The following is a 72,089-nucleotide window of genomic DNA, read 5'->3' on the forward strand; positions in this document are numbered from 1 at the left end:
TGCTTTTTCTGCATCAATTGACATGTGTTTTTTTCTTCCTTCATTCCATTAATGGGTATATTATATTGATACTTCTCCAAAGAAGACATGTAGATGGCCAAAAGGCACATGAAAAGATGTTCAACATCACTAATTATTAGAGAAATATCAATCAAAACTACAATGAGGTAATATCTTACAGTGGTCAGAATGCCCATCATCAAAATCTATAACAGGGAATTCCCCAGTGGTCCAGTAGTTAGAACTCAGTGAGTTCACTGCTGGGTACCTGAGTTTGATTCTTAGTCAGAGAACTAAGACCCTGCAAGGCCAGCAGCCCAGTGGGAAAAAAAAGTCTACAAATAATAAATTCTGGAGATAGTGTGGAGAAAAGGGAACACTTTTATATTGTTGGTGGAAATATAAACTGGTACAACCACCATGGAGAACAATATGCAGGTTGCTTAGAAAACTAAAAACAGAGTTGGCATATGGTTCAGCAATCTTATTCCTGGGCATATACCCAGAAAAGACAAAAACTAGCTGGAAAAAATATATACACCTCAATGTTCATAGTAGCACTATTTACAATAGCCAAGATGTGAAAGCAATCCAAATGTCCAACAACAGATGAATGGATAAAGAAAATGTGGTGTGTCTGCATTAGAATACATACCAATTTTATTACTCAGCAATAAAAAATAATGAAATAATGCCATTTACAGCAACATAGATGAATCTAGAGATTATCATACTAAATGAAATATATCACATAAAAGCAAATATCATTCATGTGGAATCTAAAAAAAAATGACACAAATGAACTTATTTACAAAACAGAAATAGAATCACAGAAGTAGAAAACAAATTTAAGGTTACCAAAGAGGAAGAGGGAGGAGGAATAAACTGAGAATTTTGGATTAATGAGTACAACTACTATATACAAAACAGATAAAGACACACTGTATAGCAAAAGGAATATTTTATATCTTGTAATAATGTATAATGGAAAATAATCTGAAAAAGTATACCTATGTATGTGTGTATGTATATGTATACCTGGGCTTCCCCATGGCTCAGTGGTAAAAGAATCCACCTGCCAAGCAGGAGACATGGCTTCAATCCCTGGGTCAGGAAAATTCCCTGGAGAAGGAAATGGCAACCCACTCCAGTATTCTTGCCTGGGAAATCCCATGGACAGAGGAGCCTGGTGGGCTATAGTCCCTGGGGTCACAAAAGAGTTGGACATGGTTGGACATGACTTAGCAACTAAACAACAACAACAAATATGTATATCTATAACTGAACCACTTTGCTATATACCTGAAATATTATACATCAACTATACTTAAAAAAAAAAACTAGGATCTTCTGCAAAACAACTGACTAGACTCTTCAAAAAACACTGTAAATGGGAATTTCCTGGCAATACAGTGGTTGGGACCCCACACTTTTACTGCTCAGGGCGCACAGTTCAATCCCTGGTAGGGGAACAAAGATTCTGCAAGTCACATGCTGCTGCTGCTGCTAAGTCGCTTCAGTCGTGTCCGACTTTGTGCAACCCCATAGACGACAGCCCACCAGGCTTCCCCATCCCTGGGATTCTCCAGGCACGAATACTGGAGTGGGTTGCCATTTCCTTCTCCAATGCATGAAAGTGAAAAGTGAAAGTGAAGTCGCTCAGTCATGTCCGACTCTCAGCGACCCCATGGACTGCAGCCTACCAGGCTCCTCCGTCCATGGGATTTTCCAGGCAAGAATACTGGAGTGGGGTGCCATTGCAAGTCACATAGTGAGGGCCAAAAAAAAAAAAAAAGAATATAATGAAAATAATAAGGAAATTGATTCTGAAAAAGATTTAATAACAATATAATACGTAAACATTGACTGGATTTTGCTTAGATACATTTTGAACAAATATGGAAATGAAATACTCTGGATACTAGATATTATGGATGTGTATTATTTTCACCAAGATGATAATGGTATTATGCTCATGTAACGATTATCTTTTTCTTAAGAATTACATGCAGACTTTTTTGGTAAAATATCATGCTATCTACAAATTTTAAATAATTTAGTAAAAATTTGTATATGCTAAAATAATACATACCAAATATAGACAAATATTAACACATTAAATTTAGGCAGAGGGAATATAGGTATTCACCATATTGTTTTTGCAATTCTATGTATTTTAGTGTTTTCATAATGAAGTGAAGTGAAATTCGCTCAGCTGTGCCCAACTCTTTGTGACCCCATGGACTATACAGTCCATGGAATTCTCCAGGCCAGAATACTGGAGTGGGTAGCCTTTCCCTTCTCCAGGGGATCTTCTGAACCCAGGGATTGAACCCAGGTTCCCTGCATTGCAGGAGGATTCATTACCAGCTGAGCCACAAGGGAAGCCCAAGGATACTGGAGTGGGTTAGCCTAAATCCCTTCTCCAGCGGATCTTCCCAGCCCAGGAATCAAACCGGGGTCTCCTGCCTTGCAGGCAGATTCTTTACCAACTAAGCTATCAGGGATGGAAAGGGAAATAATTAGGAATATACTGTTCACTGTTTCATATACAGTTTCATAATGAATGTCTGGAGAAGAAAGGGGAAGTCTATGACTTCTCTCCCTTTAATGTATCACAGCCTTGTCCTGGCAAAGGGGCTTGTCCCCTAAATGACTACTGGAAAAACAAAAGCAAAGACATCATTTTGCGGACAAAGGCCTGTATAGACAAAGCTGTGGTTTTTCCGGTAGTTATGAATGGATGTGAGAGTTGGTCCATAAAGGAGGTTGGGTTGAGCGCATAATTGATGCTTTCAACTTGTGGTGCTGGAAAAAAACTCTTGGGAGTCCCTTGGACTGCAAAGAGATCAAACCAGTCAATCCTAAAGGAAACCAACTCTGACTATTCATTGGAAGAACTGATGCAGAAGCTGACGCCTGGATACTTTCTTTGGCCACCTGATTTGAAGAGCCAACTCACTGGAAAAAACCCTGATGCTGGGAAAGGTTGAAGGCATAAGAAGAGGACAGCAGAGGATGAGATGTCACGGACTCATCACTGACATGATTTGAGCAAATTCCTGGACATAGTGAAGGGCAGGGAAGCCTGGAAGGCTTCAGTCCATGGGGTCACAAAAAGTGGGACACGACTTACCAACTGGACAACAACAGGACTTCTCTTCAGGAAATATGCAAGTAAGAAAAAGAGTGAAGTGATATTTAAAGTACCCCAAGGGTGGCGGGGGGTGGGGGAGGAATAGAATTTTGTGTTTGGGAAAATTATCCTTCAAAAGTGAAGGAGAAATACTTTCTCAGACAAAAACAGGGACTTGGTCACCAGTAGATCAGTCTCCAAAGAATAGTTAGAAAATTTTCAGAGGAGGATGCGGAAAGAGTGGAAAGGCTGAAAAAAGTTTTCCGAAGGGTGGTGGCAAGAGGCTGCCACTACTGGACCTTACCAGTTTCTGATGTCGGTGTTTCCGCGTCGCGAAGTCCACAAGATGCCGCACAACCCGAGTACCTGGGCAGCCCAGTCTGCGTGTGCCGCTGGGTTAATTCCGACAGGAGCCGCAATGGGAGATGCGCAGGTTCCGGAAAGGTGGCTCACGCCTTTGGAGGAAAGAAGAGAGCGGACGCCGGCCCCCTCTCTCCTGGGGCCCCGCCCACTGATAAATTTCAGGAGCAAATCCCGCCCTGCCAGGGATCTTTTGAAGGTGCTGAAGGAGCAATGTCTCACAGAAACGGAACTCTGAGGGGGTGCTTGGAGCTTGGGAGAGACTCTATAAAGGTCCCTAATCCAATTGGGGTTTCAGGGAGGATCGGAAGCTGACTACTGAAAGAGTTATCTAGGCAAAGAGGAATGGGAAGAGCCTTCTGGGCAGAAATTGATGGCGAAAGGTCTTGAGGTAGAAAAAAAGCGGGGCTAGACTTGTAGGCAGAGGCGGATTTGTAGTGAAGCTAATGAAGCTGAAGTTTCAGAACCTGTCATTTGCATTACTTTCAAGTCTCGGTACCTAAGTTTTGCATGATTTTTCTCGAAGAGGGACTCTCGAATTGTGTAAGGTTTAGACCTCACAAAACGACTCCGCATAGGGAACCAATGTAGAAGAGGAACATGATCAGATAATTGTTTATAAGAATGATCATCTGATAGGCGATAATTGGAGTAGGTAGGAGTAAAGTGGGGAGGTCAGATGAGAATCAAGACAGTGGTCTGGATTACTGAGGTTGCAGGGAAGATGGAGAGAAGAAGATGGATTTCACATGCAGTTAAGTGCAGGACTTGCTCACTTACTGACCCTATCTATAAATAAAACAGTACCTACTATGCCACCAGGCTTCCCTTGTGGCTCAGCTGGTAAAGAATCTGCCCGCAATGCAGGAGACCTGGGTTCGATCCCTGGGTTGGGAAGATACCCTAGAGAAGGGAAAGGCTATCCACTCCAGTATTCTGGCCTGGAGAATTCCATGGACTATACAGTCCACAGGATCACAAAGAGTCAGAGACAACTGATTGACTTTCGCTTTCACTATGCCACCAGTTAAGAGCTGTGATCTTACCCTTCTTCTTATAGTTTAAGTAATAGTAATTTTCAAAAGGTTGAAAACAAATGTCTCAAAAAAGTATAAAATGAACACATGACAAAGATTTTACTCATCATAATAAACTATTCATCCATTATTATCTTAGATAATGAGGGAACCAGTAATATGGTAGGTAAGACTTGTTCAAATGAGAATTTGTATCAGAATTTAGATTATCAGCCAAAGGGAAGCTGATATAAATTTGCTAATAGTTGCAAAAACACTAATATCCTATTAAGCAATAAACTGTAATGTCAGGAGCTATTTCTACTACCAGATGGAAATAACTCCATCTCTACTAACAAAATCCATTTGTATTACTAGGGATAGGAATTATTTATGTTGCTCTCAGACAAGAATCGGAGAAGGCAGTGGCACCCCACTCCAGTGTTCTTGCCTGGAGAATCCCAGGGATGGGGAAGCCTAGTGGGCTGCCGTCTATGGGGTCGCACAGAGCCGGACATGACTGAAGCGACTTAGCTTAGCAGCAGACAAGAATTATTTGCATTTCTATCAGTTTTCTGCCAAGTTGGCCTCTACTCTTACAAAGTTTTAAGACAGCTTATTCAACATAAGGTCAAAGATATACCCCAGGTGAAGAAGAAAATGGCAAACCACTAGAATATTCTTGCCTGGAAAATCCCACGGACAGAGGAGCCTGGCATGCTACAATCCATGGGGTCACAAAGAGTAGGACATGACTGAGCTTGCACACATGCATACCCAGCACTGAAATGAAAGACACTGAGCAATCCTTTTCTGCCCATTTATAAGTTCTGGGCAATATTTTCTGGACACCTATATAATCACTACACTGTAAGATTTAAAAGAGCAAGGATTTTGTTTAACTCATTGCTGAGTCATCAGCATCTAGAACTATATACAGTATGTAGTTGGCTTGCAATAAATACATATTGAATGAGTGAGTGGAAGATGAGAAAGTAAGAATGTGAGTGTGAACAATGTCTGGTACAAGGACCTAGTAGTTGTAATGTGGAGGAAGGTACATGTGGACGGAGGGACAGGCTTTTTTTTTTTTTTTAAGTCATAGGTGTTTAAAGCCAGATAAGGATCCAATGAAGAGAGACACTGAATACACTGGTGAGGAGGTGTTCCAGATACAACTGTTTTCAAAGGTTTACACCTAATAAGGATGTGAGGACCAGAGCCACAATCTCCCTAGGCCTCTTCTCACTCCAAGCCTCTAAAAATTGAGGGAACAAGAGAGAAAGGGTTGGACTAGCTCAATGATTCTCACCAATTTGGTCTTGTAGCTACTTTGCACTCTTAAAAATTGAGAATTGTTGAGATTTTGCTGTCTATCAATAGTTGCCAGATGAGACATTAAAACAGAAATTTTCCTAAAATATTTGTTCATTAAAAGTAACAATAAACCTATTACTTAAATATCTTTATGAAACATAATATATTTCTCTAAAAGAAAGGCAATGCCAAAGAATGCTCTAACTACGGCACAATTGCACTCATCTCACACGCTAGTAGAGTAATGCTCAAAATTCTCCAAGCTAGGCTTCAGCAATATGTGAACCGTGAACTTCCAGATGTTCAAGCTGGTTGTAGAAAAGGCAGAAGAACCAGAGATCAAATTGCCAACATCCACTGGATCATGGAAAAAGCAAGAGAGTTCCAGAAAAACATCTATTTCTGCTTTATTGACTATGCCAAAGCCTTTGACTTATGTGGATCACAATAAACTGTGGAAAATTCTGAAAGAGATGGGAATATCAGACCACATGACCTGCCTCTTGAGAAATCTGTATGCAGGTCAGGAAGCAACAGTTAGAACTGGACATGGAACAACAGACTGGTTCCAAATAGGAGAAGGAGTACGTCAAGGCTGTATATTGTCACCCTGCTTATTTAACTTCTATGCAGAGTACATCATGAGAAATGCAGGGCTGGAAGAAGCACAAGCTGGAATCAAGATTGCCGGGAGAAATATCAATAATTTCAGATATGCAGATGACACCATCCTTATGGAAGAAAGTGAAAAGGAACTAAAAAGCCTGTTGATGAAAGTGAAAGAGGAGCGTGAAAAAGTTAAAAAGCTCAACATTCAGAAAACTAAGATCATGGCATCTGGTCCCATCACTTCATGGGAAATAGTTGGGGAAACAGTGGAAACAGTGTCAGACTTTATTCTGGAAGGCTCCAAAAATCACTGCAGATGATGATTGCAGCCATGAAATTAAAAGACACTTACTCCTTGGAAAGAAAGTTATGACCAACCTAGACAGCATATTCAAAAGCAGAGACATTACTTTGCCAACAAAGATCCATCTAGTCAAGGCTATGATTTTTCCAGTGGTCATGTATGCATGTGAGAATTGGACTGTGAAGAAAGCTGAGCGCCGATGAATTGATGCTTTTGAACTGTGGTGTTGGAGAAGACTCTTGAGAGACCTTTGGACTGCAAGGAGGTCCAACCAGTCCGTCCTAAAGGAGATCAGTCCTAGATGTTCATTGGCAGGACTGATGCTAAAGCTGAAACTCCAATACTTTGGCCACCTCCAATGAATTGACTCATTGGAAAAGACTCTGATGCTGGGAAGGACTGGGGGCAGGAGGAGAAGGGGATAACAGAGGATGAGATGGCTGGATGGCATCACCGACTTGATGGAGAAGAGTTTGGGTGAACTCCAGGAGTTGGTGATGGACAGGGAGGCCTGGCGTGCTGCAATTCATAGGGTCTCAAAGAGTAGGACACAACTGAGCCACTGAACTGAACTGAACTGAACTGAAAAGAAATTTAGACAGAAGTGTTACATTGTTTTACAAACCTCTTGCAAATTCATGTCTGGCTTAATAGAGCTGGGTTCTTTTTTAAAAAAAGCTTTAGAAAAAATGTAATATAGGTCAGAAACTCAGCTCCAAAGAAAGGAAGATTTCTAGAGAATAAATAAAATAACCTAAAAATCTTTTTTCTTATTCTTAATTGATCTAACAAATTACATGAAAAGATGTTCTAATCATATATCACTAGGGAATTGCAAATTAAAATTGTACTACTGCACACCTTTAAGAATGGCCAAGATCCAAAGCACTAACAAACAACCCCAAACGCTAGTGAGGATGTGGAGCAGAAAGAAGTCTCATTCATTGCTGGTGGGAATACAAAACAGGAGAGCCACTTCGGAAGACAGTTTGGCAGTTTCTTACAAAACTAACCAGACATTTATAAGATTCAGAAATGACGCTCCTTGATATTTACCCAAGAGTTGAAAACTGTGTGTTCACACAAAAACCTGCACACAAATGTTTATAGCAGCTTTATTCATAATTGCTCAAACTTGGAAGCAACCAAGGTGGCCTTCAAGACATGAATGGATATATTATGGTACATCCAGACAATGGAGTATTCAGCATTAAGTCAAAAACTGCTAAAAAAAAAAAAACCAAAAACATATTAACTTAAACAAAACCAAATTACATTCTATCAATGCATAGCTAGTAACAGTCACTTTCAGGTAAACCTTAAGTACAGAATACAGACATTCCTATCTGTACTTAAGGCATCAGGCCACACTGAGGATGGTGAGAACAGAGTATAGCAGTCGCTGGGATGTGAATCACTTTAACTGTGGGCTCTCCACCATTTATCCTTTTTCCCCTGATTACTAGTAAAGAGATTGAATCAGTAATCAAAAACTTCTCATCAAGCAAATGTCCAAGACCAGATGACTTCAGTGGTGAAGTCTAACTTTTTAAAAATTGAGGTAAAATCATATAAAACATTACGTTACAGATGTACAGGGCTTCCCAGATGGCACAGTGGTAAAGAATCCTCCTGCCAATGCAGGAGATGCAGGTTTGATCCCTGGGTCAGGAAGTTTCCCCCGGAGAAGGAAATGGCAAGTCCTCCACCAATATTTTTGCCTGGAAAATTCCATGGATAGCAAAGCCTGGCAGACTGAAGTCCATGAGTTCCCAAAGAATCGAGCACAACTGAACGACTGAGCAATTGAGCAGACACGTGCACACATCCTCTACAGACAGACAACACAGTAATTCAATATTTGATACTACAAAAATCTAGTTACCATGATTACCATAAAATTACCCCCTTCACCCATTTCCCGACCTCCCATTCCTTCCCTTCTGGTAATCACTTAGTCTGTTTTAAGACGTGGCCCATTTGAAAGCAATGATGTTGATGTAGCCAAACCAAGTTTCTTCCTCCTCCCCATTGTGATTAATCTTTTCATAATCTTCTTATTCCTATAAAGCAAACAGAACAGAATTTTGAAAAATGTTTAGAATAAGATAGATTATTCCATACCAAATCCTTGAAAATGATCAATAAAATAAGGACTATACTTCTGGAGTCTGAGTACCACCTAAAGGATTTTAAAATTAAAAAGATTTTATGTGGTAAACAAAAGAAAGACTGTCCACTTAATATCAGGGCTCCTATTCTGTATACCACAATTGGTTCAGCCACCTTTATCTTTATACCTTCCCTTTCCTCCTCACAGCTTCTCTCCAAATGCCCTCTCTGTTCACAAAGCTCTTGGTATTCCCTGTAAAAACAAAACAGGAAAAGGAAGGGAAGAAGGAGAGAAAGACACAAACAAGCTCCCTTGATATTACTGCCTCAGCTGCTATCTCCTCTTGCTCAGTTCAAGTAGCAGAGATCAATAGGACCTGTTCCCAGTTCTTCACATGCTCTACTTCAACTATCACCTGACCCTCTCAGCCGACTCTCAAAAAGACCACCAGTAGTGTCCCAAATTGACATTCGCAACAGCGCTGCATTAATCATCATCTTAAATGGCTGTCTTACTGCCATCCATTTCCTTCTGAAACTCTACCCTTGGCTTTCTCACTTCTCTCCCAACCTCTAGCTGCACTTTTCCAGTCTTCATTGCTCACTTGCCATCAACAAGCTGATTCTCTTTAAGATTCTTCTGCAGTCCTTTCTAATTCCCAAAGATGTTTCTCTCTAACCCATCCTTTCTGAGCACTGGACACATGTCAGTCATGTATCACATATAATTTTTGGCCATCGAACTGAATTTCTATTAATACCTATCCTCTAATAAGATGGCATCCTGTTCTCTACACTCCTGCAACTCTTACATTTCTCTTTAAGTTCTTTGTAAAGTTCATAAATTACATATTTCCAGAATTACAATTATCTCTTACTTTCCAATCTAGTCTCTGTAGCAAGATTTCAGTCTACCATCCAAAAAAAAAAAAAATACTATAATTTCCCATCACACCAATCTTGCATCACCTCCAGCCAATTCTATTACCATAACCTGGATTTTGTATTCATGGATGACCATTGGGAATTATGTGTCTACATAAAACCTAAAGCACTGCTTGTGTGTATTCCTAATGTGTATTTTCTTGGATAGAGGATATGTCATTATTATTATTTTCTCAAAGAAGTCTTATGTCCCAGAAGTGACTGAGAGACTATGACCTGCAGGATAATATGAGACCTTTAATATAGATATGAAACCAGTAGTCTGCTCCTCCCCTTTACAGACTTACTCATCAATCAGCTTCAATTTATTGGCTTTCAATTTATTTGCAGTCTGTAAGTAGGTCATATTCTTCCACTTTCAGGTATTGATATGGGCTGTTTTCACTACCAAAATGCCCAAATTGTTAATTTCTAACTGGTGAGCTCTTCCTCAGTACATGTAATCCCTTCTAAAATTTCCCTAAGTCACTCCAATATAAGTACTACCCATATATTTTCATAGCATCTCTTAGTCATTTTCATCCTGGCATGCTAAATGGGTTTTATCTTATTAATTTTTGTATCCCCAGCTAAGTATCTGACATATGGTAAGAACTCTGATTTTTTTCTTTCTTAAAATAGATCTCTCGGACTTCCCTTGTGGTAGAGTGGATAAGAATTCAACTGCCAATGCAGGGGACGAGGTTTCAATCCCTGGTCTGAGAAGATTCCGCATATTGAGAAGCAGCTAAGCCCATGCACCACAACTACAGAAGCCTGTGCCTACAGCCTATGTCCCACAACAAGAGAAGCCACCACAACAAGAAGCCCATGCACTGCAACAAAGGGTAGCCCCTGCTCGATGCAACTAGAGAAAGCCCACATGCAGCAAAGATCCAGCACAAACAAAAAGCAACAACAAAAAGAAGAGATCTCTCTAAAATTGAGACAGTTAAGGTCCAACTTGTCAGATACTTTGTTAAGGTTGCTAAGAAGAAGCCATATTTATCTGAGTTCTAATCTACCACTAAATTATGTTTGCTTCCTAGTTCCCTGAAAGTGAAAGGCGCTCAGTCATGTACAACTCTTTGTGACCCCATGGACTATACAGTCCATGGAATTCTCCAGGCCAGAATACTGGAGTGGGTAGCCTTTCCCTTTTCCAGGGGATCTTCTAAACCCAGGGATCAAACCCAGGTCTCCCATATTGCAGGTGGATTCTTTACCAGCTGAGCCACAAGGGAAGCCCAAGAATACTGGAGTGGGTAGCCTATCCCTCCTCTAGCGGATCTTCCCAACCCAGGAATCAAACCAGGGTCTCCTGGATTGCAGGTGATTTCTATATGGCTTTCTGGATATACAGCATATAGATTCTTATCTATATGGCAAATTAATGAAACAGCATACTTCCCCTCTGCCTTCTCCCACCAAATTATTCAGAAACCCATCTAGCCATCTGTGTGCCGTACTTAAAAATATACTTAAGGGGTACCTCTTAGCACATTCAGGGCATAACAGGTTATCTTCCATGTCTGGGGGTGCAAAAGTGCAGGCAGGTAACATGAAGAGGGAGGTCATCCTCCTGGGGGTGTCAGGCACCCAGGTCTGACCTGCTTGGAACTGCAGGCGAACCCAACCTTCTGTGTTTGCCAAGAGCGGTCTACCATGGACCACACACCACCGGACACCTAGACGGGGAAGAAGAAGCACATATAAACTGCTAAGATCAGATAACAGCGCCCCAATTCAACCCCTCAGTGAGTCCCTCTTCATTTCACTCTTATATTCTGTTGATGAATCAACTGAATAAGAAGCATAAAAAATGTAGACCAAAAGACACCATAATCTGATTCACAAACTACATAGCACAAGGGACACTAACATTCAACTTTTGGGAAACCTTGCTTTGTGTCTAGGATTTTGCTAAGTGATTTATATGTATTAATATATTTATTCTTAACAACTTTATTAGTATTTGATTTAATTTACAGGTGAGGTAAATCAAGTTTACAGTGTTAAAAGAAAATAATTTTCCCAGAACCAAAACAAGGATATGTATATTCTAGACTCATGGTCCATTTGCCTAACCACTACACTGTACTACAATCATGGAAAACAGGCAGAAAGATCTTTGTTTAAAAGTCTAAGAAACAATCTAACTGGGGAGATGGGATATTTGAGAGACAACAGAGGAAGTCCTATCTACTGAGAGTAGGTATCTAGTGTCTGAAATTTAGACAAAGGATCAATCAATGTAGGCTTAAGTAGCTATAAAATCTCCCCACAGTCTAAAACAAGAGTAGAGATTACCATGCTCCTGGATAGTAGAACTAATATTGTTTAAATGGATATACCACCCAAAGCAATCTACAGACTTAATGTGATTCCTATCAAATCACCATGAGATTTTTCACAAAACTAGAATAAGTAATCCTAAAATTGATATGGCACCATAAGAGCCTGAATTACCAAACAACCCTGAGGAAAAAGAGCAAAGTAGGAGCATAACCCTCTCAGACTTCAGATAATACTACAAAATACATTAATGAAAACAGCATGGTAAAACAGACATTTGGGCCAATGGAACGAAAAAGAGAGCCCAGAAATGAACCCACACACTTGGCTCAACTAATCTTTGACAAAGGAAGCAAGAGTGTACAATGGAGAAAAGACAGTCTCTTCAGCAAATGGTGTTGGGAAAGTTACAACTGCATGTAAATCAATTAAGTTAGAATACATCCTTATGCCGCATACAAAAACTAACTCAAAATGGCTTAAAGATTTAAATATAAGACATGACACCATAAAAGTAGAAATTTCCATATAATCCAGCCATCCATCTACTGGGCATATATTCAGACAAAACTATAATTCAAAAACATACATGCACCCCAGTGTTCATAGCAGCACTATTTACAACAGCCAAAACATGGGAAAAAAATCTAAATGTCCATCAACAAATGGATAAAGAAGATGCAATGGAATGAAATAGAATATTGTGCTCACTCACTCAGTCATGTCCAACTCTTTGCAACCCCATGGACTGTAGCCCACCGGGCAAGAATTTCCCAGGCAAGAATATTGGAACAGCTTGCCCTTTCCTTCAGGGGATCTTCCCAACCCAGGGATCAAGCCCAAATCTCCTGTACTGGCAGGTGGATTCTTTACCACTGCGCCATCTGGGAAGCCTCAGTGGAATATTCAGTTCAGTTCAGTCACTCAGTCGTGTCCAACTCTTTGCGACCCCATGAACTGCAGCCCGCCAGGCCTCCCTGTCCATCACCAACTCCAACTCCCGGAGTTCACTCAAACTCATGTCCATCAAGTCGGTGATGCCGTCCAGCCATCTCATCCTCTGTCGTCCCCTTTTCCTCCTGCCCCCAATCCCTCCCACCATCAGAGTCTTTTCCAGTGAGTCAACTCTTTGCATGAGGTGGCCAGGGTATTGGAGTTTCAGCTTTAGCATCAGTCCTTCCAAAGAACACCCAGGACTGATCTCCTTTAGGATGGACTGGTTGGATCTCCTTGCAGTCCAAGGGACTCTCAAGAGTCTTCTCCAACACCATAGTTCAAAAGCATCAATTCTTCAGTGCTCAGCTTTCTTCACAGTCCAACTCTCACATCCATACCTGACTACTGGAAAAACTATAGCCTTGACTAGATGGACCTTTGTTGGCAAAGTAATGTCTCTGCTTTTGAATATGCTATCTAGGTTGGTCAAAACTTTTCTTCCAAGGAGTAAGTGTCTTTTAATTTCATGGCCGCAGTCACCATCTGCAGTGATTTTAGAGCCCCGCAAAATAAAGTCTGACACTGTTTCCACTGTTTCCCCATCTATTTCCCATGAAGTGTTGGGACCAGGTGCCATGATCTTCGTTTTCTGAATGTTGAGCTTTAAGCCAACTTTTTCACTCTCCTCTTTCACTTTCATCCAGAGGCTTTTTAGTTCCTCTTCACTTTCTGCCATAAGGGTGGTGTCATCTGCATATCTGAGGTTATTGATATTTCTCCCAGCAATCTTGATTCCAGCTTGTGCTTCTTCCAGCTCAGCGTTTCTCATGATGTATATAAGTCAAATAAGCAGGGTGACAATATACAGCCTTGACGTACTCCTTTTCCCATCTGGAACCAGTGTGTTGTTCCATGTCCAGTTCTAACTGTTGCTTCCTGACCTGCATACAGGTTTCTCAAGAGGCAGGTCAGGGGGTCTGGTATTCCCATTACTCAGCCATAAAAAAAGAATGAAAGAATGTCGTTTGCAGCAGCAACATGGATGGACCTGGAGATTATCATACTAAGTAAAGTAAGTCAGAAAGAGAAAGACTAATACCATACGATATCACGTACATGTGGCATCTAAAATATGGACACAAATGAACTTATCTACAAAGTGGAAACAGATTCAGACACAGAGGATGAAGACTTGTGGATGCCAAGAGGGAAGGGTGTGGGAAGGATGGATAGTAAGTTTGAGATTAACAGATGCAAGCTATTATATATAGAATGGACACAAGGATCTATATTCAGTATCCTGTGATGTCATAATGGAAAAGAATATGAAAAAGAATGTGTGTGTATATATAACTGAGTCACTTTGCTATACAATATGAATTAATACAATTTTGTAAATCAACTGTGACTTCAATATAATACATTTTAAAGAAATAAATTTAGAAAGAGTAAAGATACTACGGCACAATATACATGGTGGCTAGGCACGCTCCTTTATCCCAGTAGGTGCTTGATAACTGCTGGGTGAAGAGGAGCTAAAAGGGTAAGTAAGTCTGGGGTGCCATTCGCTCATATGGCACATTAATGTAAATTAGAAAGAAGTGTCATCATTGGGGAAGCAGGTGTCCGAGACAGTTTTGTGGCTGGATACTGCTTTTGAAAATTAGTAAAAGGTGCTCATTTCTCCTCACAGAAGGAAGTACAGCCGGGGTGGGGGGGGGGGGGGGCGCTGGGGGTAGTCAGCAGGCCAATTTTAGCTCCCAGTCTTTTCTTTTTTTTTGTCTGGGTTCTTTGTGTGGTGAACAATGCGCATCACCACACAAGTCAGTCCTGAATAACAGGATTCAGAACACCTCTGGAAATGGGGTAGAGGGAGGAAAAGAATTCAAGCCACAGAAGACAGTGACTTTGTACTGACCAGAGGTAGGTTGTTCTGGAACTGAAAACAGAAATACCAAATAGAGAAGCAGAAACTGAAGAAAGATGAAGCTAAGTTATGCTCACTCAAGATTTCTCAAGAAAAAATTCAATTATTTATCGCCTACTTTTAATATGCCAAGTTGTATCTCATAAGCCTCACAGTCATTCTATGAAGTCGAAGAGTTGAAATCGTCAATTTTATAAATCAGGATACTAGGGTTTACACTGGGAAACTTGGGTTTCTCCAAGAGAAAGGGAAAGATCTCCGGCCGCGGCTGGCCTCATTATCAGATTATGCTTTCTTTCCACCTTCTGCTTGGTGATGAGAAAGTGTCCCCAACTCAATCACCTGACTCAGAGCCATTCAGGCAAAACTTGACTATCAATCAAAAGATAAGCCTTCTGTGAAGCTAACATTGCATCTGCAGCTAGTTTAACCCTCACTGTATCTATCATTAGTATCTTCTGGGACTTCCCTGGAGGTCCAGTGGTTAAGACTTCACACTTTCAATGCAGGGGGCAAAGGTTCAATCCCTGGGTGGGGATCTAAGATCCCACATGCCATGTAGTGAAACCAAAAAGTAAAGCAATTTTTAAAAAAAAGAGTGCCTTCTTTCTCTGGAATGGTAACCACTGTTTAAGGTTGATCTTACCTGAGGCTTGTGGCAGAAAGGATTCAGAGGTACGAAGGGCACGTGAATTCACAGCCTTTGGCTGAACAGCCCTTGCAGCAATTCTTGACCATGCTGCCAGCATGGCTACCTGAGCTGAAGTTACCACCTCAACCGTTTTAGTCCTTTCCTCACTCTCACTCATCTTCCTTTTCTGGACACTTCCCCTCTTGGTCACCATGCTGTGTTTCCTTGAACGTGAGTGCATTCGGGCCTCCCGTGATGATTTAGGAATATACTGCAAACGAAATTCACAATGAGTATACAGCGAAGTGCCACTGCCCTAAGCACATGTGTGCGGGTTTTATCATTCTTCATGCATTGACCTGTGTATGTCAGTGCAGAAATGGTTTAAGAATGTCAGTCCCCTCAAAGCAGTGATTCTCAGCTAGGAGAAATTCTGTTTGCTAAACTGTGTGTAGGGGGAGGGAGGTTACTGACACATTGTGGGTAGAATCCAGGGATATTTAGCCTACTAAACATCCTAAAATGCACAGGACAACCCGTAGGAGAAAAAGAAACTAACTGGCCCCAGATGTCAATTGTCTTGAATGAGAAACCTTGCCTTCAAGGTACAAGGTATAGAGATGGTGGAGAAGAGGGAAAATTTACAGAACTTACATCACCACATTCCTCACTCACCTGATCTTTTTCAGGATAAGCATGTTCCTGGAGTCGCCGATAAACTTCTATTTTCTAAGGAAATTAAGAAGGGAAATAAAATTAAAGGGCTTTCCTGGTGGCTCAGAGGGTAAAGCGTCTGCCTGCAATGCAAGAGACCTGAGTTCAATCCCAGGATCAGGAAAATCCCCTGGAGAAGGAACCAACTCCAGTACTCTTGCCTGGAAAATTCCACAGATGGAGGAGCCTGGTAGGCTACAGTCCATGGGGTCACAGAGTCATACACGACTTAGCAACTTCACTTCTCATAAAAATTACAAGCTGGCAGAGCTCCCACACTTGTTCCAAGCACCAGAGATCCCCACCAGTGCACTCACCTGGCCGTCGGTACTCAGCTTAAGCTGTTGGCACCAGTACCGCAAAGTGTCTCGACTCACATTGTTAATCGGAGGCAATGTGGCCGGCAAGGGACACACTGATCTTCTAAAGCTAGAGCTTGGACAATCTTCCTCAGGCTCATTTGTTTGAGGAACAGGAACTGAGGAAAGAAGGGAACCAAAACAGCAGTACATTAATCTATTTGTAAAATTGATTTTAATTTTATGAAGTTCTCACTCCCCACAACTCAGTTTGCAAATATACATATCCAGTATTCTTTCCTCATCTTACAAAGAAGGTAATAGATTCAGAATTCAAGTACTTGCCCAAGATCACACCACCATAAAAATGGCAGACCTAGGACTCATATCTACATTTTGAAATTATAAATTTTTTTATACTACATTCAGCAAACTGTTTTTTTACAGCCATCCCTGACTTCCTGAATAGAACATTACATTGGATTGCTCTCCAAAATGTCCAGAAACTGGTCCACAAACTATCTGTCCTTATAGAAATCATTCAAACCACCCCATCCAACAACAGTCTTCCATTCTGTCCACATGCCTCGTTTTCCTCAACAAAGAAAAGTTACCCTGTCTCACATCACTTTGCTTAGATTTAACTTGTCACTAGCTACTCTATCTTGAAGCCCTTGTTATTTGCCCCCGCCAAATAAAATCACTCTAAAAATACTTCTTTGATGCCTCTATATGAAGTCCCAAGAACAGATAGGAAGAGTCTACTAGATATTTTATCAGCAATTACTCACCAAGCAAAAGATTAGATGTTTTCAAAGTGATTTAGCCTCCCAAATACCATCTGATCTTATATGTGGAATCTAAAAAAGCTAAATTCAGGCACAGAGAGTATATTGGTGGTTGCCAGGAACTGAGGGCAGGGGAAATGGGGTTTCCCTGGATCAAAGGGTACAAATTTTCAGTTATAAGATGAGTAAGTTCTAGGGATCTAATGCATATCAACGTAACTATAGTTAACACAATAAAGTATTCATAAAAATGAAGCGAGTGAATCTTAAAATGTTCTCACCATGATGAAGGGAGTTAACTGCGAGATGATGAATGTGTTCTTATTTTGTCATCATTTCTTAATTTCTTATTATTGTTCTTAATCTTATTTGGTCATCATTTTGGAATAGACACATACATCAATCATCACATTATATACCTTAAAATTACACAATGTTTTCTGTGTCAATTATATATAACAAAAAACTCAGAAAAAAATGATCTGGTCTCCGTAAGAGGTATGTAAAAAGTGTATTCACCAAAGTGAAAGAAGACTGGGCTTCGTGGGTTGGGAATTTGAGCTCACATCTAGATCGCATAAGATCACGCTCTATTCAAAGCACTCCACTGACTATTTTTTGTCTTTTTCAAAGTAAGACGGTAAGGGTGCTTAGCGAATGAAAAGTATGAGAGTTTGAGAAATCTCTTACCACAGGTTATCAAGGTGAGAATTAAGCTGGGTGTCACATAGCTAAACGTCAGGGGAACTTACTTTTCCTGGGCTTCCCAGAGTTGGAGGGGCCGCAAACTGAGCTAACCCTGTGGTCTTAATACCTTGATCATTTGTATTCAGTGCCTCCTCTTTGCCTTCTGAAGTTGAGGAAACACCTGGTTCCACTTGATGGTCTTCAATAATTTCCTCATTAACTGGATACAGTGTAAGAATCACATTTTCTTCATCTAATGGCCCTTCAAAGAAATTCTGGAAAAGGAAGTGTCAATTACTGTTCTCATTTAATGCTGTACACTAAGATGTTTAACTTCATGGCGCAACTAATGAATAAGAAACTGAGAAGCCAGCAGTTGGATAGAAAGACTGAGATTCCCTGAATTTGATATTGATTAGTAGATCCTTTATTGTGAAGTGTGAAAGTGAAAGTTGCTCAGGCATTTCCAACTCCTTTCGACCCCATGGACTATACAGTCCATGGAAATCTCCAGGCCAGAATACTGGAGTGGGTTGTCATTCCCTTCTCCAGGGGATCTTCCCAACCCAGGGATTGAACCCAGGTCTCCTGAATTGCAGGTGGATTCTTTACCATCTGAGCCACCAGAGAAGCCCCTAGTAGACCCTTTATTAGATAAGAAAAACAATGAGGAAATGAGCAAAAGTAGATTTACACCAACTCAATAACATGAGTTTGAGTAAGCTCCGGGAGTTGGTAATGGACAGGGAAGTCTGGCGTGCTGCCGTCCGTGGGGTCGCAAAAAGTTAGACATGACTGAGCAACTGAACTGACCGATAAGAAGAAATTAAAGCATAGATCTTGGGTTTGGGGAAACCATTTCCCTCATAGCCTGTCTCTTCATCAGCTAAAGCATATTTTCATTTTATCTCCTAAATCTACGTGAAAGGTGTTTCTGCCTTCTCATCTTCTATTGTGTGATTCAAGTAAGCATCAACTCTCACTGGCAAGAGCAAATTATCTTCTGTTTTTCCAAAATCCATCTATGCCCCTTTCTACAGACTGCTCTCCTGCTTATTTAAAATACTTTAGTTGGGAGGGAGTCTCAAACATGGAGGGGTTATATATAAACATCTAATCTGATATTCTTGCCTGGAGAATCCCTGAACAAAGTAGCCTAGCGGGCTACAGTCCGTGGGGTCACAGAGTCGGATACGACTGAGTACTAACACTTTCACACTTTTGCTTTTCATAGCTGATTCACCGTAGAGCAGCAGAATCTAACACAACATTGCAAATCAATTATACTCCAATTTTTAAAAGTAAATAATAATTTAATTATTAAAATAATTTTTAAAAAATAAAATATTTCCGTTAAAGACAAAATTCCCTCATGCAACCTGTAAATTCTTGAACAGCAGGGCCCCTGCCTTCCTTTCCAGTTTAAGACCCCTGAGCTTTCCGAGCTTCAGCCATAGCAACCTTGTTTAAGCCCCAGGACCTGAGGGAAGCAAATGTATCTGTTTTACTCTCCACAGCAAACACAGGGTACACAGTGGACACTCAGTGTTCTTTTAACAATTTCATGAATGAAAGATAAAGTGGATAGGTAGAAAGGAACTGATATTTATGGGTTTTGTACAGTACGCATGCACTGTGCTAGGAGCTTTCTATAGTTCTCACTTAATCCTATAACACACTTATAGTAATTTACTGATTTTCATATTTTACAAATTAGGCAACTGAAAGTGTTACTTGCTCAGTCATATCCTACTCTTTGTGACTCTATAGACTCGGAGAAGGCAATGGCACCCCACTCCAGTACTCTTGCCTGGAAAATCCCATGGACGGGGGAGCCTGGTGGGCTGCCGTCTACGGGGTCACAGAGTCAGACACGACTAAAGCGACTTAGCAGCAGACTCTGTCATTGGGAATTCTCCAGGCAAGAATACTGCAGGGGGTTGTTGCCATGCCTTCCTCCAGGGGATGTTCCCCACCCAGAACCGGGACCTCCTGCGTTGCAGGCACTCTTTATTGTCTGAGCCACCAGGGAAGTAACTGAGGCTCAGAAATTAAATGGCGTAGAGTCACATATGCTTAAGTTTCTTAACTTTTCCTCTCAATCCAAGGGCAAATAAACTCCATTCCAGCTCAATTGTAATACACTCTTTTCTGAACAGCTAGATGCATCTGCATTTGACAGCCTTTCCCTCTGTTTGTTCAGTCATCAATTGTGTCTGACTCTTTGCGACCCCATGGACTGCAACACACCAGGCTTCCCTCCCCATTTAAATCTTTTCAAAAATTTCCCCTTGCTTTCACACTTCAGCTTGCAACTAGGGATTTTGCATCTGTACACCACTTTTTCAAAGTACTCTGGGACATATTTTACTGGTCAGCTTAAAAATACAAATTGGCATTATTGGGGGAAGTATCATTCCAGTCAAGAGGTAAACAGTTTTATAACTTGCCCATAAATTCTATACTTAATATTGGCCAATTCTGTCCTTCAACCCACATTGTGGTCCCTGTGTGTGTATGTGTGTGTGTGTCCCAGTTGTGTCCGACTCTATGCGACCACGTGGACTGTAGCCCACCAGGCTCTTCTGTCCATGCAAAAATACTGAAGTGGGTAGCTATTCCCTTCTCCAAGTGGTTCCTGTGAATGAAACCTGCTCAGTTTATATTCTAATCTAGTTAAAGACTCGGAGAAGGCAATGACACCCCACTCCAGTACTCTTGCCTGGAAAATCTTGCGGACAGAGGAGCCTGGTGGGCTACAGTCCATGGGGTCGCTAAGAGTTGAACACGACTGAAAGACTTCAGTTTCAAGCATTGGAGAAGGAAATGGCAACCCACTCCAGTGTTCTTGCCTGGAAAATCCCAGGGACGGGGGAGCCTGGTGGGCTGCCGCCTATGGGGTCACACAGAGTCGGACATGACTGAAGTGACTTAGCAGCAACAGTAGCAGCTAAAGACTATCCAAGCAAAGTCAGAAAACCTGTTTTGTAGCAGGGCCATTGGGAATGGATTGCTTCTTATCCCTGAAGGGAAGAAACCACTAGTCAATTCACTGCTTGAAGCATATTACCTTTTTCACTCTTTTCACTGCAGCCGGTCATTTCTTTAGCATTTTATCTTGCCCAACTACAACATGTTTTTCTATGAAAAAAAGTATCTTACTTAGAACTAGAAAGAGAAATATTTAATTTCTCCCTTTTACTTTCACCCAAGCTGTATACCACAACCACATGAAAGAAAATAATTCACTTGCAAAGAGGAGATTCTCAGAGATTTCTCACATCCAGAAATTAAGACTTGTGGCAAAAGAGAAATAGAAGTGAGCTCTAGAAAAGCTTTAAAAAGTGAATCTGTGGGAAAATGAGTGAAATTAAAACCAAACTTACCTTCTCATAATTTGAGTATGCCATTTCAAGTAATGCTCAGAGAAAGGCAGAGCCACAATGTTCAATCTCTGCAGTTTAATCCTCTGAACCAGAGGGTTTCTAGCCCAGTTTCTCTTTCCTTTTGTAAGCAAATGTCCCCTACTTCCTCTTTCCCAGAAGAGCTGTATTCCTCCCTCCTCTTTCCACCCTCCCTTGTTATCTGTCAGTATGATAATTTCATCAGCTTTATACACACTCTTGTCTATTAGGAGAGAGTTAAGTTACTGGGTAGTTAATAATCACTCTTGATCTTTTAAAAAATTTTTGAGTTTTATTCCTTTAAGACGAGACTCAGAAAATAAAAAATGACAAACAGTTGTTAAGTTACAAACAAATGAACAATATTTGTAAATAATATTGATGATAGATTGAAGGATGTTTTGTGGAAGGAATAGAAGTTCGAAGGTATTTTGTAACTGATTTATGGCTGAGGGTGTGTTACTCGCTGGGAGATTAGATTTAGATTGTAGTGTTTAGATAACAGGATCACTCCAAGATCTAGCTCTAAACACAGATTTTAAGCCCGCAGTAATGGTGAGCCGAGTAGAAGGGAAAGGTTAAGCTATTCAGAATAAGAACAGCAGGAGACAGAACACCAGGGTAAGAGGTCTGCTAGCGAATGCAGAAGGAACTGCACAAGAGCAGTTCTTCCGCTAGAGGATAATGTTGGGGGCAGGAGGCGACAAGAGATGAGGCTGGGGGAGTCATAGACGTTTTCATAGCCATTCTAATGAGTCAGAGCTTCTAAAGGAAAATCTTCACAAACAATAAGGCAGCCCGGGCATCCACTGGTCTCATAACAGGCTTTCTCTGCCCAGAGGCCATCTGTCTCAGGACCCAGGGAGCCCAGGTAACTTTCAGTCGGTTCAGTCACTCAGTCGTGTCCGACTCTATGCGACCCCAAGAACCGCAGCACACCAGGCCTCCCTGTCCATCACCAACTCCCACAGTTTTCCCAAACTCATGTCCATTGAGTCGGTGATGCCATCTAACCATCTCATCCTCTGTCGGCCCCTTCTCCGCTTGCCTTCAATCTTTCCCAACATCAAGGTCTTTTCAAATGAGTCAGCTCTTTGCATCAGGTGGCCAAAATACTAGAGTTTCAACTTCACCATTGGTCCTTCCAATAAACACCCAGGATCGATCTCCTTTACAAAGGACTGGTTGGATCTCCTTGCAGTCCAAGGGACTCTCAAGAGTCTTCTCCAACACCACAGTTCAAAAGCATCAATGCTTCGGCACTCAGCCCTCTTTACAGTCCAACTCTCACATCCATACATGACTACTGGAAAAATCACAGCCTTGACTAGGCGGACCTTTGTTGACAAAGTAATGTCTCTGCTTTTCAATATGCTGTCTAGGTTAGTCGCAACTTTCCTTCCAAGGAGTAAGCGTCTTTTAATTTCATGGCTGCAGTCACCATCTGCAGTGATTTTGGAGCCCCCAAAATAAAGTCAGCCAGTGTTTCCACTGTTTCCCCATCTATTTCCCATGAAGTGATGGGACTGGTTGCCATGGTCTTAGTTTTCTGAATGTTGAGCTTCAAGCCAACTTCATCACTCTCCTCTTTCACTTTCATCAAGAGGCTCTTTAGTTCTTCTTCACTTCCTGCCATTAGGGAGGTGTCATCTGCATATCTGACAGGTAACTTTAACTTAGTACTATAAAGTATTTAAAGTACAAGGATTCTGCCTCAATTTGATTAAGAACTAGGGGGTACAGAGGTAAAGAATCCACCTGCCAATGCAGGACATTTGGGTTCAGTCTGTGGGTGGGGAAGATCCCCTGGAGGAGGAAATGGCAACCCACTCCATTATTCTTGCCTGGAGAATCCCATGGACAGTGGAGCCTGGCAGGCTACAGTCCATAGGTTGAAAAGAATCGGACATGACTGAGCACACACAAATGCATGGTTGGAAAAATAAACTATGAAACTCCAGCCAGACCCTCAAAATCAAATCCTTGAGCACAAGACAAGATCCAGAAATCTGTGCTTCAACAAGCCTTCAGGGTAGTTCTTCCTGCACCTAAAATCTATAAACATTGGCTAGATCAGGGTGTGACCAAATGGCTTTGGATTAAGCAGACAATGCTTGGAATCCTAGCTCCTCCCTTTCAGGGTGGAAACTGAATTGGCCCATAGAGATTCAGTCAAGAAAACACTTCATCTCCCCACTTGGGTGTGGTCCCACCTGACAGGCTTTTTCTGGATGATTTAGAAGAGAGTTCTGGTAGCCAGTACAGAATGAGTCCAGTGCCTTAGGTTAAGTTAGGACTTTGAGTGGAAAGACTTTTCATTACTGTATTTCTTAGCATTTATTACAATGTAATTATCTTATTTATTTTCTTGGGCTTTTTTTCTCTTGCTTTTTGAAAACATTACATTATGGGAAAGTTCAAACATATAAAAACAGACAGTAATATCTTCAGTCCTCATGGATCAGTCGTCAAGCTTTAACGATGATTGACCCTAACTAAACTGATTCAGGCTTCCTTATTAGGTCAGATGGTAGAGAATCTGCCTACAATGCAAGAGACCCTAGTTCAGAGATCCCTGAGATTCCCAGGAAAATTCCCCTGGAGAAGGAAATGGCAACCCAGTAGAATATTCTTAATGGAGGAATCCCATGGACAGAGGAGCCTGGTGGGCTACAGTCCATAGTAGTATTAGTCGCTCAGTTGTGTCCAACTCTGCGACTCCACAGACTGTAGCCCACCAGGCTTCTCTGTCCTTGGGATTCTCCAGGCAAGAATACTGGAGTAGATTGCCATTCCCTTCTGCAGGGCATTTTCCCAACCCAGGGATCAAACCCAGGTCTCCTGCATTACAAGCAGATTCTTTGCCGTCTGGGCTACAGGGAAGAGAATTGGACACAACTGATACAATTTAGCACGCACGCAGTCTAATTTAATCTAAACTGCCACCTATTCTGGAGAAGACGATGGCACCCCACTCTGGCACTCTTGCCTGGAAAATCCCATGGACAGAGGAATTTTCCTACCAGGGATGTGGGAGCCTGGTGGGCTGCTGTCTATGGGGTGGCACAGAATCGGACGCAACTTAGCAGCAGCAGCAGCTACCTATTCTCCCTCCCTTGGGTTATTTTGAAGGAAATACCAGACTCCATATCTTTCACAAATTCAGGAAAAAAAAGGACTTTTTCTAACTACAGTTATATATGGATCTATGAAATAAAATGCACTGCCTAGGGCTTTCCTGATAGTCCAGTGGTTATGAATCCACCTTGCAGTGCAAGGGACACCAGTTGGACCCCTGGTCCAAGAAGATCCCAGGGAGCAACTAAGACCATACTCCACGACTATTGAGCCTGTGCTCTAGAGTCCAAATGCTGCAACTACTCCTAGAGTGCACCTAGAGCCGTAGTCTGCTACAAAACATGCTACTGCAGCGAGAAGACAACAAGTAGCCCCCGCTCACCAAACTGGAAGAAGCCTGTGTGCAGCAGCAGAGACCCACTGCCGCCAAAAATAAAATTATAATACATTTCTAAAATCTTTTTAAAATGCACTACCTATTTCAAATATATTTTATTTACTACATAAGTTAAATATTTAAACCATTGTATTGTTTTGTTTAGATAAATGTTTTTCAAAAGCTTTTTTAAGTCAAAGGAAATTTTGTCCTTTGAAGCCTAGAGCTCGTGCACCTAGAGCCGTAGTCTGCTACAAAACATGCCACTGCAGCGAGAAGACAACAAGTAGCCCCCGCTCACCAAACTGGAAGAAGCCTGTGTGCAGCAGCAGAGACCCACTGCCGCCAAAAATAAAATTATAATACATTTCTAAAATCTTTTTAAAATGCACTACCTATTTCAAATATATTTTATTTACTACATAAGTTAAATATTTAAACCATTGTATTGTTTTGTTTAGATAAATGTTTTTCAAAAGCTTTTTTAAGTCAAAGGAAATTTTGTCCCCTGCATTGCAAGGCAGTTCTAATATATAACAGAAAAAACTGGAGCAACTCTGGTTGAGAGTTAAACACCTGTAAGACAGCTCACAGAACACTGTGGTTCTGAGAAACAGTGGTTCTGGACACTGTGGCACAGTGTCCCTCTCAGGCAGAAGGGATAACTACTAAGTTCTTCCATTTCCTGAGGAGGAAAGTATAACTTGCACTCTGAAAGGTGTTCCCGACTTTGCTACATTCTTCATTTCAAGAATTCCCCCTTGCAAGGATTACTGAAAGTTTATTCTACTTTAGAGCACTAGTTGCAGATCTTCACCTTCTGATCAAGAATATATTAGCAGATTTCTTTTTCTTTCTTTTTTTTTTTTTACAGAAAAAAAAAAAATTTCTGTCAGGAAGCAACAGTCACAATTAGGAGAATCTTAAATTCAGAATCCAAATGAGTAAGGGCCATCTTGTGTTCTGTAATAGCTCCGAGGGTGTGGTTAGGACAGAGCATGGCAGTCAGGTGAGATGAGGTAGCAAGGACAACTTTTGATGAATGGACAGGGAGTTAACTGGCTATAGATCCTTCGATAACAGTTGCAAATTTAGCCCCCACCAGCAAGTGAACTTGGCCAGTCAAAGGAAGTCTTGTATCACCCTCCTCTTTCCATATTGAATGCATTCTGCATTTTCATCAAGATAACTCTCCTATGAGACACATGGAATAGCTGTGAGACATGTTGAAGTTGGAAAGCTCAATTCATGTTGTTCTCTTGAAGTGGCTGAAGATTGGTGCCAAAGGCAATTGCTACTATATGAGGATTGTGTGTGAGGAAGGATGGGGACTGAGGCCAAGAAATGTAAACTGAAGTTATTTCCTCCTATGTCCCTATCAGTCATTTGTTCCCTCCTGAGTTTTCCACCTCTTACTCTTTACAAATTCTATCCTACTAGCACACAAAGATGGTTAACTTCATCCTACTTAAAACACTCAGCTCTTTCAACACTATCATTTTATTTAATTACTAGTCTCTCTCTCTGTTCTTTCCCAGTTCAACTTTCTGAGCGTATCTTTTCTTTAACTTTATCTTTTAGCTGCACTAGATCTTCATTGCTGGAGAGTGGAGGCTGCTCTCTAGTTGCAGGCTTCTCATTGTGGTGGCTTCCCTTGTTGTGGAGCACAGGCTCTAGGGCAGGTGAGCTCCAGCAGCTGCAGCGCACAGGCTCAGCAGTAGTAGCGCATGGGCTTACTTGCTTTGTGGAAGGTGGGATCTTCCTAGACCGGGGATTGGATCAGTGTCCCCTGCTTTGGCAGGCAGATTCTAAACTACTGACCCACCAGGGAAGCCTTGTACATCTTTTTACTCTGTCTAGTTCCTTTCCACCTTCATCTAATTGTTTTTCTGTCTCCTTTCCCACTCCTAAAATATTGATGTCCATCTATTCTTGATCACGTTTTATTCTTCTATAGAACAGCTTCATCCATTTTTCCAGTTTCAACTTCCATCTACATGCTGGTGAGTCCTATATATATATTTCTAGCCCAGTCTTTTTGCCTGCCTTACTGACTCAAGTTGTGGCATATCCTGCTTATGCCTTTCAAACATAGTAAGAAATAAACTCAGTGGACTGTCCCAGCAATCCAGTGGTTAAGACTCTATGCTTCCATTGCAGGGGACATGGGTTCTGTCCCTGGTCGAGGAAGTTCTGCATGCCCACATGTCACATGGTGGAGTAAAAAAGAAAAAAAAAATTAAAAATAAAATAAATAAATAAACTCAGTGACATCCCTGCCAAATTTTTACCACCTTTGGTATTTCTTCTCCTTGAGATATATTATCATCCACCTAGCCCTCTAAAGGTGAAAACATAAAACACTCCTTTTCCTTAAATTCCAATAGGCTTAAGTCCTATGGAGTCAAACACATATCTTGCTTGCTATTGTTTCTCTTCTAATTCTACTGCCGTTGTCTCATTTCTTGTCTAAAGCATCTCTAATCATTTATTGAAATTTCTTGCTGACCATAATACCTCTCAGCCAACCTATTTTTTTTCTTAATTGAAATACAGTTGATTTACAATGCTGGGTTAGTTTCAAGTGTACAGGAAAGTGATTTGATTTTGTGTATATATATATATATATATATATGCATATATACATATTCTTTTTCAGATTCAATCCATTCTTTTTTTTTAGCATATGTAGCTCTTAAAATTTATTTATTTTTTAATTGAAAGATAATTGCTGTACAGAGTTTTTCAACCCATTCTTGATGCTGTGAAATACCAATATATGTTACCTCAAGCTGAGTTTCATGACTAGGGAATTTAGAATCTATGCACAACAAGGTGGGATAGGAAGCAGTTTGAAAGGTCTTGTATTGGCCTTCCTGCTGCAATAGTTCTTATTCCTCAGGCCAAGGACCCAATATGAGAGTTACTTCATGTGATAAATATATCAATTCCAGTTTTTACATTGAGAGACTGGAAAAACAGTCCCCGGTTTCATAAAAAACAGTGGGCCTCCTTGAGCTGGATGTTAGCCAGGACTTATTTGCCTACAGAGGAACATGGCTATCATTAACCACATTATGACACAACACCAAATATTTTTCTAGAGTTAATCCATAACTCTAGACCTACAATATACTTCTTTTCTCATTACACACTGGCCCAGAAAATTCATCAAAATCCCAGCAGGATTTTTGTTGCAAAGGTGACATGCTAATCCTGAATTTATATGTAACAAATAATCCCTTCCCCCTAAAAGAGCAAAATTCTTTAACAGCTATTCCATCAAGAATCTATATGGAGGGTAAATTAACATCACAATTAAGATACTGCTGTACACTCAAGTGGGCTTCCCAGGTGGTGCTGGTGGCAAAGAACCCTCCTGCCAACGCAAGAGATGTAGGAGACCTGGGTTTGAACCCTTCGTTGGAAGATTCCCCTGGAGGAGGGCATGTCAATCCACTCCAGTATTCTGGCCTGGAGAATCCCATGGACTGAGGAACCCAGTAGGCTATGGTCCATAGGTTCATAAAGAGTGGAACATGACTGAAGTGAGTTAGCACACACATACATTAAAATGGGCAAATAAAACTGTATGTTCGATAAAGCTAAGGCTAGAGAGATTAAATTCCCAAAGCCAACAAATTTTGAAATGGTTAATAAGTGCTTGGTAATCACATATCACTTCAGTGTAGAAAAGGAAGATAGAGACAAAACATGGTAGATGGGACAACAATTACTCTTGGCTGAGTGCCTATCACTTTCCTAACATAATTTTGTTTTTGAAAAAAAAATTTTTTTTTCAACCTAGCAAAGGTGAGCTGTTAACTTCACTGAGCTTTAAGGATAGAAATTTAACTTATATCTAGCTTCCCTCAAAGCTTGAGCTCTTTTTTTTTTTTCCCCCAGTTTTTAAAGGGTCTTCGTTGTGGCATGCAAATTTTTGGAAGAGCTTTTTATTCAGAGAATGTAATTTTAAAACCACAGTGAAATCTGAAGATGTCGTATAAAAAGTGACAGCTGTATGATAGTAGAAGCATATGAGAACATTGGTTTGGCAATTATACATGAGTTCAAGTGGAAAGTGGCATGTGAACTCTTAGGTGAGGCATGTGGGTATCTAGTTCCCTGACCAGGGATCAAACCCTTCCCCCTGCATTGGGAGCTCAGGGGATTAATCACTAGACCACCAGGTAAGTCCCACTTGTGTTTCTTAACCATAAGATGTGAGTTTCTATTCAGTATAGATAAAAAAGATAATTGTAGTAGTTTTGAGAATCAGAATATATCAAAGAATGTTACCAATGAAGTAAGATTTAATCAGGGCTTTTGAGGAAGAGCAGAAGGAAGTTCTGTCGTTCATTTTCATTAGCGCTAATGAGTCCTGAGACAGAGAAAATCCTGCCCAGTCTCTGCGAGCCCCTTATATAACCCTCCTCAGTGTTATAAATTCCCCTCATGTCCTCTTCTTTGTCATCCATCATAAGAAAAAGAGAGGACCTCCTCAATATATTACATATATATAATATATACTGAGGTCTCAGTATACAAATCCTAGGAGTACAGACATGTGACAGACACCATTTCCTCTCTGATCGCCAAATTCTTTTTCTTTGAGGTAAAATTTACAGTAAAATACACAGATCTTAAGTGTCCTATTTGATAAGTTTTGAAAAATGGTAGTGAACTCCCTAGTCGACAGAAAATACTGACTTCACCAAAAAGTCTCTCTTTGCCCCTTCCAGGCAATGACCACTCCCACCCTATGCATTAGTTGAATAAAGAGAAGTGTCATTTTTCGCTTTGGGTAGGTGGACTGTAGGTGATGAAAAGAGTTACAGAGAAAGAACACTGGGAGTCAACACAACAGTTTTTCCTGTCCAAGAGGTAACTCACAGCAATTACTTTCCAAAAGAATATAGACAGGGCAGAGGTTTATTTTAAAATATAGATTTCTAAGTAAGTAAGTTGCAATCTGTCTCCTTTCCTAATTCACTTCAAACCTTTTCATTCATCATTGAATAAACATTTATTGAGCACCGACTATGTGTTCGGCTGTTCTAGGAGGTTGTTGTGATACCCACACGCACAAATTGACAAATCTTTTTATACTGTTGGGGAAGACAAATTATAAATTAGAGGAGATAAGTATTATGGAAAAGGGGGCATGGGGTATAAGGCACTTTAGGAAGGCCTTGAAAGTCATTACAAGGATTTTGGTTTTCCCTCTGAATCAACAGGATCCAAGAGAGGGTTTTGAGCATTGTAATAATCCAACATATTTCAGAAGGATCATTTCACATACACAATGGGGTATTCTATTTTTCAGTGTCTATAATCAACTTTATTTTAATATAATCTAAACACATATCATTTAGAAAGTACCAAGAAAAATTTATGTACAAGAGCTGATGCTATTGCATTTGAAAAAAGCTGGCAAGTTCCTGCTACGAGTGTATCCCAGGAGATACCACTGAGGAAACCTGATATATTGGAGTAGATGTTGTGGCATTTGGCCCAGTTTGATAGCCCTCAGGGTTAACCTGAAGTTGTCAATGTTTGATGCTAGATGTAGAACATCTCGTAAAACCACTTCATTGATTTGCAACAAAATCAAAACCCTGCAATCATTAAGACTTCTTATACATATCTAAATTTTTAAGCAGACTGTCATATTTTAAGTCCAAGTTTCCTGGAATAGTCTGCAGTGCTAATCTTGCAAACAAAATATCAATCTCTATCCCATCAAACAGTTTGATAACTGGTACAAATAAATGCCTCTTTAACAGTTCTTAAATCTTTACTTCTCCCTGTAATTTCAACTTATCATAGAATGAGGTGAAAAAGTCACTTCAATCAGCATGTCTTGCTGCAACACACAACGCATCAATATTGGCAGTTTTTTGTATATACTCCTAATCTGTAAAATCCAGGTGTAAACATTTTCCCATCAGCATGTTCAATTACAGATTGCGGAAGATTCTTGCTTTCACTGATTTCTCGTATCCAGTCTTTCACCAGGTTAATTTTCCCAAAATTAAAATCCTGTACTGAAGTTCCTCTTTCTCTTCAAAAACCCCAGAGGGCTTCAGAGTCTCCACTAGTTTCTGTGTAAGTAGGCGGTTAGTCTCCTTGGGGGCTGCTAAGCGGAAGGGAGAGGTAATGCCATAGTGCTTCTGCGGCGGGTGTGTTTGCTGCGATCCCTGCTTTGTACTGGAAACAGCTTTGTCTCAGCGCCAGCACGACCCAGTCATACTCCGCCCCCCTCGCCTGCAACAGCAGCCAGCCATACTCTGGGCAGGATCCGCTGATATGGGAAGGAGGGGCCTTGGCTGCCTCAGCCCTGGTCCAACCTCACTCCTGCTCTGGCCTAGATAATTTTATTTTAAAATAAAAGTTTTAAGTTTAAAATTTTCTAGCTGCCTTTTTACTAGAGGCACTATAATGTTCATTTGATCTGGAACTCTTAAAAAATTACACATAAAATACATATAAAATATAGACATCTTAAGTGCATAGGTTGCGAATATTTACATATGGATGGGTGCATCTAAGTAACTGACACCCAGATGAAGGTAAGCTCACCTAATTATGCTGAGACAAGAGGCATAATCAGGACTGATTGCTTCCCTGTGAATAGATTCTTTGGGGCAAGAATATTGTCAGTGATACATTGTACCACGTCAGGAAACACATTTCTGTTTGTACCATGCCTGGTGATGATAAGGTTGAGTATCTGGTTGAGGTGTACATGACCAAATTTCAACTGTTGCCTATAAGATCCATCTTGTCCAATGTAGAGATTTACTTGAGGCATTTTCAAGCAAATTAATTCCATTCAGTGACTTAGAATTTTTAAAATGTCCCAATCTCATTTGTCCTCTGCTCCCTTAGGGCTGGACATCTTTGGACAGACAGTCACTTCTGCTTCTGTTTCCCATCAGTTCACAGGCTTTCTTTTTTCATGTAACCTTGTAAGCAGGCTGTGCACCCTGGAAGCAGGAAGCATGGAGAGTGGAGCGGCCCAGAGTTCAGCTGTCTAGTCACCGTGGAGTTGATTGTAGTCACTTCTCTATCATTAATTATAATCATAGCTGTACCCTTTTACTGGTATTATGATCTCACTGCAGGCTTTTTGTTAATACTTTATTCCTATAAAGTAAATGAAATGTTTTAGAATTGAGAGGAAATAGCAAGTTGCATTCCTGAAAAGAACCAAGAAACCCACTCTGAAATCCCAATAAAGTCTCCCTTAAACTTTAGGACCATGTGTGGAAAGCATGTGGCCATATCATCAAAGAATGACAATATTCAAGTTATATTATTCTCTAATATGTTCCTGTCCTGTGCAGCTCATGAACAGGAGAGATCCCACAGGGAACTTAAATATTTGCCCAGTGGCCCGAGAATTCTACTAAAAGGCTACCCAAAGTGACCTCCATTGTATTCAACTTGCTTGACAAAAGATTGTGGCAGGAAACAGGATAGCTAAAATGGGAAAAGATGAGTGCACGCTCACATACTTCCTCCTGTGGGACATGTTGTTTGTGCCAGGGCCTGAAGGCTGGCACTTCTGGCCGTAAATGGGGGAGAGTCTAGCTGGAGACTCTTTCCCCCACCACCTGAGGCTTCAATTTTCCAACTGCCCTAGACCTCTGGCATTCAGTCAAGATGATACCAAACATGGGCCCCCAGCATGCCAACAGAACTTGGGATGAAGCCCAGAATGGTTTCCTGCACAACTGTGGGGTGAAGAGATGGATCCCTGGGAACCAAGTCTGGGCGGAATCAGCCCCTCTATCCAGAAGGATGGATCTCCTTCCATCCTCCTCCTCCATAGGCCCCTCTCCTAAGCTAAGCCCAGAAGCACACTTAGCTCTCTTCAGCAGAAAACATGACAACTCCCTCTGAGCATCCTGCCACTCCCCCATTTTTGCCTTTCAGAAAATACCTGATTGCAGCCTCTACTTCTATCCTCCCCTTATTCAACCCACACCAAATCATCTACATTCTCTACTGCTTTCAATCTTCTCCAATCTATTATGTTATCTGTATCTTCTTCAGCTTCATTTGATGTGACACTGCTGTTCCTTGAAGCTGTCTTCAGCTCCCGTGCAGCTCTTACCCTTATTAGTGTCTAAGTATAATTACCAAATAATTATCTAGTAGCCGGGTTTCTTCTTACGCACCTATAGAAGGTACCAGGCCCTTTAAACATGAGAAACTGTATTATCCCACATGATTTTTCTAATAGATCTTGTATCCTACCCTCCTCGGAAGTGCAAGTCTCAGTTAATTTACTTGCTTAAAACTTTTCAGTGGCCCATCACCCAGGGATGGTCTGAAGCTTATTTTCCACGACATTCTGTCACTACTGGCAATTTCTTTGTCCTAAGTCTTTTCACAACCTTGGCATTGGTCCCTATACTGAAAAATGATCTTGCATCCTCCTTTACATCTAGATAATTCTTCCTTTAAATTAAGAAACTTCCTGTTTGATCACAGTCATCACATGGTGATACAGTTGTTTACATAGCAGTTATCCCCATTATACTGTAGGCCACTTAAATGAAGGATTCTTTTGCTAGTCATTGTTTCTGTGTAGTACATATGCCTGGGATATAGTAATTATACAGTGGTTACTGCCTCAGAGTTATGGGTCTCCAGGTAGATGCATTAAGCCTTGACATAAAAATGTTCTTTTTCCCAGGAATATACTTTCCTAGCGAGAATTTTTGTGCAACTCTTTACTGACAACTTGTGCTTGAAATGCAGGGCTAATTAAGATAAACATGTATCTCTTTTCTCCCTCCAACTAAAAACCAGATGCCCACATTCAGCTTGTAGAAAAGTACCAGGTAATTACCTGTGTACACACTCAGGGCACAGCATATTGTCCTCCAGATGTGGGGGTGGAAAATCACCAGAAGGTATCAGGAAGAATGCGGACACCTTCCTTCCTTTTCCAGGCACCCATGCCTGCCCAGCATGAAACTGTAAACGAACCCAGCCTTCTGTGTTAGCTGGGAGACTTCTCCCGTGGACCACACACCAGCGGACCTCTGGGGAAGAAATAGAGAGGCAAGTATGAGCACAGCAAGACCCAGTCCTAATGTGTGAGTCTGCACCATGGCCTTTGACTCAACTGTCTTTCTCAAGTGCCAGCTCTCAGATACTAACACCGGACGCCTGCTTATTCCACTCTGTTGCTCTTAGAAAATAATGTAAAAACATTACATTTTTAAAAAGAAATTTAAAATTTCCTGTTAAAATTTTTTAAAAGAAACAAATAATACAGTCGGACGTGTAGAGGCAAGTGGGTAGATGACAGTGTGTTCTGGGGTGGGGGTGGGGTCAAACCTTACCTCTGCCCATCTGGGATTCTGACAAAAACATTAACAAAGGAAAAACAGTTGATGAACTCATGCAGCACACACGGTTTAGGGGAAAAAAAGCAAAAACTAGCTTAAAATGGCAGCTTAGAATATTCCATCTTATATAACACCTTCTGACAAAGAATAATACATTTGTAAAGAAATGACAGGACAAAGGGAAGCAGTTTTATGCTCCCACGGGTGGCAAACAGTGGGAAGGTAAATATATGGGAGGAAACTAACGGATGAGGTATGTTTGCAGGTTACTCTGGATAAATCTGTCTCCAGCAAAAAGAACATAGATATCCTGCCTTTAGGCAAGAAAAGGAGAGACTTCTCTGGGTTTGCTGCTTCTTAATTGCCCTCAGCTCAAGATTTTTATGGCAAAGAGCATTCATTCTGGCTTCCTTCAATAGAAACATTAAGCCAGATTAGGTCTGGGAAGGCCATCAGTTCAGGGGTCTCATATCTTAAAAATTTTGTTTAGTTTTTCAGCAACATCAATGGTTTAATGGAGAGGGGTGTCTTACACATCTGAAGCAAAGTCCTGGAATAACACCCCACTGTGTGCAAAAGACTGTGGGCAGGATATGCTCCCAAGCTTTTCTCCTGAGGGGCAAGGGAGGTCACCAGGGAATAAGGGTTTCAACAGACATTGTAATGGCTAACTAGTGCATGGTCTTCCTTAATTTTATCTCCTTGATAAAAGAGCCTCTTGATGAATGTGAAAGAGAGTGAAAAAGTTGGCTTAAAGATCAACATTCAGAAAACTAAGATCATAGCATCTGGTCCCATCACTTCATGGGAAATAGATGGGGAAACAGTGGAAACAGTGGCTGACTTTACTTTTTGGGCTCCAAAATCATTTCATGCAGCCATGAAATTAAAAGATGCTCCCTCCTTGGAAGGAAAGTTATGACCAACCTAGACAGCATATTGAAAAGCAGAGACATTACTTTGCCAACAAAAGTCTGTCTAGTCAAGGCTATGGTTTTTCCAGTGGTCATGTATGGATGTGAGAGTTGGACTATAAAGAAAGCTGAGTGCTGAAGAATTGATGCTTTTGAACTGGGGTGTTGGAGAAGACTCTTGAGAGTCCTTGGACTGCAAGGAGATCCAACCAGTCCATTTTAAAGGAGATCAGTCCTGGGTGTTCATTGGAAGGACTGATGTTGAGGCTGAACTCTAATACTTTGGCCACCTGATGCTAAGAGCTGACTCATTTGAAAAAACCCTGATGCTGGGAAAGATTGAAGGCAGGAGGAGAAGGGGCCGACGGAGGATGAGATGGTTGAATGGCATCACTGACTCAATATGCATGAGTTTGAGTAAACTCCGGGAGTAGGTGATGGTCAGGGAGGTCTGGTGTGCTTCAGTCCATGGGGTGGCAAAGAGTTGGACACCACTGAGCAACTGAACTGAACTGAATTTTATCTTCTGTAACTCTTACAAAAACATCATGAAATAGGTATATTATTATTAACCTACTTTACCCAGAGCAACCTGGAAACTAGAGATACAGAGCTTTAGCCCAGGCAGTTGATTTTAGAGCCTGCTTTTACTTTTGTATTTCTTTAAAGAAGGGGGAAAAATTAAGCCAGATTGCTGTCTTCTTCTGATGACTTCATTAATTTAGAACAGTGTTTCTCCAAGTGTGGTCCGCAGATTAGCAGTGCCTGGGAAATTGTGGCAAATGTAAATTCCCAGGCCCTACCAAGACCTGAATCAGAAAAATCTGTGGCTGGGACTTAGGAATCACTATGCCTTCAGGTGATATTGATAATATTCTGAAGTTAGTCAGTGGCTAATATCAATTAAGCTTCTTTCCCCACCTGAACCAGAACCTGTTCTTAAAAATGAGCTTACTAGGACTTCCCTGGTGGCACCATGGATAGGAACCTGCCTGCCAATGCAGCGGACATGGGTTGTATCCTTGGTACGGGAAGATTTTACATGCCATGGAGCAACTAAGCCTGGGTGCCACAACTCCTGAGTCCAAGTACCGTAACTGCTGAAGCTGGCTTGCCTAGAAGCCTGTGGTCCACAAGAGAAGGCTCCGCAATGAGAAGCTCACCCACTGCAACTAGAGAGTAGTGCCCAGTCCCTGCGACTAGAGAAAGCCCATGTTCAGCAATGAAGACCCAGTGCAACCGCAAAGAAATATAATGATCTCACCACAGGTCTCTTGTGATCCTACTGACTCCGTCTTCACGGCCCTGGCTGCCATTCTGCTCCAGGAGGCAAACACAGCTTCTGAGTCGAGGGCAGAAGTGGATACAACGGCCTCAAGAGGCGGAGGAGCTCCCTCAAGGGCAGGTGGCCCCCGTGCAAGAGGAGCAGCCCCATCAGAAGATGTTTTCTCAACAGAGCATTCCAGTGGTAGTTCCCCCTTTTCTATCTTTATCCTTTTCGATAGTGACAGGATCCTGGCCTCCTGTGTTGTGGCAGGAATGTTCTACAAAGAGGGTTTAAAAGATGAAAGGCTATTATTCTACTCACTTTCTGATGCTAAAATAAGTAATTAGAATGAGAACTAAATCTTCTACTGAGCCACATTCCCTACAAATTACTCACTTTTTGATGAGGGTAAGCATATTCACAGAGTCGTTTATATCCATCTAGTTTCTAAGACAAGAGAAGAGTGAGTGATTAATCAGACTAAGGTTCATGGTCTGCCTCCCAAGAGTCTCATTCCCACTCTGGACTCTCACCGGGCCTTTGGTGCTCAGTTTTAACTGCTGGCACCAAGCACGAATGACATCCCTGTGGATCAGGTTGACAGGTGGCAGGACTTCAGGTAGAGGGGGGATGGGGATCCGCGTCGGTGTCTTCGGAGGTTTCACACTGGCACAGTGTTGTGATGTGTCTCCTGGACAGCAAGCTGAAGGGGAATGGGATAGAATGAGCAATAACTAACTTTAATGTAGACCTTTCGAATGTCAAAGTACAATAACGTTTAGTTCTCAGTAGTCTAATCCCCACTGTACAATTCAATGATTCCCAAAAGACTACCTAACCTCCAAGGATGTACGTGTGCAGTCACGTCTGACTCTTTGTGGCCCCATGGACTGTAGCTCGCCAGGGTCCTCTGTCCATGGGATTTCCCAGGCAAGAATACTGGAATGGGTTGCCATTTCCTCCTCCAGGGGATCTTCCTGACCCAGGGATCAAACCCTCATCTCCTGCATTGGCAGGTAGATTCTTTACCACTGAGCCAGCTGGAAAGTTGCAAACTTCAAGGGACAGAACCTCAAACCTAAGACTGACACTATTTCTGAATCCCTCAGTTTTCTTACTTCCTAAAACTCCCCACTACTCACACACACTTGCTCTTTTGGTTACAGCAATAAGCCACAGACTCTGAAGAGGTTGACCCAGAGACTGCACTTCTCTAGAGGTTAACCTAGAGAGTGCACTTCCAATTCCTGAGGGAATAATAGAAGTTTTTAGAACTGAGGTCATAAATACTCAGTGATATGTTGCCCTCTCAGCACAAGGCAAAATAAACCACTCAGCAATGCTACACAACTACTAGTGCCCATAACTCTTGCAGCCCACCCCAGCCGGGGCAGCACTCCGGTTCCCTGATGCACTCAAATACTCTTACCATTCAAGAAGGATTCAAAGGACACACGTCCAGAACAGTCACAACTATAGTGACACTAAATGTAGGTGGTTTGCCTCATTCTTCTAAGTGAGTTACAACTGACCCTCCACCCTGACCTTGACCCAGCTTAGCATAAAGTGAAGCTTCAAGGGTGGGATTTCAAATTTATACCCATCTGTACTTGGATCACTACACATTGAGCTCCTTATCTCCCAGCAGCAGAGTAGGAGAAACAATGCTCAGAACCAGGAGGTGAGACTTAAGCTAGGCTTCAAAGTGTAGGATTTACAGAATACAGGATGAAAATTTCTTTCCTACTTTTTCAGAAAAAAAATCCCTCAGCCTTCTCAGACCCAAGGAACACGATTTGAGGAACTGTAGCTCTCTTACCTGTGCTATTTTTTGTATCTCTTTTTCTTTTGGTCCCCTGTGCTGAGTTTTTTGCTTTCTCTGCTTCACCAGAAGTTCCCTGTCCCTCTTCACCTTCTACTGATGTGAGTTTGCAACTCGTATGTTCTTCAGATTTCTCTTTGGAGTTGTTCTGGGGACAGAGGAACCAGCTAGTCATTGTTTTGGGGTCCACCCCACTGCATCCACTGCCTGACTTCAGATACCTCACGTCCAAGTTACCAACACAATCACTGAACTGTGCTGGCAATGTGGAATCCCTTCTGGACATCATCTTAATACTCGGGTTTATAAGAAAGGCAAGCAACGATGGGGAAATGGAAGGCCGATTTGAAAGTATGAGAAAAGGGGAATTCCATGGTCGTCCAGTGGTTAGGACTCTGCTTTCACTGCCAAGAGTCCAAGTTCAATCCCTGGTTGGGGAGTGGGGGAACTAAGATTCTACAAGCCAATCAGCACAGCTCCCTCCCCCCCAAAAGAAAGAAAAGATAAAACAAAAGGCATAGAAGAAACTAGTCTCTGCTTGGAGAAAACCCTAAGATCTCTCATCATATCCATTCTCCCTCACCTGGAAGATTTTTTTTTTTCCCTATTCCCCTCCTTGACCTCTACCAGATAAACCTCTCCTGTACTGTTGCTCCAAGCTACTGTCATGAAACTCCTTTCCAACCTATTTACTTTGCTGGAAGGAATATCACTCAACTCTACACACACCACCCTCCCTTATATTCATATCCTTAAACTTTAATCCTCTTTCAGAAGCTCACTTTAAGTGTTAAGTTCATCTAATAACTTTTACTTTACAGACCAATACAAATCAACTGATTCATTCCTACCACTTGATGTAGGTTTATATTTGCTTGTGTGATTTGATCCATACCTGTTATTCCATTTGATTAGGAGGGTAGAATTCATTTCCCTTTTGTTGTAAGAAATACTGGTTAACTTAAACAAGAGAACAGTAAAACTGTTTGATACAAACAAACTAACATCTGTTGAGTCTATACCTTCCATCAGGTATTGTTCCCCAGGACAACACTCCTTTTCTTTCAATTTTCAGATGCAGAAGTTGAGGCTCAGAGGTTACATAACTAAGGGCACACAGGTAAGCATTTAAGATAGAAATTAAACCACAAATCATTAATCCCAGTTTTGTTCCCAAACCTAAATCCTGTCACCTCCAAGATGGAAGTATGGGACAAATTAACATTTGCATGGCATCTTTACATCTCTATAGCAGGGTTTACATTCATACTCAAATCTCACATTTGCATAGCCCTTACACAAACTACTAACTTTGGGGCTACACAAAAGGGTTTTTTTTTGGCCACACCAGGAGGCTAGTGGGATCTTAGTTCCCCAACCAAGGATCAAACCCTGGCCCCAAGAAGGATGCTGAGTCTTAACCACTGGACCGCCAGAAAATTACCTGCTTACAAAAGTCTTAATTAAAATTGGGAGGGCAAAAATGACCTGGTTCTGGGAAAGAGAGCTGGAGAATGCTCAAGTTTCTCTGGCAGAGTAGCTCCATTTTTCTGGACAAGCCCCACAGCCTCTCCAAATTTAATTGCTGTCTGCAGTGCTCCTTTGTATGTCTGGTTTCCGCTTATTTCTTGGCCCTAATGACTCAATGAATGCAGATCCAGTGACTTTGGTTTCGAACCTGTGTCTATAGAAGGGAAACTAAAGGATCTCATCCAGTATACGAGGCAACGATCATATCAAGGAGTTTCTTTTTTTAACAAGAGAAGGAAATTCTTAATTTAAGAATCAAGGCAGCTTCTTTTCTACTCAAAAAGTGAGGGAATTCTAAGGGAACTCTTAGAATTCCAATTCTTAAGGCACCTTCTTTTCTCCTCAAAAGAGAGATTAAGTGTGCCCGACAATGATTCACAAAGACGGACAAAAGCAAACCCATTCAGATTGTACTTACCTCCTTGTTTGTGCTCTCCATGCTCAGAAAGGTCAAGGTTGATAAAATGAAGACTCTCCTTACTTCTAAAATGGCTCCGGCCCAAGATTGCTCTTTTAAAAGTCTCCTCCTCCTTCCGCCACCCATAAGCTCTTTCCTTTTTCTCCTCCCCTCTGTCCCTCCCCCATAACATGTGAAAGCTATCTTGCCTGCTTTCTTATTCACGAGTCACTGTTGCATGAATGAAAACATTCGAGGCCCTTTCCTGTGAGTTTTTAACATTATCATTGAGGGTGTGGTCACGGAGACTTTGGGAAGTTGAAAGCTCCTTTAGAAAAATTACAAGGGAACACTTAGAATTCCAACTCTAGGAGTTAGACACAGCTCAGAGGTTAAAGTGTCCGCCTCCAATGTGGGAGACCCGGGTTCGATCCCTGGGTCAGGAAGATCCCTTGGAGAAGGAAATGGGTAACCCACTCCAGTATTCTTGCCTGGAGAATCCCATGGGCAGAGGAGCCTGGTGGGCTATAGACTGTGGGGTTGCAAAGAGTCAGAAACAACTGAGTGAGTACCTCTGAATCATCTTCATTTTCCCAGTGTAACTGAAGGTAATGTTTCTAAGTTCTAAAGTAAGAGATACCTAATCCTGGGCAAGATACAGTCTGTAATTTGTGTGTTAATAAATGGAATGTGTGGTGAGATTATAATTTAGAAATTCTTAGGCCAACCACCATTTGGGGAAATACAATTCTGAAAGAATTCACCAACCACTAAAAAGAAAAAAAGGAGGGGGATAGCTTATGTCCTACAATAAGGTATAGTATTAGAATAAGTTAAAATTTTTGAGCATAATTAAAATTAATACTACTGAATTACTGAATGAAGCAAAAAGCCAAATAACTTTCTCATATTAATATATATTATATACATAGTATATATTATTACATATATATAATCCAAGCAAATAGGCATTCAATTATGATGCTTGAAAAGGAGGAGCATTTGTCAGCCTGTGATGGGGTTTAGACTTCATTAAGGAACTCAGGAAAGTAGATCTGAAAGACCAGGTGCGCTCACCTAACTGAACAGAGGAAGGTGGGGAGGGACCAGCCCAACCCTGTTCTGAGGAGGAAAGTGTAAACAGTCTGGACAGTGTGGCCTTTTCATCTGTAGGCTAAAAGCAATAGAAAGTTAATGAAAAATTAAAGATGGTGGTGGGGATGAATGGGAGTGGGTGGACTCTGATGAGCATTATTTTAAAGATCTTTCTAGGACATCCCTGTTTGTACAGTGGCTAAGAATCTGCCTATCAATACAAAAGACACAGATTCAATCCCCTGTCCAGGAAGATTCCACCTGCCAGAGGGGAAGTAAGCCTGTGAAGGACAACTATTCAGCCCCCACTCTAGAGGCTGTGCACTGCTACAAGAGAAGCCCGTGCTCTGTGACTAGAGAGGAGCCCCTGCTCTCTACAACCAGAGAAAGCCCAAACAACAAGCAACAAAGACCTGGTGCAGCCAAAAAAAACAACGAGAGAAAGCCCACACAGCAACAAGACAAAAAACTTTTTAAAATTTAATTTAATTTAATTAAAAAAAATAAAAGGATGATCTCTCAACTGCAGTGAGGAGAAAGAAGTGGAGATGTGTTGAAATGGAGGACAGATTAGAGAGACATGAGTAGTTCTGCCAGGTTTTCTTTTCTCTTTGTTTTTGTATTTTCTCTTCCTCCCCAAATTTTGATTGAATAAAGTAAGGTGAGTTAAGCCTATAGTCGTTTACCTGGAGGCAATGAATCTTAAAAAGTCATTAATTTGCAGATACAGAAGACAAAACAGGATTATATCATACTCAACCACCATTTCACATTTGATGAGATAGAGATTTTGTGGGAGGTGTGACTGTGGAGGCTGGTTGGAGAACTTGTTTGAATCTCTCTGCACTGTGTATTCATAGACATGCTCTGTTCAAAGTTAGGCTAATTTAAGATTTATTGTTGTTGTTGAGTCATTAAGTCGTGTTTCACTCTTTGGGACACTGTAGGCTGTAGCCTGCAGGGTTTCTTTCTCCATGGGATTTCCCAGGCAAGAATACTGGAGCAGGTTGCCATTCCATTCTCCAGGAGATCTTCCTGACCCAGGAATCGAACCTGAATCTCCTGCTTGGCAGGTGGATTCTTTACTGCTGAGCCACAGGGAAGCCCCATTTAAAATTTATATATAATTCAATTCGTATCCAGAATGATTTTTACCAGTTTAATTATTCAATTATGACACAATTTCTGACAATCTACCTTTTAAATAGTTTCTCTCATAGTGGGAAATTATTGCTCTTTATGGGGTTATTTTATTTTAACAAACAGGTTAGTCATTTAGAATTAAATCTAGACAGTAAAGTAGGCCATCAGGTTTGTTAGTAACTTTGGTTAAAAAAGGGAAAAACTGGGGACCTTCCTGGTGGTACAGGAGACAGAAATCCTCCTGCAAAGGCAGGGGACACAGATCTCATCTCTGGTCCAGGAAGATTCCACATGCCACGATGCAGCTAAGTCCCTGAGCCACAACTACTGAGCCCTCGCCTAGAACCCCAAGAAGAGAAGCCATCGCAATGAGGAGCCTGCGCACCACAACAAAGAGTCGCCCCGACTCACCACAACTAGAGAAAGCCTGCGTGCAGCAATGAAGATGGAGCAGAGACAAAAGTAAATAATTCTTTTTTAAGGAAAAAATTGGAGGTAGCTGGTAGAGCTGATATCATGAAGTGGGAAAAAAAAAATCTGTCTCTTTATAATCTCCATTCCAACTTCCTTCCTCCCTGTCTTCCTTCCTGCATTTATTAGGCACAAGGAAAGTTATGACCAACCTAGCTGCTGCTGCTGCTGCTGCTAAGTCGCTTCAGTCGTGTCCGACTCTGTGCGACCCCATAGACGGCAGCCCAACAGGCTCTGCCTTCCCTGGGATTCTCCAGGGAAGAACACTGGAGTGGGTTGCCGTTTCCTTCTCCAACGCATGAAAGTGAAAATTGAAATTGAAATTGCTCTGCTGCTGCTGCTGCTGCTGCTGCTGCTGCTGCTGCGTCGCTTCAGTCGTGTCCGACTCTGTTAGCGACCCCATGGACTGCAGCCCACCAGGCTCCTCTGTCCACCGGAGTTTCCAGGCAAGAGTACTGGAGTGGAGAGCCATTGCCTTCTCTGGACCAACCTAGACAGCATATTAAAAAGCAGAGACATTACTTTGTCAACAAAGGTCTGTCTAGTCAAAGCTATGGTTTTTCCAGTGGTCATGTATGGATGTGAGAGTTGGACTATAAAGAGGGCTGAGTGCAGAAGAGTTGATGCTTTTGAACTGTGGTGTTGGAGAAGACTCTTGAGAGTCCCTTGGATTGCAAGGAGATCCAACCAGTCCATCCTAAGGGAAATTGGTCCTGGGTGTTCACTGGAAGGACTGATGTTAAAGCTGAAACTCCAATATTTTGGCCACCTGATGTGAAGAGCTGACTCATTTGAAAAGACCCTGATGTTGGGAAAGATTGAAGTCAGGAGGAGAAGGGGCTGACAGAGGATGAGATAGTTAGATGGCATCACTGACTCAATGGACATGAGTTTGGGTAAACTGTGGGAGTTGGTGATGGACAGGGAGGCCTGGCATGCTGCGGTTCACAGGGTCACAAAGAGTCAGACATGACTGAGTGACTGAACTGAATTGAACTGAACTGAATAAGAAGGTGATTTCGATTGTTTCTTCACAGAAGTTCCCAAAACATGAGCAAACATAGTGGTATGAATTACATACCTAGTTTCCTTTGACATCCACTTTAAAGGACAGGACATGCACATCGGGGCAGATTTACCATGAAGCCACTAAAATTTAAGTTCTAGGTACTTGACTTGCACTGGCTCATCCCAATTCCTGTGAAGGCTCTAGCAGTTGTGCATTCCTAATTTTACTTTATTTTTCTTAAAGAGGGAACTCCACAGTTGTACAAGTTTTAGGTGATTCACAAATTCTGAAATGTTTGCACCAAACAATAGCATTCTTGACAATCACATCTAGTGTGTTCTTTGCTTCCCCTTCCCAGCTTCCCTTCTCTCCTTCCAGTTAACTGCTCCAGGAGAATCATTACTTGCTTATTAGGTTTCTATCTTCTGATCTTTCTGTAGATACTAAGTGCCAAAGTCATTGTGAAATTACTTTGAAATTTAGTATACATCTGAAACTGGTAACACTTTGGGGCTGACAAATTGCAAAAAAGCAGCTGCTCAGGTGGGCCAATTAGGAAAAAAGTTGCCACTTTCTCCAGGCTGATGCAGCTCTGAGTGAGGCCACAGGGCTTGGCAAGAGGCCCCTGAGCTTTATTCCAGCTTCAATTCACATTCTTTCTCTGTAGCGCCTGTGTGAAGGTCACAGCCTGTACTATGTGCTTTTACTCTGGCAGTTCTGTGTACCTGGTTACTTCTTTTCTTTTTTTCTCACACTGTGTGGCAGATGGGATCTCAGTTCCCTGACCAAGGATGGACCCTGTGCCCCTTACAGTGGAAGCGTATGTTCTTAACTGAATGGACAGTCAGGAAAGTCCCCTGGTTTATTTAAAATATGTCGCTGAGGACATCTTCAAATGCTTTTTGAGGCCAAAATAAATTTTATCCATCAATACTCTAGAGATTCATCAGTGCCGTGGAGGAGACTAATGTTTCCCAAAGGTTGCTCTTCATCAAGCCAACTGATAGTGTTTGTAGATTGATGAGTGTTGATTTACCACGTCTTTGCATGTTTCTGGGGAAGAGTGGCAACTGTGAGCCTGCAGGCCTTAATGAACCAATTTCAGCTGAAGGCAGGGTAATACTTGGTTCCATACTAGTCTGTGTGATCATACAAACTCACCTAGATAACAGTGACCTGCTTCAAAGCAAAGGAAGGAGAGTACAAAGATTTGGACCAGATATGGTAACTGAAACTATGATAGGGAAGAACCTGTTGTAATCTACTATAAATTAGTCACTAAAAGGATGCTGCCCATAAGCTTAAATTATACATGATGGCACATCTCTGGGAACCCAGCTCTAGGTAATGACCCTTAAGCTAAAATGCCTTTGTTTAAGCTCACAGGAAACCATCCTAAACAGGCCCACCAATGAATGAATGCAGAGAGGCAGAAATTAACACATCCCCTCTGAACAGGTAATGACTGACTTCACTCCCTCCCCTTTTAGCATAAAAGAGACTGGAATTCACACTGTGAGGTGTGAGGGATCTTAGTTCCCAGAGCAGGGATCGAACCCATACCTCCTGCAGTGAAAGTGCAGTCTTAACTACTGTACCACCAGGAAACACCCGGAAGCCTAACTCAGGCAAGAAGTTTCTTTGGAGCAGGAATTCACCAGCTTCTCAGTCTGCTGACTTTTCAAATAACATCACTATTGCTTGTCCCAACAACTCGTGTCTCAGTTTATCGGTGTGTTGTGCGGTGAGTAGTATGAACTTGGACTCGGTAACGAGACCATTCCTCCAGTTTCCGGTATGAGAGACAAATTCCAATTCCTCCTCCTCATTCCCCACCAAGTCCTGTTGGGTCCGTATCCTCAAAGTGTCACAGCGCTGTTACTCCTCATCTTCATCCTCCCAGCTACCATCGTGCTCAGGATTTCATCTCTTCTCCCCGGAAGCACTGTATAGCCTCCTTTTTGCTCTCCTTATCTTTATTCAGTCTCCCCTTTCTAAACCATCCTCCGCACAAGGCTTCCTACAGAAGGCTGTGCTGTCCACCTGAAGGACACACAGGCCTGAATGGCGCCCCCTGGAATCCTTTCAGTTCTGGAGCTCTAGTGACACAGGGGACAGGAAGCATGAATACATTAAATTTTTTTTTTTTTTTTTTTTACCTAGGTGACTGTCCCAAGGAATTTAGGAGTGATATTTTGTATAAAAGCAGACTTAATTTAATTCTGTGGCATGTATGCATTTTTTTCTCAGAAGCCTTAACTACTTTTAAATATAATTCACTCTCTTTGACTTTAAATGTTACCCAGCTCTGAAATACGGAGGCTTTTATAAGAATTGCTTTCCTCCTGAGCTAAAAGCATAATCATGCATAGAATGGGAAGAGTAACTTAAATGAGAATGATTACTAAATAACCGCAACCTAGAAGAGAAGATAGGTAATAACATTTTGCATTCCGACAAGCCTGCCTCTCAGCTAAGTATCTCAAAGGAAGGCGGGGAGCTGATGCTGTGTTACCGTTGAAAATTACAACTGTTCAATTTCCTTATTCCTGAGTGTTTCCCTTCTCAAATATGATACTGAGTTGAAGCATCTCTAGAATTCAGTGTGTATTGGTTTTGAACACAGGTTTCTTTCTCCTCACCCTCTAACATCAACCCCAAAGTGTGAAGACATCGATGAAGCACTACCTGCCTTTGCTGCATTGAAGCATTTGCTATCACGGAGAAAAACATAATGAGAAGTGATGGAGGGACATTTTTCTGAGCTCTTCTAAAGTTCTGATGGAAAAATACAGAGATGAAGATGGACATAAAACATTTTTTTTGCTCCCCAGAATCTATTTAATCACAACGCTAACACTTCAAGAACTCATAGGAGAGCTGGCCTGTTCACTCTGCAGGGGCAAAAGATTTACAGGATGTGCTCAGTGGCATAGATGGAAAATATGCCTATTAGAGCCCTGAACTGAACTACTAAGAGCTTTTTGCATATTGATAGTAAATCTAGAAATTTCCAGAAATACATTGCAACTGATCCTCTTTATACACTTTCTTTTGTGAGATTGTAACCTTGTATTGTTTTGGTGACTTGAAAATGTTCATATAGTACCTGACTATACTCAGTCACTTCAATCATGTCCAACTCTTTGTGAACCTATGTACTGTGTAGCCCACCAGGCTCCTCTGTCCATGGGATTTCCCAGGCAAGAATACTGGAGTGGGTTGCCATACCCTCCTCCAGGGATCTTCCCAACACAGGGATTGAACCTAAGTCATCTGTATCTCCTGCACTGTAGGCAGATTCCTTATGGCTGAGCCACTGGGAAAGCCCAGTACATGTCTATTGTTGTTGCTGTGTGGTTGCTCGGTCATGTCTGGCTCTTTGCATCCCATGGACAGCAGTGTGCCAGGCCTCCTTGTCCCCCACCATCTCCCAGATTTTGCTCAAACTCTTGTCCACTGAGTCTGTGATACCATCCAGCTGTCTTATCCTCTGCTGCCCACTTCTCCTCCCTTCAATCTTTCCCAGAATCCAGGTCTTTTAAAATGAGTTGGCTCTTCGCATCAGCTGACCAAAGTACTGGAGTTTCAGTGTCAGCATCAGTCCTTTCAATGAATATTGAGAGTTGATTTCCATTATGATTGACTGGTTTGATCTTGCAATCCAAGGGACTCTCAAGAGTCTTCTCCAGCACCACACAGTTCAAAAGCATCAATTCCTTGGTGCTCACCCTTCTTTTTGGTCCAATTTTCACATCAGTATTTGACTACTGGAAAAACCATAGCTTTGACGATACGGATCTTTGTCAGCAAAGTGATGTCTCTGCCCTTTGATATGCTGTCTAGGTTGGTCATATAGCTTTTTTCCAAGGAGCAAGCATCTTTTAATTTCATGGCTTCAGTCACCATCTGCAGTGATTTGGGAGCCCAAGAAAATAAAGTCTGTCACTGTTTCCATTTCTTCCCCATCTATTTGCCTTGAAATGATGGGACCCGATGCCATGATCTTCATTTTTTTGAATGTTGAGTTTTAAGCAGTTTTTTCACTCCCCTCTTTCACCTTCATCAAGAGGCTCTTTAGTTCCTCTTCGCTTTCTGCAATTAGGATGGTATCACCTGCATATTTGATTTTATTGATATTTCTCCTAGCAGTCTTGATTCCAGCTTGTGCTCCATCCGGCCTAGAATTTCACATGATGTACTCTGCATATAAGCTAAATAAGCAGGGTGACAATATACAGCCTTGATGTACTCCTTTCCCAATTTGGAACCAGTCTGTTGCTTCTTGACCTGCGTACAGGCTTTTCTGTAAGGTAGTCTGATATTCCCATCTCTTTAAGAAATTTCCACAATTTATTGTGTTCCACACAGTCATGAACAGCACCTGTCTATATGTGAATTCATTTTTGATTCCTGACAAAATAGAAGTTAAGCAGCAAGACTCTAAATCTCTAAATAAATTTTTAAAAAACAAGAACATTTTTGAAGATTAATCACTCATAGAAAAAATAATATAAGCAAAAATAAAAATAATAAAAAATTATTTTTCCTCAAATAATTAAAATGATCAGGTGTTACCATTAATGAAATAAAATTCATATTTTATGGCAATATGAAAAAAACTTAAGCATAACATTTTTGTCTGTCTGTTCAGACCTCCTCCCTAACCTTTAGTGTATACCATGCATCCATATTCACCAAACCTCCTTAGGAGATAACATTCCTTCTTAATCTCATCAGGGTCACACCTCCTTAGGAGATAACCTTCCTTCTTAAACTTGTAAAGGGCCACAATGACCCATGACCCACTACTGGCTTTGTATGTGTAGATCGGATTGTGCAAGCTGTCAATAATACATTATTTAATGTATAGCCATCTGTCTCAAAAACTTACATAACTGTGCTTTGGCCTCTACAGTGGAACAGTTCTTAGAGATTTCTTTGGGGCTGCCCCCAGGTTATAATCTTCTTTTTGGCTTCACTGATTTTTTGTGGCCACCATAAAGAAAACCAAGAATTCCAGCTTTCACATTCTCAAAGAGCCTCACATTTAGATGTTTGAGAGATCTCCAAAACAGGCTATCCAATTAGCCAGAGACGTACTATCTGTAGTAAAAGAAAATAAATCAGTTGTGTGTATTTGGTCTTCATTCTCCTTTTTTAAATCTAGAGCTTCTAAAACTGTTGAAATTTCAGAATTGGTAGAGCAGTAAAGGCATCTTTTCTTATGTTAAGGAGGTGACTTTTGGAAAGTACTTAGGGGTGGGGGTTGGTTGCCAAGGGAACCAACTGGAGATTTAGAGGATTGAAACTTCCTGTATCTCCCTCCACTCTCACCTGACTTCTGGGGAGGGGAAAGGGAGTGGAGATTGAATTTTTCACCAATAGCCACTGATTTAATCAAGTGTGCCTAGTGAAGCCTCAATAAAATCCCCAGAAGTGTAGGGTTCAGAGAGCTTCGGGGTTGGTGGACTTGGGCAGCGCTGGGGGAGAGAGGCCCTTGGTGAGGACATGGAAACTTGTACCTCCTCCCCATACCTTGCCCTAAGCCCCTCTTCCATCTGGCTGTTTCTGAGTTATATCGTTTTATAATAAACTAGTGATCTAGTAAGTAAAATGTTTCTCAGTCCTGTGAGCTGCTCTCATACATTAATGGAACTCGAGGAGGTGATTGCTGTAACCTCCAGTCTCTAGCTGGTTGGTCAGAAGTACGGGGGATAGCCTGGCCTTGTGACTGGCATCTGAAGTAGGGGTTGGGGGAGTCTTGAGGGACTGTGGGATCTGAAACTCTCTCTAGTAACATAGTGTCAGAATTGAGTTGAATTGTAGGACACCCCAGCTGGTTTCAGGGAATAGCTTGTCAATGTGGGAAACAACTCCACCTGTACCCCCACTCTCCTATGGTTGGAAATGGCTGCAGAAAATTTGCATGTGTGCATGCTCACTCACTTCATTCATGTCCAACTCTTTGTGACCTTATGGGCTGTAGCTTACCAGGCTCCTCAGTTCATGGTATTCTCCAGGCAAGAATACCGGGGTGGGTTGCCATTTCCTCCTGCAGGAGAGCTTCCCAGGGATCAAACTCGAGTCTCCAGAATTACAGGTGGATTGGGCCACCTGGGAAGCCCCCTTATACAATATAATGTTCAATAAAGTAAATACTAGCCATGGGCACAATAAAGGATATAAATTGTATGGACCTAAAAGAAGCAGAAGATAGTAAGAAGAGGTGGCAAGAATACATGGAAGAACTATTCACAACCCAGATAATCATGAGGGTGTGGTCACTCACCTAGAGCCAGACATCCTAGAATTCAAAGTCAAATGGGCCTTAGGAAGCATCACTATGAACAAAGCTAGTGGAGGTGATGGAATTCCAGTTGAGCTATTTCAATTCCTAAAAGATGATGCTGTGAAAGTGCTGTGCTCAATATGCCAGCAAATATGGAAAACTCAGCAGTGGCCAAAAGACTGGAAAAGGTCACTTTTCATTCCAATTCCAAAGAAAGGATGTGCCAAACAGTGCTTAAACTACCACATAATTGCACTCATCTCACATGTTAGTAAAGTAATGCTTAAAATTCTCCAAGCCAGGCTTCAACAACACATGAACTGTGAGCTTCCAGATGTTCAAGCTGGATTTAGAAAAGGCAAAGGAACCAGAGATCAAATTGCCAGCATCCATTCAATTATCAAAAAAGCAAGAGAGTTCCAGAAAAAAAACATCTATTTCTGCTTTATGGATTATGCCAAAGCCTTTGACTGTGTGGATCACAATAAACTGTGGAAAATTCTGAGAGAGATGGGAATACCAGACCACCTGACCTGCCTCTTGAGAAACCTGTATGCAGGTCAGGAAGCAACAGTTAGAACTGGACATGGAACAACAGACTGGTTCCAAACCAGGAAAGCAGTACATCAGGGCTATATTTTGTCACCCTGCTTGTTTAACTTATAGGCAGAGTATATCATGGGAAATGCTGGGCTGGATGAAGCATAAGCTGGAATCAAGATTGCCAGGAAAAATATCAGTAACCTCAGATATGCAGATGACACCATCCTTATGGCAGAAAGTGAGGAAGACCTAAAAAGCCTCTAGATGAGCATTCAGAAAACCAAGATCATGGCATCTGGTCCCATCACTTCATGGCAAATAGATGGGGAAACAGTGGAGACAGTGGCTGACTTTATTTTCTTAGGCTCCCAAATCACTGCAGATGGTGACTGCAGCCATGAAATTAAAAGATGCTTGCTCCTTGGAAGGAAAGCTATGACCAACATAGCATATCAAAAAGCAGAGACATTACTTTGCTGACAAAGGTCTGTCTAGTCAAAGCTATGGTTTTTCCAGTAGTCATGTATGGATAGCAGAGTTGGACTATAAAGAAAGCTGAGTGCCAAAGAATTGATGCTTTTGAACTGTGGTGTTGGAGAAGACTCTTGAGAGTCCCTTGGACTGCAAGGAGATCCAACCAGTCCATTCTGAAGGAGATCAGTCTTGAATTCATTGGAAGGACTGATGTTGAAGCTGAAACTCCAATACTGTGGCCACCTGATACGAAGAACTGACTCATTTGAAAAGACCCTGATGCTGGGAAAGATTGAAGGCAGGAGGATAAGGGGATGACAGAGGATGAGATGGCTGGATGGCATCACCAACTCAATAGACATGAGTTTGAGTAAACTGTGGGAGTTGGTGATGGACGGGGAGGCCTGGCATGGTGCAGTCCATGGGGTCACAAAGAGTCGGATGCAACTGAGCAACTAAACTGAACTGAACTGATCCCGTCCTATAGTTCATTTCTAGCTCCTCAACTCTAAGGAGCTGTACTAATACAGTCAGGTAGCAACAATCACAGCAGAATAGTGGTAGAAATACACTGGAGTAAGTGCAGCCTTGTGTAGGGCGTATCCAGGAAGCTTTCCACATTGCCTGTGTGTAGAGTTAGTTTTATCTGTTAATTTATTCTACTTTATTTTCAGTTGTGTTGCACCTTCATTGGTGCAGGTGGGCATTCTCTAGCATCAGTGAACAGGGGTTCCTCTTTGTTGTGCTGCACCGGTGTTTTATTGCTGTGGCTTCTCTTTTCGCAGAGCATGGGCTCTAGGTGTACGGGCTCAGTAGTTGCAGCATGTGGACTCATTAGGTGTGGCTTGTGGGCACAGTAGTTATGGCTCACAAGGTTTAATTGCCCGAAGCATGTGGAATCTTTCCCGTTCAGAGATCGAACCCAGGTCCCCTGCATTGGGCAGATTCTTATCTACTGTACCACCAGGGAAGTCCCTTGAGTTAGTTGTAAAAAGATTAGTTGACAGCGTTCAACCCACATGACCCTTATATTAGTCCACGCAATACCAAATGTGATTAGCTTGTTTGTTCAGACTGAATATTCTATATAGACAGTGAAAACCATTCTGATTCATGATCAAGATGACCTAGATATGAGTTTGGTAAAAGGATACAAAAATTCATGTGGAATATACCTTTTATTTTTAAAGCATGCAAGAACATACAGGTATGATAACTCATTTGATATGATTCAAAGGCAATTTTCAGACAAATATTAGCCCTTTAAACCATTAGAGAGTAGCCAACTTGAAATTCAAAAAAATGTTAAAAAGTCTGTAAACTTCAAAATAATAACCTGATTTGAAATGGATACAAATGCAGAGAGGCAGGGTGGTCATGTCCTGTTATAAACCAAAGAGTGGGTAGAGAAAAAGAATATTCAGTTCTTCAATTTATTTACAATTGTCCAAAGCAGAGAGAAACTCCAGCTACTGGACATAAACATTCTTGATAATACAGTGAAGCAGATATTGTGAATATTAAATCCCTTCTGCTTACTTCAGTAAATTCATTAGTGAAGCCAGGGGTCAATTCTAACAAACATTTGTTGATGTTTATGGGTCAGCACTGATGGGAATTTAATGATGAGCACAGCTGTGTTTCCTAGAGAGGTATGATGGGAATTGTGCTGTGTGAAAATTACTTTGGTAAGGAAGGAGTGTGGGATTTTTACAGGGACCATGAAGACCAGAATGAAGTGGTTATTGGTGGAACTGGAGAGACAAGGAAGATTATGTGAAGCATGATGAGGTTAAGTCCCATGGGAACTTATTCAGTTCGGTTCAGTTCAATTCAGTCGCTCAGTCATGTCCAATTCTTTGCAACCCCATGAATTGCAGCACGCCAAGCCTCCCTGTGCATCACCAACTCCCAGAGTTCACTCAAACTCATGTCCATCGAGTCCGTGATGCCATCCAGCCATCTCATACTCTGTCGGCCCCTTCTCCTCCTGCCCCCAACCCCTCCCAGCATCAGAGTCTTTTCCAATGAGTCAACTCTTCACATGAGGTGGCCAAAGTATTGGAGTTTCCGGTTTAGCGTCAGTCCTTCCAATGAACACCCAGGACTGATCTCCTTTAGAATGGACTGGTTGGATCTCCTTGAAGTCCAAGGGACACTCAAGAGTCTTCTCCAACACCACAGTTCAAAAGCATACATTCTTCAGCACTCAGCTTTCTTCACAGTCCAACTCTCACATCCATACATGACCACAGGAAAAACCATAGCCTTGACTAGACAGACCTTTGTTGGCAAAGTAATGTCTCTGCTTTTGAATATGCTATCTAGGTTGGTCATAACTTTCCTTCCAAGGAGTAAGCATCTTTTAATTTCATGGCTGCAATCACCATCTGCAGTAGTTTTGGAATTTATTGGGGGATTGAAATTAGTTATAAAAATATTGGGAGGTTGAATATTGTGGAATATTGGAGGACTAAAATTATTTATAAAAGTGAGGTTTAAATATGGTACCAGGAAAATGGTGGTATAATTAACACCACATTTGAACCAAAGAAAACATAGAAGGGGGATGTGTCATGGACTTTAAAGATTGAAGCACAGGGACTTCCCTCGTAGTTCAGCAGCTAAGACTCCTCAATCTCAATGCAAGGGGCCTGGGTTCAATCCCTGCTTGGGGAACTGGATCCCACGTGCTTCAACTAAGACTGAGTGCAGCCAAATAAATAAATAAGTAGATTATAGCACTTAGCAACCATTGATAGATGTTATTTCCTGCCATGACCCACCTGATATATAATAAATCCAAAGGTATATAATCAAGTATCTATCAGACTTTGGTTAAGATTCTGAGGACAGCATAGAGGATAGAATCATAATGTATCTTTCTTTGTTAAAGAGAAGTGAAAACTTTGGAGTCCATTTAGTGGTCCAAATTAAAACCAGCCTGATAAAAATGTCCTAGTTCATTATCTGACAAATTGCTTCACCCCATTTAATTCTTCCCTCCTTGCCTTTTGCAAATCTTGCAGGACTCTTATTCTATAGTATAACGATTTGCTAGATTAGGATTTCCTAGACTAAAAGGACTCTGCGTTATTTAACTTTGTATTGTCAGCCTTTGTCTAAGAGCCTTGCACACAAATATTGGCTAAGGAATGAATAAATGACTGAATGGATGAGCAAACAAATTTTCCAGGGCTTGGTTTAGTCCTTCTCTTTGCTACTGAGATTAAGTTTGGGTGTCTGGCCACAGGAATCCCGACACTGGCTCAAATTGCTCTCCAGTTAGTATTGATGTATATAGTATGTGTGACTAGTCAGGTCCTTGGTTAGTAAGTCATGTTGGTGATGGTGGTGGTGGTATGAGCTTAGGGGAGGGTATTGTGGTGATGAGGATAGGGAAAACAGGATATAAGATATAGGTATATTTATTTTTAATGCCTTTCTAGTATTCTGATCAAATTTTGAGTCTCCTTTTCTTAATTCTTTAATAGGTAATCGGTACCAGGAACTGCGTTAAGCACGGGGATACAAAATACAAACAGCAAGTCCTGGAGTGCAAAGTATTCCATCTATGGGGAATGTACCATTCTTTAATGGCTCAAGTTGGCATGCCCAGTTAATCTTTACTAGCCTTCTTGCTTTACAGTGCAATATGATACTCCATATTTATCTTATACTGCATGATTTCTTTTTGAAAGATTTTCTCTTACTTCAAAAAATGCATAATAAAATCTATCATACCTAAGAATCTTTTCAACAACCTTCTATTTCATAGGGAGCATGTTTCAACTTTAGTAAAAATTGACATTAGGGCTTTACTAGTTGTAAGATCCACATTTACTTTCCTTTAACTTAATGGCATCTTGATAATTTTCCATAAGATTCAGCAAAGTTGCAATGGTCATATTTAATGTTTTGAAGCAAGTGTCTTTCTCAGTGATTCTGATACATAGAATCTGTTGGATTTGATGATGATCTCAAGTAATATATTGGTTAAAAAACAGACTTTAAATGTACATGTTTTTTAAAAAAAAATGAGCTTGCTTTTGGAAGCAATTTTTTTCCAGCCACTGCCAAACAAAGCAGCAGTTACAAATGAACTCTAATTTCCTTCACCCTTATCATTGTCTGTTTGAGAAATAAATATATTACATTCTCTAACATGAAAATTGGATACTTGTTTTTATGATTCATATGAATACTGTTTCTACTTTAAAGTCATACAAGAAAAAAAAAAGAACTAAAACAATATTTGCCAAACTCTGAGATGAGCACATTGAAATCGTAGGAAATAACAAAATAGCAAAGTTCCCACACCTCCTCCCCACCATCAAAAAAAGCCATTACATAATTATGGCCTCACCAGAAAAGGATATAAAACAAGCTTGTCATTCTAAAGTAAAGCAGGTTATAATAGCAACAATAAACGAGTGGTTAATTTAAATATGATTTAGCCCACTGACTCGCAAACTTTGGTGGGTATCAGAACCACCCTGAGGGCTTGTTAAAACATATCTTTCTGGACTTCACCCACAGAGTTTCTGATTCAGTAGGTCTGGAGTGAAGCTGAAGTATTTGCATTTCTAATAAGTTCCCAAGGAATGCTGACGATGCTGGTACAGGGAACACATTTTGAGAACCATTAATCTAGGCAAACAGTGGAATACTAGACACTTCTGAAATCAATTATATCAATGTATAGTTATCAATAGGGAAGGATAAATTCATAATGGAACAAATGGGAGGGAAAGAGAGCCTCTCTCTCAGTCCCCACCAACCTCATTCTCTTCAACTCATAGGACAACATTAGAACTTGCTAAAACATCAGCCTTTTATCTTAAATTTGACAATTAGATAAAAAGAATTATACTTTCCTCCTACAGTGTTAAGACTGTGATTTGATTGCCTGACAAAGTTAAGAAATAGTCCCAGTAAGTATCAGAAAGTTCTCCTCTGCAGAAGTTATAGGTAGAGAAAATGATATGAATGATAGAAAGTCAGTTTTGCAGCTCCTAATGTAATATCAAGCAACATCACTGGATGAAATCAGGAGGTGAAAGGCTGATGGTTATCTTCACAATGGAGGGATTCAGTAGTTACTGCACAAATACACTGATCTACCTACAGAAATATAGAGAAACAATCAGACACTGTGGTGCTTAACCCACACACTAAGTATCATTGCCCCAGACAGTGAACTTGAATCTAATCAAGATTCTGAGGCATGCTTTCATTTACAAAAACCATGTGGGAAAGAAACAAATTACGTGATTGCAAGGAATGAAACAGACACATCCAGAATATGGCATATTCTACCTGACAAATGTAAGACACAAGGGAAAGTTGGAGTAGTCTACTTTAGATTCAGAGAGACTTAAGAGTCACAATTAGCAAATGTGCCATGTGGATCTTATGTAGATTTTGTTTTGAACAAGCTAAATGCAAGAAGGAGTTTTAAAATGATGTATTTATTTTATGTATTTGCTTGATTGCCCTGGGTCTCTGTGGCTATGTGAGGACTTCCTCTACTTGTGGAGAGTGGGGGCTACTCTCCAGTTGCAGTGCAGGCTTCTCGCTGCAGTGGCTTCTTTTATTGTAGGGCACAGGCTCCAGGTGCACGGGCTTCAGAAGTTGCAGCATGCAAGCTCGTTAGTCATGGCTTGCAGGCCCTAGAGGGTGCAGGCTTCAGTAGCTGTGGCTCACTGGCTTACTTGCTCTGCAGCATGTGGAATCTTCCCAGCCCAGGGATTGAACCTGTGTCCCCTGCACTGGCAGGTAGATTCTTTACCACTGCTCTGGGATGTGGGATTCTTTACCACCGGCCTGGGTGTTCAGTTCACTTCAGTCGCTCAGTGGTGTCCGACTCTATGCGACCCCATGAATCGCAGCATGCCAGGCCTCCCTGTCCATCACCAACTCCCAGAGTTCACTCAGACTCACGTCCATCAAGTCAGTGATGCCATCCAGCCATCTCATCCTCTGTCGGCCCCTTCTCCTCCTGTCCCCAATCCCTCCCAGCATCAGAGTCTTTTCCAATGAGTCAACTCTGCATGAGGTGGCCAAAGTACTGGAGTTTCACCTTTAGCGTCATTCCTTCCAAAGAAATCTCAGGGCTGATCTCCTTCAGAATGGACTGGTTGGATCTCCTTGCAGTCCAAGATACTCTCAAGAGTCTTCTCCAACACCATTGTTCAAAAGCATCAATTCTTCATCACTCAGCTTTCTTCACAGTCCACCACTCACATCCATACATGACCACTGGAAAAACCATAGCCTTGACTAGATGGACCTTTGTTGGCAAAGTAATGTCTCTGCTTTTGAATATGCTATCTAGGTTGGTCATAACTTTTCTTCCAAGGAGTAAGCGTCTTTTAATTTCATGGCTGCAGTCACCATCTGCAGTGATTTTGGAGCCCCCCAAAAAATAAAGTCTGACACTGTTTCCACTGTTTCCCCATCTATTTCCCATGAAGTGATGGGACCAGATGCCATGATCTTCGTTTTCTGAATGTTGAGCTTTAAGCCAACTTTTTCACTCTCCTCTTTCACTTTCATCAACAGGCTTTTTAGCTCCTCTTCACTTTCTGCCGTTAGGGTGGTGTCATCTGCATATCTGAGGTTATTGATATTTCTCCTGGCAATCTTGATTCCAGCTTGTGTTTCTTCCAGTCAAGCATTTCTCATGAGGTACTCTGCATATAAGCTAAATAAGCAGGGTGACAATATACAGCCTTGACGTACTCCTTTTCCTATTTGGAACCAGTCTGTTCCATGTCCAGTTCTAACTGTTGCTTCCTGACCTGCATACAGATTTCTCAAGAGGCAGCTCAGGTGGTCTGGTATTCTCATCTCTCTCAGAATTTTCCACAGTTTATTGTGATCCACACAGTCAAAGGTTTTGGCATAGTCAATAAAGCAGAAGTAGATGTTTTTCTGGAACTCTCTTGCTTTTTCCATGATCCAGAGGATGTTGGCAATTTGATCTCTGCTTCCTCTGCCTTTTCTAAAACCAGCTTGGACATCAGGAAGTTCACGGTTCAAGTATTGCTGAAGCCTGGCTTGGAGAATTTTGAGCATTACTTTACTAGCATGTGAGATGAGTGCAATTGTGCGGTAGTATGAGCATTCTTTGGCATTGCCTTTCTTTGGGATTGGAGTGAAAACGGACCTTTTCCAGTCCTGTGGCCACTGCTGAGTTTTCCAAACTTGCTGGCATATTGAGTGCAGCACTTTCACAGCATCATCTTTCAGGATTTGAAATAGCTCAACTGAAATTCCATCATGCCTGGATGTTAGTAAACAGCAAAGATTATTCTTAATTTTGTTTGGTTGATTTTGACATTTATATCAGAAAGAAAACTGTTGTTCAGTTGCTCAGTCCTGTCCAACTCTTTGTGACCCCATGGACTGCAGCACGCCAGGCTCCCCTGTCCTTCACCAACTTCCGGAGCTTGCTCATACTCATGTCCATTGAGTCAGTGATGGCATCCAACCATCTAGTCCCCTGTCATCCCCTTCTTCTCCCATCTTCAATCTTTCCCAGCGTCAGGATCTTTTCAGATGAGTCAGTTCTTCACATCAGGTGGCCAAAGTACTGGAGTTTCAGCTTCAGCATCAGTGCTTCCGATGAATATTCAGGACTGATTTCCTTTAGGATTGACTGGTTGGATCTCCTTGCAGTCCAAGGGACTCTCAAGAGTCTTCTCCAACACCACAGTTCAAAAGCATCAATTTCTTGTCCCTCAGCCTTCTTTATGGTCCAACTTTCACATCCATACATGACCACTGGAAAAACCATAGCTTTGACTAGCAGGACCTTTGTCAGCAAAGTAATGTTTTTGCTTTTTTATATGCTATCTAGGTTGGTCATAGCTTTTCTTCCAAGGAGTAAGCATCTTTTAATTTCATGGCTGCAGTCACCATCTTCAATGATTTGGGAACCCAAGAAAATAAAGTCTGTCACTGTTTCCATTGTTTCCCCATCCCTTTGCCATGAAGTGATGGGACTGGATGCCAAGATCTTTGTTTTTTGGATGTTGAATAAGAAAATGGCCACATTTTCAAGGGATGCATGCTAAAATATGTTGATACAAAATAATATGATACCTAGGATCTGTTTATTTATTGATTTGTTTATTTAAAGTACTTATCTATTTGGCTGCACTGGTCTTCATTGTGGCCTGTGGGATCTAACTCCCTGACCAGGGATCCAACCTGGGCCCCTCTGCATTGGTAGCATGGAGTTTTAGCCACTGGACCACCAGGGAAGTCCCTGGATCTGTTTTAAAATAGGGTTACAAAGAGGGAAACAAAGGATAGATGAAGGAAAGTGACACTTGGTAAGATATATTTGGCTCACAGAAATGCATGTTCATGTTCTCTCTACTTTGTGTGACCTTTCCCTGGTGGCTCAGTGGTAAAGAACCTGCCTGCCAAGCAGGAGACTCAGGTTTGATACCTGGGTTGAGAAGATCCTCTGGAGAAGGAAATGGCAACCCACTCCAATATTCTTGCCTGGGAATTCCCATGAACAGAGGAGCCCTGGCAGGCTATAGTATATGGGGTCATAAGAGTTTGATGTAATTTAGTAACTAAAAGGCAACAACAACTAATTTGTGTTCATTTAAAAGCTGTCAAAATAAAAACGGAAAGAGAAATCCAGCATCCATAGCTTTTCCTCTCTTAACCCTAATTAATGAAATTTCAAAAATTCAAAGTAAATTCTTTTTTTTATTCTGTTTAGAATCTTGCCTGCATGGCTTATCCATCCACCATGTGACCTTGGGCAAAGTAATTATCAGGTTCCATTTTTGTTAAATGGCAGTAATAATATTACCAATCTTAGGATCCATATGAAGTTTAAATAGATAATCAGTTCAGTTCAGTCGCTCAGTCGTGTCTGACTCTTTGCGACCCCATGAATCGCAGCACGCCAGGCTTCCCTGTCCATCATCAACTCCCGGAGTTCACTCAAACTCATGTCCATCGAGTCGGTGATGCCATCCAGCCATCTCATCTTCTGTGTCCCCTTCTCCTCTTGCCCTCAATCCCTCCCAGCATCAGTCTTTTCCAATTAGTCAACTCTTTCCATGAGGTGGCAAAAGTACTGGAATTTCGATTTAGCATCAGTCCTTCCAAAGAACACCCGGGACTGATCTCCTTCAGAATGGACTGGTTGGATCTCCTTGCAGTCCAAGGGACTCTCAACAGCCTTCTCCAACACCATAGTTCAAAAGAATCCCAGGGATGGGGGAGCCTGGTGGGCTGCCATTTGTGGGGTCACACAGAGTCAGACACGACTGAAGTGACTTATCAGCAGCAGCAGCAGATAGCATATTAAAAAGCAGAGACATTACTTTGCCAACAAAGGTCTGTCTAGTCAAGGCTGTGGTTTTTCAGTAGTCATGTTTGGATGTGAGAGTTGGACTGTGAAGAAAGCTGAGTACAGAAGAATTTATGCTTTTGAACTGTGGTTCCTCTTCACTTCCTGCCATAAGGGTGGTGTCATCTGCATATTTGAGGTTATTGATATTTCTTCCGGCAATCTTGATTTCAGCTTGTGCTTTTTCCAGCCCAGCATTTCTCACGATGTACTCTGCATATAAGTTAAATAAGTAAGGTGACAATATATAGCCTTGACATACTCCTTTTCCTATTTGGAACTAGTCTGTGGTTCCATGTCCAGTTCTAACTGTTGCTTTTGTAGGGAATTCTCTAGTAGTCCAGTCGTTAGGAGTCCATACTATCATTGCCAAGGGCCCAGGTTAAATCCCTTCTCACGGAACTAAAATCTCACAAGCTCTGCAGGGTGACCAAAAAAAGAAAAAAAGGTAATGGATGTAAATCTCTCTCCACAGGGTCTGATACATAGTAACCATTCAATTAACATTAGTTATTATTATTATTATATAAATAATTGTTTTTCTTCCCTATTCTTCTGGTGAATCAGGGGTTACTTTATTCTCAGTTTGAGCATTTGTAGAGCAGATATTAACTAATAGGAAGGATATTGTCTAAATAATGAATTTTAAAGTGATGAGCTCTACTGGTATAGTTGATTTATAAGCTTAGTAGATTATTTAGATATATAATATTTGTTAATGATATTAAAATATTTCAATGGGCTTTGGGGCTTGGGAAAATGATTTTAAGCATGCTTTCATCATTCATTGATTCTGGTACAGCATGACTTGCTCTTAGTTTGCAGAAATAATCTATGTGCATTTTTCAGGAAAGGTAAACATCTTTGCTAAAGCTCTTAATGAAGCCTAGCTGAATTTAGAAGTAGGCTACAATCCCAGCTGATTTAATCAGCTTCAGAACTCTCTTGTACTTACAGATGGGATAACAATACTGTACCTGTGATGATTTTGGAACCATGAGAGGGGATCCAGAGGGTACTGGGAGGTGAGTGCAGATGACTCCCAAGTGCTTTGTGGACAAGGAGGTAAAAGCTAAGAAAAAGTGGCATGTTTCTTGGGAAATATTTCAATACTGTTTTTTAATACAAGGAGGCAGAGAGCAATACAGCTGGAGAATTAAGTAGAGAGATGAGCACACACAGATAGGTAAGAAAGCACTATTTTGCCAACTGAATAACATCTGGTACATTAGAGTCAAGTTAAACACCTAACAAGCTAAACAAATGTCCAAGTAGCAGATGATTTCTTTTTCTTTCTTGGGAATGTAACAGCCCCATATAAGTCATGTTATGTCTGAAAAACAGAGATACAATTAAAGAAGAAATTCTCCTTTAAATATATGTGGAATACACAGCTAGAATTGAAACAGTAAGAAATACGAGAAGAAGGTAGTTTTTAGAAAATCTAAATGGTATAGTAACTCTGGTAGTGGCTTACAGTATAAAATACAGCAAATTTGTCTTCCTCCTAAAATTGCTATGGTTTATCAGATTATCAGCAGTGCTTACAAGGCAAAGCATATATAAACTTTTTTTGGGGGGAGGGGGAACAAAATATATATTGGTAATGAGTTATAGACCCACAACTGGAATACAACTTTTCTTTGAGGTAAGTTTACTTATGAGATGCTCTGTGAGTTATCAATAATATTAAGATGTGTTTCTTGCCAAAATTTCTCTTCTTGATTCTCTCTATATTTTATATCACTATGGCTCAGGATATCTTTCTGAGACAGTGAATCCAATTTAAGTTTTAGTCACAGTGACAGAAATTAACGTGGCATCAAATATCCAATCTCTTTTTGTTATCCTCTGACTTTGAGGGGAGAAAATTCCTCAGGTTTGCAAATCTACTTCTGTAATTCAATGTTTCATTATTGAAGAACTGTAATTTTCAGGTCTTCTAAAGAGCAATACTATAGTGAAAACTTTGTTGTCTTTCTGATGCATTAAAAGTAAATATTCCTGATGTTTCATTCCAATTACCATAACTGGATGAGATGACAGCAAATCCACACCATTTTGCTGTAAGATAGCAGTATTTACTAAGCACCCACAGTGTCTGAAACAAATTCTAGGGGCTGGGGATAAAGCTGTAAAAAGAGAGACAAGAAGACCTCCCTGGGGGTCCAGTGGCTAGGACTCTGTGCTCTTGGTGCAGGGGACCTAGGTTTGATCCCTGGTCAGGGAGCTAGAACCCACATGCTGTAACAAAGATCAAAGACCCTGCGTGCTGCAATTAAGACCTGGGGCAGCCAAATAAATTTAAAAAAAGAAGAAGAAGAAGACAGACATGGACCCCAAGCATAGGAAGCTTCATTTTAGGGAAGTTCATTTCAGTTCAGTTGCTCAGCCGTGTCCAGCTCTTTGCAGCCACATGGACTGCAGCACGCCAGGCTTCCCTGTCCTTCATCAATGCCCAGAGCTGGCTCAAATTCATGTCCATCGAGTCAGTGATGCCATCCAACCATTTCATCCTCTGTTGTCCCCTTGTCCTCCTATCTTCAATCTTTCCCAGCATCAGGGTCTTTTCCAATGAGTCAGTTCTCCATATCAGGTGACCAAAATACTGGAGCTTCAGCCTCAGCATCAGTCCTTCTAATGAATATTCAGGACTGCTTTCTTTTAGGATTGACTGGTTGGATCTCCTTGCAGTCCAAGGGACTCTTAAGAGTCTTCTCCAACACAGTTCAAAAGCATCAGTTATTCGGCATTCAGCTTTGTTTATTGTTCAACTCGCACATACATACACGACTATTGGAAAAACCATAGCTTTGACTAGGTGGAACTTTGTTGGCAAAGTAATGTCTATGCTCTTTAATATGCTGTCTAGGTTGGTCATAGCTTTTCTTCCAAGGATCAAGTGTCTTTTAATTTCATGTCTGCAGTTACCATCTGCAGTGATTTTGGAGCCCCCCCCCCAAAATAAAGTCTGCCACTGTTTCTACTCTTTCCCCATCTATTTGCTATGAAGTGATGGGACCAGATGCCATGATCTTAGTTTTCTGAATGTTTAGTTTTAAGCCAATTTTTTCACTCCACTCTTTCACTTTCATCAAGAGGTTCTTTAGTTCTTCTTCCCCTCTGCTGTAAGGGTGGTGTCATCTGTGTTTCTAAGGTTATTATTTCTCTCGGCAATCTTGATTTCAGCTTGTGCTTCATCCTGCCCAGTATTTCACATCTTGTAGAAGGTAATGGCACCGCACTCCAGTACTCTTGCCTGGAAAATCCCATGGCTGCAGTCCATGGGGTCCCGAAGAGTTGGACACGACCGAACGACTTCACTTTCGCTTTTCACTTTCATGCACTGGAGGAGGAAATGGCAACCCACTCCAGTGTTCTTGTCTGGAGAATCCCAGGGACGGGGGAGCCTGGTGGGCTGCCGTCTATGGGGTTGCACAGAGTCGGACATGACTGAAGCAACTTAGCAGCAGCAGCAGCAGCAGCAGCAGCAACAATATACAGCCTTGACATATTCCTTTTCCCATATGGAACCCAGTCTGTTGTTCCATGTCCAGTTCTAACTATTACTTCTTCACCTAAATACAGATTTCTCAGGAAGCAGGTAAGGTTGTCTGGTATTCCCATCTCTTTAAGAATTTTCCACAGTTTGTTGTGATCCACACAGATTTTAGGGAAAGGAGAGACCAACAAATAAGCCAAAACCATTTCAGACTGTGCCTAGCATAGGGGAGAATAGCATGCGGTGATGTGATAAGGAGTGTCTGGGGACTACTTTAGATTGAGTAGTCAGGCAAAGGCTCTCTGAGAAGGTCACATATGACTGAGAATTAAATAACAAGCACCCAGTTATACAAAGACCTGAGAGGCAAGAACATTCTAGGCAGAGGACAGAGCTCGTGCTAAGGCCCCAGGGCGGAAATCATCTTGATGAGGGACAAAACATGGAAAACATAATGTACATGTAATGAAGTCATTGGAAGGACTGATGCTGAGGCTGAAGCTCTGGCCACCTGATTCAAAGAACTGGCTCATTAGAAAGGATCCTGGTGCTGGGAAATATTGAAGGCAGGAGGAGAAGGGGACGGCAGAGGATGAGATGGGTGGATGGCATCACTGACTTGATGGACATGAGTTTGAGCAAGCTCTGGGAGTTGGTGATGGACAGGGAAGCCTGGCATGCTGCAGTCCATGGAGTTTCAAAGAGTTGGACATGACTGAGTGACTGAACTGAACTGAAAGAAGTCACTGATTGTGTTACATATGCTTAAACTGACAGTACTAATAGTAGAAAAACTAGTTCTGAGAGCAATTAAATTCAAAGTATCCAAGAGTGGTGCTGATGACTGCAACGTGACTGCAAGAATAAGCAAGGCTAGTTGACAAAGTCCCAGATGTTATGGAATAATAAACTTAATTCCTGAATTAATTCCAATTATTTTTGGCCTAGACTCAAAGTCAACATAAGAACACCATCCAAATGGACTCAAAGAGTAGAATATTTTTTCACTGATGGAGCATTAGGAAGAAGGCAGACTATAACATTACTATTACAAAGGCAATGACTCATAACAACTCCCTTTTCATTTTAAAGCAGTCCTGAAAAAGCACTGCAAAAATGTTTCATGAAGTATCTTTTAGTTCCCTTGCAAGTGTTATAAGCAGATAGACTAGGGGGTCCCCAGAAAAAGAGAACCAGCAATGGCTTTCTTGACATAAGATAAACCATTCTTGGCCTAAGCAATTTTGTGATCTAAGCCTGGCCACAGTGCTTTCCCTGGAACAGGTCTCAATAATTAATAACCTTAAGTAGATGAAGGAACAAAAGAAAAGTTTGTTTACTCATGGCTCTGCGACTCCATGGACTGTAGCCTGCCAGGCTCCTCTGTCCATGGGATTTCCCAGGCAAGAATACTGAGTGGGTTGTCATTTCCTCCTCCAGGAGAACTTCCTGACCCAGGGATTGAACGCAAATCTCTTGCTTGGCAGATGGATTTTTACCTATGAGCCACCAGGAAAGCCAGTAAAGGAAAAGTAACCAATAAATAATAGTTCAGCAATAAAAGAGAGTCCTAGTTCTTCTTTAAGGGATATACATAACAATCTGATATGTATCTTTGAGTTCTGCAGGACCTAATGCCTCTGCTGAGGTGTTGCTGTTGCTGAGTTAAACATGTTCAGTTGCAACCCATGGACTGCAGCACACCAAGCTTTCCTGTCCTTTACCATCTCCTTGAGCTTGCTCAACTCATTGATACCACCCAACCATCTCATTCTCTCTAGTCCCTTTCTCCTCCTGCCTTCAATCTTTCCCATCATCAGAGTATTTTCCAATGAGTCAGCTCTTCTCATCAGAGCTTCAGCTTCAGCATCAGTCCTTCCAGTGAATACGCAGGGTTGATTTCCTCCTTTAGGATTGACTGGTTTGATCTTCTTGCATTCCAAGGGACTCTCAAGAGTCTTCTCCAACATCACGGTTCAAAAGCATCTATTCTTTGGTGTTCAGCAGGTGAAGGGTGGTAACTGCAACCTGAGACTTCGCACAGGTCTAAACCTAAGATATGCTGATGTTGACCTTTTCTGATCCTCAAGAGTTCAATCAACTGAAGGTTGGGCCTTGGCAACCTTTGCCCAATTCTATGATGAATTCTCTTCTGCTGCAGTCCCTTCATGAATATTCATGCACCCTTAGCTTAAAACTTCTCGAATTTTGCTGCTGGGGAAACATTGCTTTGGGAAAGATTCCCCAATAGTCTCCTTACTTGCTGTTAAGTAATAAGACCTGATCTTTGACTTGATTGTGTCTTTTACTGTGTTTTTTTGGCACCTACCAAGAGGTGAACTCACTTTTTCAGGTAACAGTATTGGTCAGTAAATATTCATAATCATCACTAGTAAGGAAAAGGTGTCTAAAATTTCCATTCCCTTTCTCATTAATTATTTTAGATTAGTTTTGAGTGAAGTTTGCCTTTTCATAAAGTCGTCCTTCTGCTCTGATTCATCATTGGTAGTTTCAATGCTTTTGCTAACAAGTTGTCAAGTAGTACATTTAAATAATAACTACTTGTTGAGGCTGAAAGTTTAGAAAACCTAAAGAGAATGAGAAACTGTCTCTTGACAGTTTCCTCTTATGTAATGGTCCTTTATAAAGGTGATTTAAGCTAAACCTTTGGAAGCTCTGTTTTGAAGCTCTGAGGCTAAACCATTGTGTGAAAAATCAGAGTGTACATCTTCTCTTTTCCTTATACTCATCCTGCCCCGATATGAGAAGTCTAATGTGAAAAGAAACCATTTTATTAAAGAAGGGAGAGATGTTGTAGACCTTTTGCTGCAACTGAGGGATTATGGGACCCTACTTGTTGGCTCCAAAAGTCAACCACAAAAGTGACAGCAAAGGGCTGGCCAAAAATGCCTGGGGGGGCTCATTCCTGTGCTGGGTGGGATTTGGGAAGAACCAACTCCTCAGAGATACTCAGTTATAGGAGGGGAGGGAGAGTTGGTTTCCGGAGACCCTGCAGATATCAAAATCCTTGACTGCTCAAGTCCTTTATATACAATATACAGTGAAGCAACAGTTAGAACCTGGCATGGAACAATGGACTGGTTTAAAATTAGGAAAGGAGTACATCAAGGCTGTATTTTGTCACCCTGCTTATTTAACTTATATGCAGAGTACATCATGTGAAATGCTGGGCTGGATGAATCACAACCTGAAATCAAAACTGCCAGGAAAAATACCAGTAACCTCAGATATGCAGATGACACCACCCTTATGGCAGAAAGCAAAGAGGAACTAAAGAGCCTCTTGATGAAAGTGAAAGGGGAGAGTGAAAAAGCTGGTTCAAAACTCAATATTAAAAAAACTAAGATCATGGCATCTGATCACATCACTTCATAGAAATTAGATAGGGAAATATGGGAAACAGTGACAGGTTTTCTTTTCTTGGGCTCCAAAAGTTTCTGCAGACAGTGACTGCATCAATGAAATTAAAAGATGCTTGCTCCCTGGGAGAAAAGCTATGACAAACCTAGACAATGTATTAAAAAGCAGAGACGTTACTTTGCCAACAAAGGTCTGTCTAGTCAAAGCTATGGTTTTTGCAGTAGGCATATACAGGTGTGAGAGTTGGACCATAAAGAAGGCTGAGTGATAAAGAATTGATGCTTTTGAACTGTGGTGTTGGAGAATACTCTTGAGGGTTCCTTGGACTGCAAGGAGATCAAACCAGGCAATCCTAAAGGAAATTAAGCATGAAAATTCATTGGAAGGACTGAGGCTGAAGCTGAAGCTCCAGTATTTTGGCCACCTGTTGCATAAAGCCGACTCATTGAAAAAGACCCTGAAGCTGGAAAAAAACTGAAGGCAGGAGAAGAGGAAGACGGAGCATGAGATGGTTGGATGGTATCACCAACTCAATGGATATGAGTTTGAGCAAACTCCAGAAGATGGTGAAAGACAGGGAAGTGTGGCATCGTGCAGTCCATGGCATGCAAAGAGTTGGACACTGCTGAGCAACTGAACAACAGTACAATTAATACGGGCTTCCCTGCTGGCTCAGCGGTAAAGAATGCCTGAAAATGCAGGAGACATGGGTTCGATCCCTGGGTTGAGAAGATCCCTTGGAGGAGGGCATGGCAACCCGCTCCAGTATTCTTGCCTGGAAAATCCCATGGACAGAGGAGCCTGGTGCTCTACAGTCCATAGGGTTGCAAAGAGTCAGACACGACTTAGAGACTGAGGGTTCCTACTGGCACTTTGATTTAAGGATCACATTTGTAGAGGAACATTTTGAATTTTGTATCTTGTTCAGGGTTGTTTTATTTGACAGCCTGTGGCTTAGTAGAGAAAGAAATTGATCCTTAACATTAAAAGCCAGTGTGTCTGTCTTGGGGTTAGCAAGACTGCTCTCCTCAGCGTGGGCAGTTGAAAATCCCCAGGGAGAGAAGTACTTTTGCTGGTGACCAAACACAGAGAAACAAGAGGAGTACCAGTGAGTGCTAGAAGGAAAAATAAGAGAAAAAAGGAGCGGAGGAAATCAGCTGAGCATGAAAAATAGCTGCTGGTCACTCACTGTGACTTCTGGGCAGTAATTTTCAACCTTGGAAAGATGAGTGGTTTCCAAAGTTTGCAATGCCCTGGTTGCAGCTCACACCAATTACAACAGCCTCTCTGGAAAGAGGCTGCCAACAGTTTCTTATATCCCCACCAGGTGATTCCAGAATACAGTCAAAGCTGAGATCCCTAGCTTAGAAAGCACTATTCCAGCTTTAATCTGCTCATGAATCCCCTGGAAGTGAAAGTTACTCAGTTGTGTCTGACTTTTTGTGACCCCCATGGACCATACAGACCATGTAATTCTCCAGGCCAGAATACTGGAGTGGGTTGCCCTTCCCTTCTCCAGGGTATCTTCCCAAACCAGGGATCGAACCCAGGTCTCCCACATTAAAGGCGAATTCTTTACCAGCTGAGCCACAAGGGAAGCCCAAGAATACTGGAGTGGGTAACCATTCCCTTCTCCAGGGGATCTTCCCAACCCAATGATAGAACCCAGGTCTCCTGCATTACAGGCAGATTCTTTACCAGCTGAGCTACCAGGGAAGCTAAGGGAGTCTGGGGAGCTTATGAAAATGCTTTCCAAGCGCCGCTAGAGAGAAAGAACCCGCCTGCCAATGCAGGAGACACAAGAGACACGGGTTCAGTCCTGGGGTTGGGAAGATCCCCTGGGAGGAGGGCCTGGCAACCTACTCCAGTATTCTTGCCTGGAGAATCCCTTGGACAGAGGAGCCTGGTGGGCTACAGTCCATAGGGTCACAAGGAGTCGGACACAACTGAGCAACTTAGCAAGCCTGCAGGATCCAGGCTAGGGCAGGGCGTGACATGAGTAGGGCATTTCCAGCCCAGTCCTGGGGAGTTACCCACACTGGGAGGGGGATATTGGCTGATTCTGTGCCGTGACTTGATGGTCCATCATTAAACCAGTGCTCAGTATTTGAGTGCCAGACCTTTTAAAATAGAAATCTTGAAAATCCCATTAAATTTAGAGTAAATTCTAAATGTGTGACTCTGACTTACAAGTATTTAATGCGGTGGCAAGGATTCAGTCCCTGGACTCTTCCCCGCTCTCCTGACTCAGCTAGCTCCAGCTGCTCTAGGGCGGTTACTTTTGCAGCTCCTCCCACACCTGACCTCTCCTTTCAAGGTCTTCATTCCTGCTTTTCTCTCCACCTCTGCAAGAATAGTAGTGAGGGAAAAAGCTGCTCTCTGGGCCACCATTGCTACATTCTCAGCCCCCCAAAATGAGCCTACCACACAGAGGAATATACACACAAATTGCAAACAAAGGGTAGGACTATGGGGGGCAGGGGCAGGAATTTTCAGTAACTGCAAGCAGTTACTGAAGAGATCTTAATCTGAGTTTCACTGATAATGGTGATAATATAGTTGAAGTGTGGTTGAAACAGCACCATAGTGAGCCTAACCTTGGCTCATGGGACTTCTAATCTATGTTTTTAGGAAAAAGAAGTTAAATTCACATTTGCATTAAGGAAGAACAGTACATAGCTTATTTTTTAAATGAAAGACTGCAGGCATAAACTGAAGCAATATGCTTTTGTATTTTTCAGGCCTTTTGTCTCAGTGAGAACCGTAGTCCTGGGAAATGACTGTTGAGCCTCGCTCCTTGGTATGCAAGCTTTGGCTCTTAGACCAACTGGATACTCAGGAAACAGTCACTTTGGCAAACTACAGGTAATAAGCAAGAAAGACATGTCTGTGATTAGATTAGAAGGTTCAAATTTTTTAATGGTTTTTTATTGCTTTTATTTCTAGTTGGTCTTCTCTCAATTACTTTTAATTGAGTAAGTGCCCAATTGTACTTAATGTACTTGAGTTTGTGCTCTTAACACTGTGATTTTGCAGTTTGTCTCTATTATTTTCATAGTTATACCAAAGTGGTTAACAGATGACATATTCACATTGTAATAAATTCAGTCTGTACAATGAGAAATAATCTCCTTTTCATCCCTGACTCTAGTTAAAAATGGTTAAAGACAATTTAGGTGATGCAAACACTTTGACACTACAGAAAGCATGCAGGTTGTGTTCCTAAGGGTCCAGAGAATGGCCAAGTTGGGTAAAAGGTAGGAAGCTTTTATAGAAAAAGAATAAGGAGCGAGGAAGTAGGTAAATAAGAGTTGGTTTGGTGTTTGGAGGTTGGCTGATTGCATTTATTTCTTGTAAAGCAGAGCATTTATAGTACACAAATATTATCTAAATTTTGGTTTGCTAACCTGGGGCAGGAGTGGTGCCATCTCAGGCCTAGAAATTTATTTCCATATCTTAAGCCCTAATTCCTCCCCAGGAGACCGCCACTGTTGTCAGTTTCTTGCGTATGCTTACAAAAATGTTCTGTGCAGCATCTGTGCTTCAGTTAATAAACTGAATAATAATCTGCAAAATGGGGTAATAACAGTGCTTAACTTATCAGATTCATATGAGAATTAAATGCATTGACACACATGAAAGCACAAGGGTACCAGACATACACTGTGAATTTTACAATTTTGAAAAATTATGTGTATTCTAGTATGAAGTATGTCATTGTTGTCCAAATAGAAATATGAAGTGATCCACATAGGTAATTTTAATTTTCTAGTGAGTGAAGTGAAGTTGTTCAGTTGTGTCTAACTCTTTGTGACCCCGTGGACTGTAGTCCACCAGGCTCCTCTGTCCATGGGATTCTCCAGGCTAGAATACTGGAATGGGCTGCCATTTCCTTCTCCAGGGGATCTTCCCGACCCAGGGATCGAACCCAGGTCTCCCGCATTGGAGGCAGACGCTTTAACCTCTGAGCCACCAGGGAAGTAGCAAGATTAAAAAAAAAAAAAAGAAACAAATGGAACGGTTTTAGTAATGTATTTCATTTACCCTAATATCTCCAACACAATATTTCAACATGGAATCAATGCAAACATATTTTAATATGACAATCTATAGTCTTTTTTGGTATTAATTCTTTGATATGTGATGTGCATTTCATGCTTACAGAATACCTCAGCTGGGACTAGCCCCAATTCAGGTAACCCATAAGCTGCATGGGGCTGGTAGCTATTATATTGGAAAGAGCGGGTCTATACATATTAATCTATAAACTTGTCAGTTTTTTTCACTCTCTTCAAGTAATACCATCCCTTGCTCACTTGAATTCCATTGCAAAATATTAATATTTTGGATGAATTTGGAGAGAAGGAAATAGTATTTAAATTAATGTGGTTTTAGAATTTCAAATGTCTGCAACAAAAAAAGATTTCTAAAAATATTTAATGTGGTGGAAAGAGCAAGGGCTTCTCATTATTAGAGAAAAGACTCAATTTCTTACTGCTGACTTGCTTCAGGGACTGGTCTGCCTGGCCTGCCCCCTGCTGGTTCGGCGTCAGCCTTCCTCATGGCTGCCTAGGAGTTCTCCT

General features: G+C 41.5%; 2 protein-coding genes and 1 pseudogene across 2 annotated transcripts; all 3 read right to left on the minus strand.

The window, feature by feature from the left end:
- Window positions 1-7,843: 7,843 nt before the first annotated feature.
- Window positions 7,844-21,465, minus strand: DPPA2 (developmental pluripotency associated 2). Its single transcript, XM_069592282.1, has 7 exons — window positions 21,442-21,465; window positions 18,183-18,330; window positions 16,599-16,759; window positions 16,243-16,296; window positions 15,583-15,838; window positions 11,271-11,466; window positions 7,844-8,805 (listed from the first exon to the last, which is right to left on the minus strand). Exons 1-7 carry the CDS (start codon window positions 21,463-21,465, stop codon window positions 8,697-8,699), a joined length of 948 nt encoding a protein of 315 aa, XP_069448383.1. The 3' UTR covers window positions 7,844-8,696.
- An 8,815-nt stretch (window positions 21,466-30,280) lies between these two features.
- LOC138441407 (poly(A) polymerase alpha pseudogene) lies at window positions 30,281-31,727 on the minus strand (annotated as a pseudogene).
- A 304-nt stretch (window positions 31,728-32,031) lies between these two features.
- Window positions 32,032-40,253, minus strand: DPPA4 (developmental pluripotency associated 4). The gene is made up of 7 exons (XM_069572816.1): window positions 40,233-40,253; window positions 38,282-38,432; window positions 36,996-37,165; window positions 36,859-36,909; window positions 36,460-36,739; window positions 33,777-33,972; window positions 32,032-32,062 (listed from the first exon to the last, which is right to left on the minus strand). Exons 1-7 carry the CDS (start codon window positions 40,251-40,253, stop codon window positions 32,032-32,034), a joined length of 900 nt encoding a protein of 299 aa, XP_069428917.1.
- Between the last annotated feature and the right edge of the window lie 31,836 nt (window positions 40,254-72,089).

The sequence above is a fragment of the Ovis canadensis genome, chromosome 1, assembly GCF_042477335.2.
Source record: "Ovis canadensis isolate MfBH-ARS-UI-01 breed Bighorn chromosome 1, ARS-UI_OviCan_v2, whole genome shotgun sequence".
NCBI classification, from domain to species: domain Eukaryota; kingdom Metazoa; phylum Chordata; class Mammalia; order Artiodactyla; family Bovidae; genus Ovis; species Ovis canadensis.

Coding starts and splice junctions, on each gene's coding strand:
- DPPA4 (XM_069572816.1), bottom strand. CDS start 40,253: ATGGAGAGCACAAACAAGGAG. Junction 38,433..40,232: donor TGGAGAGCACAAACAAGGAG/GTAAGTACAATC, acceptor CTCTGTCCCCAG/AACAACTCCAAAGAGAAATC. Junction 37,166..38,281: donor AGATACAAAAAATAGCACAG/GTAAGAGAGCTA, acceptor ATTCCCCTTCAG/CTTGCTGTCCAGGAGACACA.
- DPPA2 (XM_069592282.1), bottom strand. CDS start 21,465: ATGGCATACTCAAATTATGAGAAG. Junction 18,331..21,441: donor CATACTCAAATTATGAGAAG/GTAAGTTTGGTT, acceptor TTCCTTTTCCAG/AATTTCTTTGAAGGGCCATT. Junction 16,297..16,598: donor AGCTGAGTACCGACGGCCAG/GTGAGTGCACTG, acceptor TAATTTCCTTAG/AAAATAGAAGTTTATCGGCG.